This window comes from Arvicola amphibius, chromosome 7, assembly GCF_903992535.2.
Source record: "Arvicola amphibius chromosome 7, mArvAmp1.2, whole genome shotgun sequence".
In the NCBI taxonomy this organism is placed as follows: domain Eukaryota; kingdom Metazoa; phylum Chordata; class Mammalia; order Rodentia; family Cricetidae; genus Arvicola; species Arvicola amphibius.
The window spans coordinates 75,506,941-75,567,888 of record NC_052053.1 but is presented as its reverse complement, the minus strand read 5'-3'; the positions used below and the strand labels follow the sequence as shown (position 1 = coordinate 75,567,888).

Genomic DNA, 60,948 nt, shown 5'->3' with positions numbered 1-60,948 from the left:
CGGGGGTAGTCCTATAATTAGGACCTTGACCTACCCATGCAACTGGATTAACTTTTTTTTGAGACAGGGTTTCTCTGTGTAACCGCCCAGGCTGTCCTGGAGCTCACTTTGTAGACCAGGCTGACCTTAAACTCACAGAGATCTGCCTGCCTCTGCCTTCTAAACACTGGGATTAAAGGTGTGCGCCACCATCGCTAATTCTTCTTAAACAGGGAGACAAGGGACATATCTACACCTAGAAGTATATGCCAATCTATCACATAAAAGCAGTGGTGTCACAGCACACTTGTAATCCCAGCACGCAGGAGGTGGAAGCAAAGGATCATAGGGCCAGCCAGCTTATGTGGGACCTTGTCTTATTAAAAAACAAAGCCAGGCGGTGATGGTGCACGCCTTTAAACCCAGCACTCAGAGGCAGAGGCAGGCGGATCTCTGTGAGCTCGAGGCCAGCCTAGTCTACAAGAGCTAGTTCCAGGAGGCTCCAAAGCCACCGAGAAACCCTATCTCGAAAAACAAACAAAAAACAAAACAAAACCATAAAAAATAAGATAACGAGTAAACAAAAAAAACCCAAAAAAACAAACAACCAAAACTAGACCCACCAAAATTCTAATGGTTACTGTCAACTTTATCTAACTAATCCCGTGGTCTAGAATCCCCAGCCCTGCATATTTGCTCGTTTGGCATCAGAAACACATCTCTGGGCAACATAGACACAAAGGCCGTCATCAAGAAAGGGGACCCACTGCCACGCTTATGGGCCAGGCTCTCTGCTGGGCACTTTCGCATTTAAGTCCTCGCAACGCTGTGCAGTAGGCAATGCTCCCACGAAGCGGCGAGGCAGCAGCTGGCAACCAACAGCCCAGTCCCATGCATCCGGGCGCCTGCTTGGACCGCGCCCCCTTCTCATTGCTGTCCCGGCCGCGTCACCCTTATCTGCCACGACAGCGTCACCGCGCTAAGGAACTATTGCCTGTCGCTCGGAGCCTCCCGCACCAATCCCACGCACCACCACAACAGCGTGAGATCACCGAGGACAGGGCTAGGACACCTTAAGAACTACATTTCCCGTGAGGCCATGCTTCTTCGCAAGGCGAGTACGCAGGCGCGCGCTCCGTGTGCGTGGCGGCGTCAGCCGTTCTAGAACGTTGCTGTGGTAGCGCTCGGGCGCCATGTTAGGACGAAGGGGAAGGAGGAGAAGCGCTTAAAGCGGCGGGGCGCGGGTGCGGGACTGGGTTGGCCCTGGGGCTGAGGCAGGCCACCGTCCCTCCCGCCTCGGTGGATCATGCCCAGGACGGCGGCGGCGGTCGCGGGGGGGGAAGTGACTGGGCGGTGCCGGCGCCGGAGACGATGCCGTTGTAAGTGATTGGCGTGCTGAGTGAGGCGCACGCCGGCCGGGCCCCGGGGGCGGCGGAGGGGGAAGGGAAGCGCACGGGCGGCCTGGGCCGCGGCTTCCGGCTTCTTGGACGAGGGTCCCCTGCTAAGCAAGACCCAGGAGCAGAACTGCGCCCGGTGCGGACTGGCGGTCCGAGTCAAACCGGTCCCTTCCTGTCTCTTTTTCACCATGGCGCCGTCCTGCCCCCGAGTCCCACACTTCCGCTTCCCTCCTTGGAGCGGGTGAGGAGCGGAGGTCGGGGGTGCTGGCCGCGCTGGTGGGCCGGGGACCGCTCCCGAACGCCGGGCTGCGGGCGGCGCCTTCCCGGCTTTGTTTTGACTGGGCGACCCAGCTTGGGCGCACTTCCTGATCCTGGTCCGCGGGTCACTCAGGTTGTGATTCCGAGTGTAGGCTTTGAGCGAATTCACCCAGGCCTTCTAATCCCACTGGGTCTACTTGATTCTTTTTCTCTTAATTTTCTTCCTCTCTCTTTTTTCTCCTAAGAGATTTGCCATCCCATTGTTGAAATCTAGAAGTAGATAAGAGCGTGTATTCTGCTTACGTACCTTGGTGTGAAGGCTTAGGTTGTGCGACTACTTTTCTTTCATAACAGTAGAGGCAGTTAATTTGGACACAGCCTCAATATGAATCCCTCGGATTGTACTTAATACTTTAAAAATGGATCCTTTGGCCTCTTCGTTTTTGTTGAGAGATCCTGATGTTTTGTTGAGAAACCTGTTGGATGTATTTTATTTCTGTAAGGATAACATTTGTTAGGCTTACTAGCTACGGTATATCGATGTAAAACCCGCAAAGTTCCCGGGGAGTCATTCTTCCTGGAGCGAGGGTAAAGAAGCACGAGTCTATAAACTTTGGTGTTTTTTCACTGGGATTCAAATAAATGTGAATGGTTGGAGTGTTGTCACGTGGTAACCCTGCCTTAACTCCTGTTGACTGCTCGTGATACATCAGTAGTAAAAAAAGATGGACGCAAATCCTAAAGGAAAAGACTTCAGATTAGAAATAACGTTCAGTAACTTATGTGTGGGGTTGCAGATAGGAAGGGAGAGTCTGCATTTCCGGCTCAGCACGCTTGAGAAGACGGGGCACTTCAGGGTTGCAGAAACTTCCAGTTCCAGGCTCTAAGCGCTTTAATCTTTGCAATTTATTTCAAATGTATAAAATGAAGGTTTGTTTCATGGGATTTGAACTCTACAGCCAATTTCTCACAAGCTGTCCTGTCTTAACCCAGAGAGTACTGGTACTCTTACCAATACAGGGCAACCGAAGACTGCCTAGTTGAGAAGGCCAGGCCTTCCTTCTCATTAATTTGCTTTCTGAGGGCCTCTGACACTGCTAACCTCATTTCTCCATGGAAGGCTTGCCTTGCTTCTTGTCTTCTGGTGTCACTTGACATTAATTTGGTACCTTTGATGTATTGAGTTGTGATTTCCCAGATATTCTGTGTTCGACATCCAGTGTGGTTTTGGTGTGCCTGTTAAATTTGGGCATGTAAATTGGGATGGAAGTGTAGACATCTCAGGAGAAAGGTCGGGGTCAGAGTGGATGGAATCATTGCACTCACAGGTGCATGTTTTGTCTAAATTTTGAATATAATTACAAACATAATTTGAAAAATGCTGCTCTAGTGGTGATACTTTGAAAAGTTATGGCGAAAACAAAGATGCTTTTAAAAAACACTTGAAAGTGTTGGAAGTCCATTAAAGTTTCTCACCTAATGCTGTTGACATTAAGCCACATAATTCCTTTCAGGGAGGTCTTCCTGTGTCTTCAAGGGTCTTTAGTAGTGCCTCTGACCTCAGCTTAGTAGATGTCGGCAACCTTACCCCAGTGATTTCCTCTAAGTGGCAACCACACAGATGCCTCCAGACTTTTTCAGATGTACTTTAAAGTACATAGTTTGTTGGTTCAAGAACCACTGTGTTAGTCAGGAGGTGATGGCATATGCCTTTAATCCTAGACAGAACAGACAAATATCTGAATTCGAGGCTGGCCTGGTCTGGTCTACACAGAGAAACCCTCTCTTTGAAAACCAAAATAGGGGGCTGGAGAGATAGCTCAGAGGTTAAGAGCATTGCCTGTTCTTCCAAAGGTCCTGAGTTCAATTCCCAGCAACCATATGGTGGCTCACAACCATCTGTAATGGGGTTTGGTGCCCTCTTCTGGCTTGCAGGCATACACACAGACAGAATATTGTATACATAATAAATAAATATTTAAAAAAAAAGAAAACCAAAATAAATACATAAATAATAAAATAAAAAAAATAGAACTGCATTAATGAAAAGTATGTATCATACATTTTACTCTTGCCTTACGCTAATGGCCAAATCATTTGTACCAGTATCAGTGTTGGCATCCATGCCACACCCAGAATGTTGCTGAAGTTGTTGGAACTATTTAGTGAGACTTGGAGAAGACAGTAGTTCCCTTGTGTGTTTATGAGGGCATTTACTAGAAGAGAATGGGAGGACTTGCCTGAAGTCAAAGGTAGAGCTGGGTCCAGCTGGTGGACACAATGTGGCTAGGACTAGTGTGGTCTGCTGGTGCATGAGGGAAGGTTGTGGGCCATCACTGAGGGCCTTTTAACAGGGTTGAAAGCTTCTCTTGGTTTTGCTCTTGGTATTTGCAGTCATGTGTAAGGCAGTGATGAGGAATGCTCCTTGAGCCTTAGGAATCCCATGGTGCATGTACTTCTTGAAGTGTACAGGTGATGCATACCTATAATCTCAGCGCTGGAAGTGGAGGAGAGAGGTTTGAGTCGAGCTTAAGCTACATGATAAGACCCTGTCTCAAACGGCAGAGAGCGGTTTATTCTTAGCATATATTGTAAGGTTTTTTGTTATTTGTTTTTACAAAATAGTTTCATTGTGACATTTTCACACATGTATGATGTACTTCTGTCATGTACACCCCTTGAACCATCTCTTGTCCCTTTCCTCCTCTATCTCTACCCCCTTCCCCACCCTGTCCTTTCTTGGTAAGATTTTTGTTTGTTTGTCTTTGAGACGTGGCCTTATTATCATCCAGGCTGGCCTCAAACTTGTGATCTTTCTGTTTCGGCCTTTTAAAACTGGAATTATGGCTGGGTGGTCGTGGCACACGCCTTTAATTCCAGCACTCGGAAGGCAGAGGCAGGTAAATCTCTTGTGAGTTTGAGACCAGCCTGGTCTATGGAGTGAGTTCTAGGACAGGCTGCAAGGCTCCAGCAAAACCCTGTCTTGAAAAACCAAAAAAGAGAGAGAGAGAGAGAGAGAGAGAGAGAGAGAGAGAGAGAGAGAGAGAGAGAGAGAGAGAGAGAGAGAGAGAGAGAGAGAGAGACTGGAATTATGGCAGTTCTCAGAGCTGGGTGCCTAAATCCTTGAAGCTTAATGCCAATTTCAGCTGTGAGGGATGTAGCTCTTTGGAGAGCTTGTCTAGCGGGAGTGAGGTCCTGGGTTCCACTCCAAATATTGCAAAGAAAAGTGCCAGTTTTATAAAAGTTTGGCCCATGAGATTGTCTTAATATGCTGTAGCAATGGAATGGAGGATGGTAACCGGGCATACACCTTTAATCCCAGAATTTGGGAGGCAGAGACAGGTGGATCTCTGAGTTTGAGGCCAGCCTGGTCTACAGGAGCTACTTCCCAGGACAGCTAGTGCTATTCCACAGAGAAACCCTGTCTCAAAAACAAAACAAACAAAAGAATGGAGAATTGTAATTGAGGAAAAACACTTTGTGTGAGTTGAACTGGTGTTGGTCCTTGGGTTCAGCATTTTTTGGTGTTTCTTTTTTGGAGACAGGGTTTCTCTCTGTTTGCCTGACTTTCCTGGAACTTGCTCTATAGACCAGGCTGTGGTTTGACCTGTAAGTGCTGTCTAGCTGGTGATTTAAAAAAGTTAAAAACACTGAACATGATGGACATAATATGTAGAACAGTTTTTTGATAAAAAGTGATTATATTTTTCATAAGTCTGCAACTTTAGTGCACTGCATTTGAAGTATCTTAAAAAAAAAAACCCACACAATTTAATACCAAGACAGTATTAACAAACAAGAGCAGGCTAACAGAAGAAGAGAGGGACAGGAAAAGGTATTATTAGGAAATCTTTGGAAAAAATTTTTCTAATTGGAGAACACATGTATGTGTGGATGAGGGTGCACACATCTGTCTGTGCATGTTCTTGTGGAGGCCAGCGATGTCATCAGATGTCTTCTGTTGCTTTATTTTCATTTGAGATGGGTCTTTCTGAACCTGGAGACCACAGATTCAGCTATCCTGGTTGACCAATGAGTTCCAGGGATCCACCTGAGCTTTCTTTCTCCCTTCCCCTCAAAGGTTCGGGTTACAGACACTTGGAGCTAGGAATCTGAATTCAGATCTTCATGGTGTGTGGGTCTTTGTATAGGTAGTACTTGACTAAGACTGGGAAGTCGGCTTCAAGATTGGAGGTTAATGTTGTAAGAGAATTGCTTGCTGCCTAGTAAGTGATTATGGTTTTTAAATGCTGTTTTCTATTAAACATGTTAATGAACATGTTTGATTTCTAGTCCATGAATCTTCATCTTTTTTACTCGAGGCAAAGATGTCTTCTGGCTTGATTACTTGGTAAGTTAATTTTATGTTAGTAGTACACCTAAATTTAGCCTTCATTTGTCTCTAGACAAGTTTTTTAAAATTTTGCTTTCCCCCAGGCTGTGGTGGCACACGCCTTTAATTACAGCAGGCGGCTCTCTCTGATTTCAAGGCCAGCCTGGTCTACTTGAACTAGTTCCAGGACAGGCTCCAAAGCTACAGAGAAACCCTGACTTGGGGGGAGGGGGTAGGGGAAAACCATTATTTTCCTTGAAAAAAAGACCATTAGGATGCTTAGCTAGTTCTCATTTCTTTTTGCCTTTAATTCTGTATCTTTAATGTCCACAACAGCTTTTTGTTTGTTTGTTTGTTTGTTTGTTTTTGTTTTGTTTTTTCGAGACAGGGTTTCTCTGTAGCTTTGGAGCCTGTCCTGGAACTAGCTCTTGTAGACCAGGCTGATCTCGAACTCACAGAGATCCGCCTGCCTCTGCCTCCCGAGTGCTGGGATTAAAGGCGTGCGCCACCACCGCCCGGCCACAACAGCTTTTTAAACTAATTGTACAATATTGGGTTACCATGTTCAAGGCAGTGATGAAGGTGATAACGGCTTCTGTTCTGGTTAGGTTTTTTTCTGTTTGACTTAAGCCGAAGTGATTGATCAGGGAAAACAACCTCAACAGAGAAAATAAATCAGATTGTCTGTAGGCACCTCTGTAGGGCATTTTCTTGGCTTAATGATTGATAAAGGGAGGGGAGGGCCCAGCCCACTGTGGGCGGTACCACATCTGTGCAGGTGGTTTTGAATTATATAAGAAAAGCAGTCTAAGCAAGGTGTGAAGAGCAAACTAGTAAGCAGTGTTCCTTCATGGCCTCTGCGTCAGTTCCTAATTTCAGGCCCCTGCTCGAGTTTCTGCCGTGACTTCTTCATGATGGACTCTAAACTGTAAGCAGAAATAATCCCTTCCTCCTAGTTACTTTGATCATGGCCCTTTATTTATTTATTTATTTATTTATTTTTTATTTATTTTTTGAGGCAGGGTTTCTCTGTAGTTTTGGAACCTGTCCTGGAACTAGCTAGCACTTGTGGACCAGGCTGGCCTCAACTCACAGAGATCTGCCTGCCTCTGCCTCCCAAGTGCTGGGATTAAAGGCGTGCGCCATCACTACCCGGCTATTTATTTTTTTATTGATATTTATTGAGTTCTACATTTTTCTCTGCTCCCCTCCCTGCCTCTCCCCTTCCCCCTTCAACCCTCCGCCAAGGTCCCCCCATGCTCCCAGTTTACTCAGGAGATCTTGTCTTTTTCTACTTTCTACTTCCCATGTAGATTAGATCTATGTAAGTCTCTCTTGGTGTTCTCATTGTTGTCTAAATTCTCTGGGATATGGTTTGTAGGCTGGCTTTCTTTGCTTTATGTTTAAAAACCACCTATGAGTGAGTACATTTCTGTGTCTGGGTTACCTCACTCAAAGTAATGTTTTGCTCCATCCATTTGCCTGCAAAATTCAAGATGTCATTATTTTTTCTGCTGTGTAATACTCCATCGTGTAAATGTACCACATTTTTTTTATCTGTTCTTTGATAGAGAGTCATTTAGGTTATGGAGGTTCTGGCTATGACAAAGCTGCTATGAACATAGTTGAGCACATGTCCTTGTGACACGATTGAACATCCTTTGGATATCTACCCAAAAGTGGTATTACTGGGTTTTGAGGAAGGTTGTTTCCTAATTTTCTGAGAAATTGCCACACTGACATCCACAGGGGTTGTACCAGCTTGTACTCCCACCAGCAATGCAGAAGTGTTCTCTTTTCCCCACAACCTCTCTGGCATAAGTTGTCATCAGTGTTTTTGATCTTGGCCATTCTTACAGGTATAAGATGGAATGTCAGAGTTGTTTTGATTTGCATTTCTCTGATGACTAAGGATGTTGAACACTTCCTTAAGTGTTTTTCAGCCATTTTAGATTCCTCTGTTGAGAGTTCTCTGTTAGGTCTGTACTCTATTTTTTTTTTTATTGGATTATGTGATCTTTTGGTGTTCGATTTCTTTGTATATTTTGGAGATCAGACCTTTGTCTGATGTGGGGATCATGGTATTTTGTAACAGCCAAAAGAAACCTAATCAAGACAGTTCTTTAAATTGGTTAGATTGATGCACATAGTAGTGCATGATAGTTTTTTAACTTGCATTTATGTGTGTGGATGTGTTGACTTGTGTGTATGTGTAAAGTATGCCACGGTGCTCATGCAGAGACCGGAGAACTTTTGAGTTCTCTCCCCTTGTGTCCTGGAGATTGAACTTAGGTTACTAGACTTTGGTGATAGGTGCCTTTACCTATCTTGCCAGCCTGATACTTGATAATTTTAAAGGTAATTTGTAGATTGGTATATAAACAGACTCTGGATTCCATACCATATTCTTATTCTAGTATTGTTTTCCATTTTGTGTTGGGAGCTGTATTTGATTTCCCAATTTCGGGGGTGGGGTTGGTTGAGATAGGCACTTGTGTTACAAGTGCAGGCTGGCTAAAAACTGGCATTTCTCCTGTCTGTCTTAGCTTTTCCCTTCTGAGATTACAGATACACACCATTCCAAATTTGTCTATGTATTTTTAAAATTAGCTCTTGGGCAAGTGAGTGAGATGGCTCAACAGATAAAGTGCATCCAGGTTCAATCCAGAGACCCCAAGTAAAGATGGAAGGAGCCAATCAACTCCGCAGGGTTTTCTGCTCTCCACACATGAGCCTGTGGCATGATCTCTCACACCACATAAATAAAACATAATAAGAATTAATAGGAAAAAGCTTAAATCATGTCTATTTTTATTTTTCCCAGTGTTTTGTGACAGGTCCAGGCTACCCTGGAGAAGTTGATGCAGGAGTGCCCCCCTCTTAGAGTCTGTAGCAGAGGAACAGTTAGAAACACCCATGGGAGCTGGATGATGGTGGCACACGCCTTTAATCCCCACATTCAGGAGGCAGAGGCAGGCGGATCTCTGAGTTTGACGTCAGCCTGGTCTACAAGAGCTAGTTCCAGGACAGACTTTAGAAACTACAGGGAAACCCTGTCTCGAAAAACCAAAGGGGGGGGGGGGCAAAACACAAAATCAAATAAATACATTTTTACTAAATAACAAAGTAATATCCTTTGAAAGAACGGGAAAGTGACCTAGCTTTTGACTGAATGACTGTGTCCTTTTCCTGCACAATCAACCTGGAATTGACAGTTTGGCCTTGGGTTTCATCATACTTTATTCATTCCCCTTGGGTAAAACCTGTTAAGTCATTTGTTTGAGCCTCTGCTGCTGCTTACTAAATCCTGGATGGATGGCCCACCTTTTCATACAGTTTTGATGTTGTAGCCAGGTATCCCATGTTTGCAGGCCCAGCACCCAGCAGGCGAGACAGAAAACTTCCAGCTATATCAGGATGATCGAGTATTCCAGGCTGCATGAGTTTAAAAAGGAAGAGTAGCTATGTTCTAAATAACTTTAATGTGACTAACATAAAACAGGTGGTGACTGGTTAATTAGCCATCTTTAGACTCCTAGGTTAGCCCCTTTTTGATAAATTATTGTTTAATGCTAAACTCCTTGTGACAACCTGGAATTCCAGGTTGTAGCCTAGACTGGCATCAAATTCTTTTAAATCCTTCTGCCTCAGCCTGTGAGTGCTCAGATTACAGGGCAAGCCACTATATCTGACTGGGAATGAATGCTTAAAATATTATTTTTAGTTATTCTGTCTCTGTTTGCATATAAGTGTGACCATGTAGGTCAGGGAGCACACCAGATCCCCCTGCACTAGAGAGTTAGAGGTGGTTAGAGGTGGTTGTGAGCCATCCAGTATGGGTACACTACTGGGAACTGAACTCTTTGTGGTCCTCTGTAAGCAACAAGTGCTCTTAACTGCTGAGTCATCTCTCCAGGCACCAGAATTAATATCAAATACATATCGCAGTACCTTTGAGAGGTTCCTTATTCCTTCTCTGCCCAGATTTCTTTTTACTGCTTAAACAATGTTTGTAAACATTGTAAATTTGTAAAGATTTGGTAAAACAGCATTAGGGCATGTCTTTGTGTGTTGTTCATCTACTACCTCCCCCACCTCTTTCCCTTCTGCATGGCCATTCTCCTTCCCCCTCATCAGTTCTTTAGGGTATTGAGACCAGGTCTCATTGTAGCCCTGACTGGTCTGGAATTCACATTTTTACATTTATTTTTTTGTGTGTGGGAGAACAAGGACAACTTGTGGGACTTGTTTTTCTCAGACCCTCAGACCATGATGTGGTTCTGAACTCATCTGGTCAGGTTTGGCAGCAAGCAAGTGCCTTTACTCATTGAGCCATTAGCCCAATTAAAAAGATTTGTTTTTTATGTATGAGTACTCTATCTGCATACATGTACACTTGAATGCCAAAAGAGAGCATATAAAATCCCATTATAGATGGTTGAGAGCCACCATGTGGTTGCTGGGAATTGAACGCAGGACCTCTGGAAGAGTAGGCAGTGCTCTTAACTGTTGAGCCATCTTACCAGTCCCCCAATTAAAAAGTTTTAAGATTAGATTTATTTATGTATTTGCACACATGTGTCCGATACATAGCTTTCGTTGACAATTTGTGAGAGTTGATCTATGGGTCCATGGGTTTGGGGAGTTGGTTTAGACTCCTCAGGTTGTCAGGCTTGATGGCAAGTAACCTTTAGTTTCTTACTCTGTAGGTTGGCTCTCAACTCCAGATCCTCTTACCTCAGCCTCTTAAGTACCAGAATTACAGTTTTGTATCACGTTCTTTACCCTTCTATTCTTCTAAGCTTACTTCTCATTATCTACAGTAGCTACAATTATGATATATTCTATCATGTTCTGAAACATAAGGGTACACGTTGTGAAAGATGTAAGGAGGTACCATAGGGTAGAGTACATGGAGACTCAGTGAACTTAGGAAGTTGTTTCTGTCTTTATTTGCAATAGAAAAGATAATTGGTGCTTATGTGAAGTGCTTTGACTCACTGTGTGGACTGAGTTCTCAGTATCATAATTGCACGGCCTTTTCACCTGACATTGTGAACATTTTCCCTTGCTACCCCATGAATTACTATTATTTTATACATATGTGTAATATATATACATTTATATTACACACAAATATATATTAAGGTTTCGAGACAGTTTCTCTGTGTAGCCCTGGATGATCTTAAATAGAGATCCACTTACCTCTGTCCCCCAAGTGCTGGGATTAAAGGTGTGTGCCACTACGCCAGGTGAATTACTGTTATGTGGCATGTTATTTCTTAAACATTTACTAAAGTCTTTCACTGATGGGCCATGAATGGTTTCTAGTCTTTTCTATGGTGTCACATATAGGGCTCCCGTAAAGAGTCGGATAATCTTGTATGTTCTTTCTATGAGAAGGGTCAGGTTTTAAGTATGTGGAAAGTCAAAAGAAATAATTAAAAGTGAATGGAGTAGATGTCAGGCATGCCCACATTCTGGAATAGCACTGGAGTACATGATGTTCCTGTCAGTCGTATATCTGTTTAAGAATTTGGGGCCATATTTTGGACAGTCTTATGGTTGTTTTTATTGTTTTGTTTTGCCACCCTAGGCTTAGGTACTACGTCCCCATCCCCCGAGATAGCTTCTCTCTGTAGTAGAGCCAGACTTCAAGCTCATGACCATTCTCCTGCCTCAGCCTCCAGACTGTTAGGATTCTAAGCCTAGAGCCACTATGCCCAGTTTGTTATATGGTATCTTTTGTTTTAAAACGTGATGGAGTTTAGGTTAGACTGGTCTACCTTGTCTTAAAAAAATGTTGGAGAGGCCATATCTTTCAGTGTCGGAACTTTGAACTTGATAGATGGCTGAAGTTGAAGTTGTTGGTCTCCTTTAATTCTAGCACTCGGGGCCGGAGGCAGGTGGATCTCTGTGAGTTCTGGGCCAGCCTGGTCTAGAGTGAGTTCAGGACAGCCAGTACTGTTTCACAGTGAAGCCCTGTCTAAAGACTAAATTGGCTTCTACACCATTTCTTTTTTGAGCTGTTTCTCTAGCCTTTGTTGACCTGGAACTTTGTAGTGTAGACCATGCTTTGAACTTGCCGCTATCCTCCTGCCTCTACTCTCCTTAGTGCTGGGGTTACAGTATATATTTTCATATTCACGATTCTTGTTAGTTTTCTGTCTGATATATATATATATATATATATAGAGAGAGAGAGAGAGAGAGAGGGGGGGGGGGAGAGGGAGGGAGGGAGGAAGGGCAGGAGGTGCTGGCACACGCTGCCTTTAATCCCAGCACTCGGAGGCAGAGGCAGGTGGATCTCTGTGAATTTAAGGCCAACCTGGTCTACAAGAGCTAGTTCCAGGACAGGCTCCAAAGCTACAGAAAAACCCTGTCTCAAAAAAAAAAAGAAAGAAAGAAAAAAAGTATTTTGGGGTTCTGTGTGTCAGGTTCCACACTGTGCTCAGCTGGCTGCATTGCCTAAGGTAAGGCTGAGCATCATGCTGGGGGCCCATGTACATTAATTAGGGTGAGCATGAAGCAGAGTTTGTTCTTTTATATTTGGGGGACAGAGTTTTATATAAACAGGCCGATCTTGAACTTACACAGAGCTACTGTTGATCTTCCTGCCTGCACTCAAAGTATTGGGACCAGAGGCATTTGCTACTAGGCCTAACAAAGTAGAATAATGTCTGGAAAAACAGCTGCTGGTAAGTGTTCTGGAAAAGTGGTAGATGTGGCTTGATGTTTTCAGGGATAGAAGAGGGGCTCTGCTGTGCACAGTGCAGGCAACATCTGTGAGGTGAGCTAGAGCATAGTCTTCATCCTTAGGGTTTTGGTCTAGTTTGTTTAAATTGAAGGGTATACTTTGTTTTGTTAGAAACTGAACAGTTGTTGGGCAGTGGTGGTGTACACCTTTAATCCCCAGCACTTGGGAGGTAGAGGCAGGCAGATCTCTGAGTTCCAAGACAGCTACACAGAGAAACCCTGTCTTGAAAAAAACAAGACTGACAATTGCAAAAAAGACATCTTAAATTGCTTTTAGCACTGTATTTGATTTCTCTCTTCCTCATGCTTTTTTTCCTCTTCCCAGTGTGTCTTTCATACTGTTCAAGTGTTTTCTCAACTCACATCCTCAGCCCTGTTACTCTGTTTAATTTCTAGTGTTAAATGGGAAAATGTGAGTTTTCTATTTAAAGTATAATAACAGTGCTTTTTCTTGGAACATTTTGAACTCTGAAAACAAGTACCACAGTGTTTAGAATGTATATTTGTTTTTATTTAATTGTGTGAGAGAGTCGTACCTACCTACACATACACCGTTCTCAATGCATGTGTTTTCTCCATGGCATAGAAATCACAACTTTTAAGGGTACTTAACCTTCTGTGTTCATTCTGAAGAATGTCATGTTCTTACCACTGCCCAGTGTACTTCTGGCCAGTTCTCAGGTCTTCACCTTGCACATTCCCATAGGAATGCTGGGATTAGATATTACCTGCTGAGCAATCTTCCCAGTCCCTATTTTTACCTGTCTTATTATGCATGTTTTTGCTTGAATTAGATGATATGTGTGTGCTTATATGTACACATGTGAAAGTGTACATAACAGATATAAGTTGTATATGCTTTTGAATTAGATGAGGTGTGTGCTTGCTTGTGTGTACACATGTGTATGCATAACAGTTGTTCTATGCTTTTGAATATGAAACAAAGTAGCTAGATGATTGCATTTTGAGTCAAGGTAAATTTTTTAAAAAACCACCTGCATATGATTTATCTCCGCATCATTTTTGCATGGAGACTAATATGGACATAAGGGAGTTTTCCCCTCAAAATTGGGTGAACAACTATCTTACCCCCTTTTTGAATTTTCTTTTTTCGAGACATGGGTTTTTGTAGCTCAGGCTGGTCTTTTAACTTGCTATATAATGGAGGAATAACCTTGATTTACCTCTGCCTCAATTCTGAGATTACAGATGTGCACCACCATACCTGGCCCTAGATTGAACAGTTTTATGTGAATTTATAAATCTGAACCAAGCCAGGCGGTGGTGGTGCACACCTTTAATCCCAGCACTCGGGAGGCAGAAGCAGGCAGATCTCTGCGTTGGACGTCAGCCTGGTCAACAAAGCAAGTTCCAGGACAGCCAGCATTGTTACATAGAGAAATCCTGTCACGAAAAACAAAGAAACAGCCAATCAATCAATCAATCAATCAATAAATAAATATCTGAACCTGCCTCCTGGTTCACTTGTAAAGTGACCTTGACAAGAGCATTCCAGGCTTTTGTGGGTCTGATAATAAGAAACCTGAAGACTGGGCAGTGGTGGCTTTTATGCCTAGTTCTAGGAGGCAGAGGCTTGTGGGTCTTCTCTCTCAGAGTTTGAGGCCAGCCTAGTCTACAGAGTGAGTTCTAGGACAGCCAAGGCTATACAGAGCAACCCTGTCTTGAAAAACAAAAATAAATAATAATAAAAAAAGCAGGGTGGGTGGTAATGATGAGGACTGGAAAATCCACAAGTGGGTGTTCATATTTTCCTAATAATCCAAACTGAACTTACTGGTAATAGCCAAGGTGAAGAAAGCAAAGAAACAACACAGATGGAGATGGACTGTGTTTTAAAGTCACTAAAACATGATTTTAGCTGCACTTATGAGAACTCCATACTTGGGAATTTCTAGCTTAAAGTTAAAACCGTTTAGGAAAGCTGGGCACGGTAGCACATTCTCGTTCTAGCATTCCCAGTCTGTAGCAGGAGGGTGACAAGTTGCAGTTTAGTATGGGTTAAATAACAAAGTCTTGTTTCATAACTGAAACAAAGCAAACGTTATTTATGGTTGAGTGTATAGTCCTGGCACAGTCTGGAGGACTGTAGTTGGAGAATCTCATTGCAGCAGTGAATAACAAACTGGTCTAGTTGTGTGGGCCATGGCTAAGTGTGAATGGTTGAGATATTAGAGGTGGGGAGGGTGGTGAGACAGCATCTTACTAAGTAGTTATCTCAGCCTGTCTGCAGCTCATTATCCTCCTGCCTCTGCTCTGGAGTTCTTGAGTTACATGTGTTTGCTACCATTCCTGTTGTGAACACATGTCATGTTTAAGACATGAATTCAGTTAGATTAGCTATATCATAATCATAGATTATATGTAATTTTGGAAAATCTTCAGTTTTTTAACTTTCAGAAAATGCTTGGTGTTTGTGTGGATTCCTGACTTTTAGAAGGAACACTGCAGCCCAGCAAGCAGCACACTTGAGAAGAATAGGTTGAAGAGACCAGAGGGGAGTTCCTTAATGCAGGAGATAAAGTCACATTCTTATTCAATAAAGGTGACTGCAGTCTGAATGAAAGCTGACACAACACATAAGTAGGTCAGGGCACAGTGATTAGAAGACACAGCATACAGCTGAGTGGTCAGCAACAGGACCACTTGTATCTATCTGTCAGTATCAGAAGACAAAAGCAGAGCCCAGTAGATCTGAACATAAAAGTGTCCTGGCACTCAGTGCATAATATTCATCAAGTATATAACTTTCCGAAAGTGTCAGAAACTTAGTGTGACTATAGCTCTTTCCCTTTAAGTTGGATTTGTATGCCCCATTACATGTGAGTGTCATCCAGTGAGTCACTTGGTAAATTTCATTTAGTGAGTGTCTTATGTCAAAAAATAGTGTTTTCTTTCCCTTTATTGAGACAGGTCTCATTGTGTAGGCCGGATTATTTATTGGCAATCTTGTCTCTGCCTTCTGAGTGCTGGAATTACAGTATACCAGATGCACAGATGAAACAGCCCTACCCCTACCCCGGCTGTTTATTAGGGCTTTAGAATGCAAAAGGACTTCTTGTTCCATTTTTTTAAAAGGTTTATTTTTGTATTGCCACTCTATCTATCAGTGTGTTCTGTATTACTGTATTGCTGGCTCTCTGGCAGTGTGTCGGTATGGGTTCTTTAGTTTGGTGTTTCAGTGACGTTAATTCCTGGGGGAAGAGGAATTATTGATACTTTACTTCAAAGTATGCAGAGATATTATTTGTTGTGAAGCAGAATGTCCTTTGAAAGTAAAAAATTTGGAGTTGCATGGTGATACATGCCTGTAGTTCTAGCATTCTGGGGCTAAGGCAAGTAGGTTCATGGCCAGCCTGGGTTGCCCTGCATTCCTGTCTGAAAAAAAAAAATACAAGTTGGGAATATGGCAAGGATCAACTGTAGAAGTACATTTTACTAAGTACTTGTTCCAGTCATATTGATTAATTTCAAATTGTAGAATTTTTTGGCAGTAAAGAAAGTTTATCCAATTCCATTTTTAGTCCAGTTACAACGCAGGGATCACAACAAAACACAGCCACCACAGAGGCACTATGGCATTACCTCTCCTATCAGCTTAGCGGCCCCCAAGGAGACTGACTGCCTGCTAACACAGAAACTCATCGAGACTCTGAAGCCCTTTGGGGTTTTTGAAGAAGAGGAGGAACTGCAGCGCAGGTAAGATGTGTGTGTGCTGTATGTGTGAACTTTAGGATGTTTATACTCAGTGAATTTTGAGTCATTCTTCACTTACTTTGTAGATAAGGTTACTCTGAATCTTATTTGCTTGTTTCATACAAGTTGATATTCTCCAGAGAGAACTTGTTTCATACAGAGTTCTATTGCCTTAATTATGATTTTTTGGTGGGGGGGGGAGTTAGGGGAGCAGAACAGTTTTGATGAGGGTTTAAACATTGTACATTGGGCAAGGCTCTACTGCTAAGCTACCTGGTCATTTGAAATTTTTGATGGGATCTGGAGATTGACTCAGAGGTTAAGAACACTCAGCTCTTAAAGAGGACCTGGGTTGAATTACCAGTTCCACATGGTAGTTTTCACCCATCTGTAACTCCAGTTTCAGGGGATTCAGTGCCCTCTTCTAACCTGGCCTTTGTAGGCACAAGGCACATGTGTGGTGTACTGACATAAAATGCAGGTAAAATACCTATATACATAAAATTTTAAAAAAATTCCAGTGGCTCTTGGTTATAAGGCAGGATTGTCAGGAGAAAAGGAAATACTTTAACCAGTGTTATCAGTGCTAGTGTTTAACCTCTTAAGTTTCTTATCTCTTACAAAATGTGAGTTTTGAGGCCTGGCCCACACCATTACATAAATCCCAGCTCTGGGGAGGCAATAGTGGGCAGCTGGGTTACATAGTAAAACCTTATCCATAAACAACAAGTAAGTAAATAAATAGAAATAAAACCTAAAATAGTAGCAAATGCCTATAATTCTAGCACCTGGGAGTCAGGATTGTGAGTTCTAAGTTAGCCTGGGCTATGTGGTAAGACCATGTCTCAAAAACAAGAACAAAAGTAAAACTTTGTGACCCACTTATTTATAACTTAATCTGTAATAGTGAATAACTTGTTAATTGCTTTATCGACAGGATTTTAATTTTGGGAAAATTAAATAACCTGGTGAAAGAATGGATACGAGAAATCAGCGAAAGTAAGGTAAGGTGATGCCACAGACCCAACTGTCCTATATCAGTTGGCCCTACTTGAATGAATTAAGTCTTTTGTGGTTTGTTTGTTTGTAAGGTAGGAGTTAGCTGTATGTTGCTCTGGGGCTCACTATATAGACCAGATTGGCCTAAAACTCACATAGGTTCACTTGCCTCTGCCTCCTGAGTGCTAGGACTAGGTGTGCCACCATACAAGAATTCTTATTCCTAAAGCAGTTACCAAGCTTCTTGTTATTTGAAAGAAGTGAACTAAAATTAGTGACTTTTTTTTTTAATTAGTGCTTTCTGGTTGCAGCATTTCAGAGTCGGACCCAGTAATTTTGAACTACTGCCCATTTTTCCAAGACTCACTTTAAGGAAGGGTTTTACTGATTGAGGTGGCCAGGACATTGGGCTGCAGTCCCACCATTTGGAAAGTGGGTAGGCAGGAGAATTGAAAGTTTGAGGTTAGCCTGGGCTGTGTTATGAAGCCATGTCTCTAATAAAGCAATGAAAGCAGTTTTAAAAAGTTTACTACTATTGCACACTTTTAATCTTATTACAGGCAGAGATACCTGTGAGTTCGAGGCCAACCTGGTCTACAAAACAACTTCCAGGACAGTTAGGGCTGTTACACAGAGAAACCCTGTCTTGAAAAACAAAAAAAGCATACTAACAAAAGAAAGGTTTACTATAGTTTTAGAATGTTCCAGGTTTGGATTCAGTCTCTACCATATTTGAGAATCTTAGTTGTTTTTTAAAAAGTCCTGGAATGGCTTGTTTTTTGTTTTTAATTAATTAATTTTTTATGTGTATGGGTGTTTTTCCTTATAGGTGTGGCTGGGCATCAGATCCTCTGGACTATCTTTTTTTGTGAGCTGTCACGTGGGTACTAGGAACTGAACCTGGGTCTTCTAGAAGAGCAAATAGTGCTCTTAACCACTAAGTCATCTCTAGCCCCGCCCCCCTTGTGTTTTTTTCTTTTTCTTCTTTTTTTTTTTAGTTTTGTTTTGTTTTAGATACTCAAAAAGAAAATCATTGTTTAGTTATGACATTTCCCTGAATTCATGGTACTTTGACTGTACTCATTCACACAGTTAAGGAGTTCATTGGTATGCTTAATGTTAAAGTAAAATTATTATTAGAGCTGTGTGGAATGTATTTGACAGATTCTAAATGTTCCATAAGTAGCAGTAATTTTTCTGCTGTAATAGAAAATGCATGTCTAATTTTTACACAGCTGAAAAGCTGATAGAGAACCAAGGGAAGACTCATAGGACAGGATAGAGTATTAAGGGAAAATAAGTTACATGGTTTTAAGTTGATAGTGTTCTTGAAATACATGTTTATATATTTAAACTGATTGAAAATTGATCAGCTGGAACATTTAAATGGTGATTTTTATGTCCCAGATAAAAACTAACAAAGTTTTCAATAGAAAATTTGGAAAATAAGTTTTACGAGCTGAGCAAGAAGTGTCCAAGCTTGTGTTTTTCTTCATTGAAGTTGGTACTAACCTTGTGTAGGAAGCATGGATTATTGAAGAGCTTTTTTTCTTAGATGCTAGTCAAGTAGACAAAGCCACAACTGGTTTATATTTTGAGATGGTTTTAGTATGTAGCCCATGTGGGCCTTGAACTTGATTACCTAAGTAGTGTGATGACTTTGACTTAGCTTTTACCTTCCTAACACTGGGAGTACAGTTATTTGCCACCATTCCTGGTCAGAACTGAATTTTTTTTTTATTTTTTTAATTTTTATTTATTTATTTATTTGAGCTATGTCTGCTTGTCTATTGAGAACAGGCTTCATGTAGACTGCCCTGGACCTCCATGCCTCTCCTTCATAGTGTTGGGTGCTAGGATTGCAGGGATGTGCACCACACCTGCCATCATGGATACTTTTGTTCTTCCCTCCTAGGGACTGGAGGACCTGATGAGTTTCTTGAACCAGTGCTTTATTTACTTGTATTTAGTAAGCACACAGAGCAGAGGCTTTGTATTTAATGTTTTCATCCGTGTGCATTGTTGGGCTTGATCACCTCCCACTGTCTTCTTCCCCCACCCCCATTTATTAGTCATCTTCACCACAGAAAGTCCCCCATTTGCCTTTGTCATCTGTCTCTGTCTAGATTCACAAATGAGATGATATACAATATGATTAGCCTGCATTTGGCTATTTTGCTTAAAATGATCTTTGGTTCCATCCATTTTCATCTAAAAGATAATTAATGCATAACTTTTAACATTTATTTTGTGTATGTTTTGCCTTTGTGTATGTCTGTGTGCGGCTCACATGTCTGTGCTAGTAGAGGTCTGAAGAGTAGGGTTAGATCTTCTAGAAACAGATGGTTGTATGCCACCAAGTTTAACGCTGGGAACAGTACCCCCTGACTCTCTGCAAGAGCAACCATCGCTCTTTATCTCTGAGGCATTACTCTAGCCCTCTATTCTTCTTTTTCTTTTTTCCATTTTTAAAGCAGGGTTTCTCTGTATCTCTGTCTTGGAGTGCACTCTGTAGACCAGGTTGGCCTTGAACTCACAGAGATCCAACTGCCTCTGCCTCCTGAGTGCTGGGTTTAAAGGTGTGCGACACAACCACCCGGCCCTAATTTTATTCTTTATGACTGAATAAACTCTACATACAAGATCTTAATCTTGTGGGAAGTGTAGTTGGGAAAGATGTTTCTTCCGTCTATAGACTGACTGTTCACTCTGGTTTGTCTCGCTGCACAGTTTTTTAATTTCATGAAATCTCATTTGCCAGTATTATTTCCTGACATCTTGGAGTCTTTCAGAAAATCTTTGCCTGTGCCTATATTTTGAGGCATTCCGTTTTTTTCTAGTAGTTGCAGAATTTCAGGTCATATTAAGACATTCACAGTTCTTTGTTTGGTTTTTAAACACAGTGTGAAAAGGGATCCAACTACAACTATAGTATGTTTTTGACATCTTTGTCAAAAATTTGTGGATGATCATAGATGGGTTTGGATTTATGGTGCTCCATCATCTGCCTCTAATAATGCTAATAATGCAAAATGTTGTTCCTGTCACTCGGTCTCTCTTGCCTTAGGCTGCTGGCACTGAAGCAGGTTGCACAATAAAAAAGAAGAGAGCCCTACTTGGCAGAAATATTAGAAGTTTAAAGCTAATAATTTTTAGAACCTATTTGCCAATGTTCCATTCATTTCATAAAGACAGGACTAGTAGCTTTTGTGTTAACCTGCTTAGTCTTTTTGCTTATTTTGTTATTCAGAAAGCTAGCCAAAAATGTCCTCCCATATGGTTACTCACCATAACTGATAATAGAGAACCTGTGAGGACAGTTAAAGAACTACTCATTTGGGTGCAACACTGGTTCAAGAAGATGAATTTGTGATGAAAGGAAGCTGTAGCTGTGAGTTTGTTCTAGGTTCTCTGTTGGTCTGTGTGTTTTGAGGCAGTTCCATTCTGTTTTTGCTGTTGGCTCTTTAATATAAATTGAAATTGGGATTCACGGTTCTTTTGTCATTGTTCTTCCTGTGTAGGATTGCCTAGGCTAGTCTGCATTTTATATCTCCTGATGAATTTAGAATTTTTCTTTTGTTTTGTGAAGAGTATTACTGGAATTTCATGTGATTGCTATGGATCTGGAGGTTACTTTCAATAATATTCACAGTATTCTGTCCAGTTCGTGAGCCTGAGAAATCTTTAGTGTTGTATTGAACCAGTGATTCTGTTGTTTCTTGAGGCATGATCTCCCTCCATAGACAGTCCAAAGTGCCCTGAAATTTATAGTGATCCTCTTCTCAGCCTGCCAGGTACAGGAGTACAGTTGTATGATACCATACCCTATTTGAACTAACAACTCATTTATTTAAATGTCGGTAGTCTTTATAGTTTTATTTTTAATTGATTTTTGAGTTAATCTGTGTAGCCTTAGCTATCCTAGAACTCGCTCTATAGATCATGAGGCTGGCTCGAACTCAGAGATCTGCCTGCCTCTGCCTCCCAAGTACTGGCTCTTTATTTTTCCAGGGAAGATCTTGCTGTGTAGTCTAGATTAGCCTTGCTTAGCTTCTGAACAGCTAGAACGTAAGCGTTGATAGTTCTTTTGTGTGTCTTCCTAGGAAGAGCCCGGGGAGTAAGAAAAATTGTTTGTCTTAATAGAATGAATCTCATTTCTCTCTGGTTTGGTTTGTGTTCTGTGAATAGCTTGGCTCTGTGATGACTGTTGTGAGTTGATGAAAATGGGGCCTCATAAGGCGAGGCCTGTGCATGATTTTCCATCCATTAATAAGGTCTCTGTGATATCTTGGTACCTGACTCAGTCTTCCTATGAAAATTATGGATATCAGTTTTTTGGGGGGGGGAATCTCAATTATTTTTATTTCAAATTTTTATTACATTGATTTATTTTGCATGTGGTGTGTGTGGAGGTCAGAGGACAATTTGCCTGAGTTGGTCCTTTTACCATACGGGCCTCTGGGATTAGTTACCCAGGTTGTCAGGCTTAGTGGCAAGTGCCTTTACGCTCTGAGTGGTCTTGATGAACCTATTTTTATGTATTTATTTTTTGAGATGGGGTATCTTCAAGGCAGGCTGGCCCAAAGGTGTGTGTGGGGGGGGGGGGGGGTAGGTGGGGGGAGAAGACCTTGAACTTTGTCCCTTTTACTTCCTCCCCAGTGCTGAGGATTACAGGTATGTGCCACCATCCCAGTTTTGTGTAGTTAAAGTATAGCAATTTTATAGTTTCAGGACTTGCAATTCTGAGGCAGGTAGATTGAATTGAGACTTTGAGATCAGCCTGGCTGCACAGTTAAGAACTTGTCTCAAAACAAACAGAAACCTCACACACACTAAATTGACAAAACTCAGAAATCAGCTGTTACATCATTTGAAGTGGCTTTGCTGACAACCATTGTTTTGTTCGACAGAATCTTCCACAATCTGTAATTGAAAATGTTGGAGGAAAAATTTTTACGTTTGGATCTTACAGACTAGGAGTACATACCAAAGGTAGGTAATTACTTATTTTGAGTTAATAGAACTTTTATTTCTTAAGATTATGACAGTTTTTTATGAGTCATACACAAGATTGAATTGGCAAGGAAGTGAGAATCCTTAAGGAGTTTTTAAATTTGTATAGAGCCTTCTATACCTGATGGTCGTGATGCTGTGAAGTAATAACTCAGTTCACCAATGGAATAAGCCACATTTTCTGTATTGAACAGCATGTGGCTGGCTGCTATATTGGGAAGTGTAGGTGCGGGCAGCTCCTATTGTTTGGACAGTTTTCTGTAGATTCCTTCTTCCTTTCTGAAGAGTAACACTGAGAAAAGTCAAGGCTCTTAAGAAAGTTGTCATTTTCTTGTCCTCATTTCTTTATTGCTGGTAAGATTATAAAATACAGCTTAGCAAAAACTGAGCTAATGGGTCTGTAGCTACTGGTGATCACATTGAATATTTACTTTTTTTGAAAAGGGTAACTTTTTAAAGAAATACTTTTTTATTGTTTGTGTATGACTTCTTATGCATGCAAGCATGTGTACCACATGTGTGACAGGTACTTGCAGATGCCAGAAAGGGACATTGACTCCCTGGATCTGGGTTTTAGAGGGCTGGTGTGAGCTGCCATGTAGGCTGGGAACTAATGTTTGGTGCTCTGCACTACTGAGCCACCTCACCAGCCTCCAGAAACTAAACTCTTAATCTTCATTGTCTTATTTGTTCCTTAAAGTAATTTCACTGATCTCACAGATACGAGTCAGTCTTAAGAGACAGAACCAGTGTATATAGCTTAAGTGGAAGAGGTCACACTGTTAAACCATGCGAATGCCTTGGCACACTATTTTGTCTTATTGCTCTGTCTAGCTATAGTATGTTTACTTTTGATATGTCCTGTGCACCTTGTGGGATGCACTTCAGGTGACTTTTTGAGTATGATAACTAGTCTTGAGAACTTACCTGATTCCATGGAGATCTCTCTGTTTGATCAAGTTTAGTTTTACTGCTTTTCAGCAGAGCACTCTACGTACCAGTAAAACTGTGGGGGTTTTGTTTGTTTGTTTGAGACAGGGTTTCTCTGTGTAGCCTGGCTGTCTTGGAACTCTCCCTGTAGACCATGCTGCCCTCAAACTCACAGAGATCCTCCTGCCTCTGGCTTCTGAGTGCTGGTATCAAAGACTTTTGCCAACACTGCTCAACTTGTGGTTTAAGAATGACATCAAGATCATGGATAAGTGCACTCAAGGAAAGTCCTGGCTCATCCTTGATTTGACTTGCTTATGAAGTCTAATTTGAATACAGTGTGTCTGAAGAAAAGCATACCAATTAGTTAGCATTGCCTTTCCCCACTGACTGATTATGTTTGTCAGGGGTAAAGTTCTAGAGCTTGCTGATGTTGTGTCAACTAATATCAAATACCATTATTGTTAAGATAACAAGGCAATTTCTTTGTACTACTGTGTGATGGTTGAATTTTTATTTTTTAAGGTGCTGATATTGATGCATTGTGTGTTGCACCAAGACATGTTGATCGGAGTGACTTTTTCACCTCATTCTATGATAAGTTGAAATTACAAGAAGAAGTAAAAGACTTAAGAGTATGTAAATAACGGGGCAAGAGGGGAAGGGTTAAAAAGATACCACTTAGTCCTTTGAGAGAAATTTATGTTAGAGGTAGAGGAATCACTAATTGAGCTATTCCAGTTTTTCAGGCCATTTTGAGCACTCAGTATGCATTTGCCCCGTGTATTTTATAACAAAACTAAAATGATAAACCTATACTTAGAAATTAGTAAATAGCTGGGGGGTGCACACCTTCAGTCTCAGCACTCAGGAGGCAGAAACAGGTGGATCTCTGAGTTTGAAGCCAGCCTGCTCTACAGAGTGAGTTCCAGGAAAGGCTCCAAAGCTACAGAGAAACCCAGTTTCAATAAACACACACGGAGGAGGAGGGGGGGGAGGAGTAGGGAGGGGGGAGGGCGGGATTAGGAAATAGAAGCAGGTAAGTAATGAAAAGCTGAATCACTTATGACAGGAAATGAAGGATTTTGAGTCGTTAAATTTCATTGTACTAAGCACTTATTTTTGTTGGGATTTCTGCTAATTATTCTTTTAATTTATTAATTTAAATTTTAAATTTCATTTTTATATTACCCACCCTTTCCTCCTCTCTTCCTGCTGCCCACTCCCTACTCCCAGCTAAATTATCCTGAAACAATTTTAAGTTCCTCCTTTTAACAAGTAACAATAATAGCCACATGTAGCACACCTAATCTGGGCCCTTGGGGTAGAGGCAGGAGGATCAGGAATTGTTGGGGATATTTTCAACTGGCGTTTGACTGTTTTGAGTCCGGGGTTTGTTCTAAATAAGACCCTGCCCAGACAGGACTAAGGGAACAACTTAGCCGGAAGCAATGGACTTACAAAGCTTCAGGAACTAAACTTGTTGCTTTTCTCACAGGCTGTTGAAGAGGCATTTGTACCAGTCATCAAACTCTGTTTTGATGGAATAGAGGTAAGGTCTAGTCCTAGGGGGCAGTTTTTTATATGGACTGTCCTGGATTTTGGTCAGTGTAGATAAACATTTGATTGATTGCCAGTAAGAATTTGTGAGTTGGTTGGTACTAACAATTTTTTTGTCATGGAAGTGGGTGCCTGTTTTTGTAGAATATATCTGTTAGATTCTTTTCCAACAGCAAGTGGAAGTGTGAACTGAAGCAAAGGATCTAGGGCTGGAAGCTGCTGCAGAGCAGTTTTCTGATATTTTGTTCACATGTGAATTTTGTGTTCTGATTCAGGCAATAAGTACACGGTCTGTTTTTGAAGGAGCTTTTCTCTATGTCAGTTTGCATAGATACTTTAAAAGACAGGGTAGTGTGAGCTCGCAGGGCTTTAAGTACTTTGACAGCGGATTTAGTGTGTGTCCTGGTGTTTGCCTCTACTGTTGCTTCTGGGGAGCACAGAGGGCTGTCTGCAGAGTTACTTCTATTGTTAATAGTGACTTGATGATATGTTGCTGATTATAAAATTGAGATACGGAACGAATAACTTGCGGGTATTTTTCTGTAGTTGGGGTTAGTTTTAGAATTGTTGTAGGATGCCTAACTTTTATGAAAGGTTAAACTATTGATTCTAATAAGTAGACAAATGTTACGAATTGGCTACAAATTAAATTTGTATAAATATTTATAGCCAGTATTTAAATATAAAACCATAATTAAAATATAAAGTGACATCCAATTTACCTACTGATTTTGCTTTCTTTTTATGTGAAAATAAGTGATTATGTAAGCTCCTTTCTGAGCTAGTATCTGCACCACCCTAGACAGGCCCTTGTTCTCCCCAGAAGCAGCAGGAGGGGCAGACACAAGAGCAAGGGACTACCTTTCCTATCAAGTACTTATCTCCTATTTTTGTCCCTTTAAATATGCGGCTAGCTTACAGCTCCTACAGATGCTAAACCAGAAGTTAATTCAAGTGTATGCATTTAGCAAAATTAGTAGACTTCTTATAGTTGAGATGACATGTAGTATATGTTAATTCTAGGTCTTATCTCCATTTGCATGCTTCAGCCTCTGATGAATGCCTGTGTCTGCAGTGTAGGCTTCTTGTGAGGCCATTGTAGTCATTGCAGTGTTCATGGTTAATGAAAGGGCTTTAAGAATTTTTTTTTAAATATAGAAATACCTTAAAATTAGTTTGACAAATATGGAATATAGATTTTATTTTTGTTTTAGATTGATATTTTGTTTGCAAGATTAGCACTGCAGACTATTCCAGAAGATTTGGATCTACGAGATGACAGTCTGCTTAAAAACCTAGACATAAGATGCATAAGAAGCCTTAATGGTATGTAAAAACACTGCTTCCTTTTGTGGAGTTGGAGGGAGTTTTTCTCTCTCTTTTATTTTAATAGTAAATAACAGCTTTTAAAATGTATGCTTTGTAATGAAGGTGTTTGTAGCCAGTTGTTAATGCATTATGAATACAATAAAACATTCTTTTTGTGGTAGACTACAGAGCAGTGTCTGGTAGTTTATTTGCTCACTGATGACCTTAATAGTTTTTCCTGTTATTAATGGTATGTGATATCCTCAAAATACTGACATTTGTGATGTTGCTAGTAATTGAGGTTTTACTGTGTGGCCTTCATTAATTTGCACTTGATATTTGCTTCATAATGTTATCAGATGAGTGAGAGGGGTTGTCTCTTAAATGTTAGAATAGCTCATTACCAGTACTTTGGGACAACAGTTGGAAGCTCGGGGCATCTGGACAGGAAAAAGTTTCAATTACTAGTTGCAAGATTAGGCAAACTACCACAGTATGTTAGTTTTGGTTTAGGATGTTGCTTGGGACAGGAAATAACTACTTGATTTAACTCTACTGAATCACATTCTGCCAAATAAGGTTTTAATTTAAGGATAGTCTTAGAAAATTATCACTATCATAATTCCTTTGATGGCTTAATGTTCTGTTTCTCTCACTCCTGTTAATCAGGTTGCAGGGTAACCGATGAGATTTTACATCTAGTACCAAACATTGACAACTTCAGGTTAACTCTGAGAGCCATCAAACTGTGGGCCAAACGTGAGTTCAGAATTTGTTGGCTAGCTTATTAAAAACATTTAAGCTCTTCCTTAACACTAACTTATATTTTTGCTTTTCCCTTATCAACAGGGCACAACATCTATTCCAATATATTAGGTTTCCTCGGTGGTGTTTCCTGGGCTATGCTAGTAGCAAGAACTTGCCAGCTTTATCCAAATGCAATAGCATCCACTCTTGTACATAAATTTTTCTTGGTATTTTCTAAATGGTATGTTTTTAGATTATATTACAATAAAATTGATTGTAGACACTGAAGTTTAGTCTTATTTCTATGACATTTCTACAGCTGGTTTCAGATTCCAATTTTAGTTTGTGGGCTGAGGGTGTAGCTCAGTGGTAGAGTGTTTGCCTGACATATGCAAGGCCTTGTGTTCAGTCACCAGTCCCGCCACAAAAATAAAAAATAAATAAAAATAAAAGAAATAAAAAAATAAAACAGTTTTAGCTCAAGATACAGCTACCATTTGGGAAGAGACATTGAATATGAAAAGGCAGATCTAAACTCCATTGCTTTAACCTAGTTCTTCCAGGATCATAATACAGGCAGATAATACCTGTTCTATTTGTGTGAGCTTATCCTCCTAATAAACTCTGAACTTTAGCTACTGTAATGTGTGTTGATCTGATGCGTTGATAGGTTGGTTAGAACTTACACACACTTCTACTTTCATTCTGAATGCTTCTAAATGCTTGGCCATTGTTTTTGTGATTGCGTTTTGCTTACTTCCAGCTGTTCATCGTCTTGGCAAAACCTTAAAAGTATCACTTTTTATAAGAATTTTAAAAAAATACATTAAGTGACTGAAAAAATAATGTAGTTGCTGAATCCTTTGAGACTTATTAGTCCAGGAAAGATTCATTATATTTTCCTAATAAAGATGTGCATGATGATGAATTTTGATTTAGGAAAAGTCCAAGACATTGCCAATTTGTGTTGGTTACCTCGACCCAAAAAGTTAGGTTTTTAATCAAATTATCTTAAAGAGATTTGTCTTCTATATTTTCAGCTCCTTCGTTTCTCCCATGTGAAACAAGAATTGTTCCTTTGTAGTCGCTTTGTAACAGACTTGTGGATATGATTTATAATTACACTGGCTACTTCCCAGTTTAGTTCTGTTGCTTTGCCTTTGTCACATAGAGTGAGGTGTGATAAAATCAAAGACTTAGAACTTCTCCAAAGGTGATACACAAACATTTTTCTTCTTTGATCTCTATAAAGTGAAAGAAATAGCATTTCACTGTATTATATAATAATATATGGGAAGCGCTGTCCTTGACTTTTACAGTTATGCCTAGCACTTTGTAGTCAGAAGTAACTTCTCATATGTCCGTGGGTGGAACTAGTGTGAAGACAGGATTCTTTTTTCTCTAAATGGGATTAACCTTGCTAAAGGTTGAGGTGAACACATTAGATGTTTTGAGATGACACTTTTATTTGCATAGTGCTTTATCAGTTCTCTGACAGAGCAGGTGTTTGCCATGAGTTTGAGAAAACATCAAATGGTTAATTTTGTAGAGAAATACTACGTCAACAGAAAGGATTGAGAGGACTATGGTGTATATGCCAGTGAGTAAAATAGGGTCACATTCACAAATGCTGTATGTTTAACAAAATACGTTTAGATGCTAATGTCCAGTAGTCTTATCAAGTGCTACAATCTTTTTGAACAGGGAATGGCCAAATCCAGTGCTATTGAAACAGCCTGAAGAATGCAATCTTAATTTGCCTGTGTGGGACCCAAGGGTTAGTGTATTATTTTTTCCCCTACAAATTCACACTGTTCAATAACAAAAGTCACCTGCATAAACTTCAAGGAAGCGCTCAGTCATACAACATGAGTGGATACACTCATAGTACCCTTGTTCTAGATGACCTGCTCTCTAGTGTCCCCTGGTGTGAGAAGTGTAATGATGTACCCTGTGAACCACATCTAATGTACACAGTTGGCACAGATTTTACTAACAACTCTTTCCATAGAGAACTATTTTGTAAGTCAAAGTTGTGGGTGTTTGTGCTTTAAAAAAATAATAAAAGGATACTAAAAATCCCTGTATATTTTTTATTTGATCTAAGTATTTTGTTAAGATTGACTTATAGAAAGCTCTTGCGTAGTGTTTCTATGTAGCAGATGGCTCCTAAGCACTATTGCAGTGCCTGTGCTATAATTATAAAAAGATGTTTAGATGCTTCCAGAGATGAAGTGTGGTTGGCTAAGGAAGGCACCCCCGTTTTTGTTGAGAAGTGTCACCTAGCATTTACTGCCTATACTTTCTAGATGTTGTAACCTGAGGCTTTATTGATTATTTATTAATAAAAGGAAATTAATTTGATCAAAACTTTCTAGGTTTTTGAGATTACAAGTTTTAAAAATTAGTTTGCTATTTATTACAGTATCAAAGCCTTTAATTTTGGTCAGGCTCAGCCCCAAGCTGTGTGCTTTCATGTTGCCTAAGCTTGAAGGCATTTAAGGGAGAATGAGTAGTAGCTGCTTCTGTGGTGATGAACTCTTTAGTGTACAGATGAGCAGTCACTAAATCAGCCTGTTGTCTCAACAGCCCAGAGCTGTTCTGCCCTGTGCTAATAAGCGTAAGCCTTTGGTAGCTGGAAGTTTGGAGGGTCAGTCCTATCTTATTTAACTGAGTTTATAGTAAGAACACTTAGAAGTGTAATTCTGCAGGCATCCTCTATTTATGCTGCTGATAAGGAAAAGCAGTAGATTTACAACTACATCTTTCTGTTTGCTTTTTCTTTTGCCCAGCAGGTGCACGCAAGTCAGGTTTCAAGGTAGTCGGCCTCCAGCATGGGAACAGACTATTGACTAGATCTCTCATTCTGTAAAAAGTTTCTATAAAACAATCGCCTGACATGGTTTTTATTTCTCAACTCCAGCTATGAATGAAGTAAAATGTAATCATTGGTTCAGTTTAACAAGGGGTAAAAGTCCAAGTGTCTGTTGTATATATACTTGAAGAAACTGATTGGCTGTTGTTGTATGTAGGTAAACCCCAGTGATAGGTACCATCTTATGCCTATAATTACACCAGCATACCCACAGCAGAACTCCACGTACAATGTGTCCGTTTCAACACGGATGGTCATGGTTGAGGAGTTTAAACAAGGTAAGTGTTTCTGATTCTGCTCTACTTTATACATGAAGGGTTTGCCTACTGTTGCAGACCCAACAGTTAGCTAGTTGTGTGATTTAACTGAATTGCCACACTGAATTTGTGCATTTATTTTTGGTCACATATTGCAGAGTAACAGTTTTTATAAGCAGTTTACTATGGCAGAATTGTTGGAAAATGAAGGCACACTTAAGATGTGTACTTCTGGCTTCTTTGAAGGCCGTGTCATCAGAGTTGATGCCATATAGCCTTTATGAGTGACACAAGGGATGGATAGGATTTACATTTCTAGAAAGACTTGGAGGGTAGTTGGGGCCCAAACCCTGCCTTTGAGAAGACCCTTGACTTGGGCCCCAATTTATTTTAAATTTAAAACTATTACTAATTGCTATCTTAATTCTCAAAGAATCATGTGGCTGAATGTCATCGGGTAGAAAAAGGCTATGTACAGTATTCAGCCTTAAGTTGACTACTCCGACTGTCACGTAAGAAAGCTTTTAACAGGAAGGCCGTCTTGCCTCTTAGAGATGCAGTAACTTGTTTGGAAAAAAGGCAGGGACATTATGTGGGTGACTTTCTTTCAGGTAACTACTGTGCTTCTGTTTGAGCAAGCCCTTCCTGTGAGCATGACATTTTATTAATAATGCCCTTTACCGGGAATGTGGTTCTCAGAAAATTCTCCAGTGCTTTTGAAAAACGGTAAAAATGTGCTCTAAGGACGTGAAATAACCTTCCATTGCTAATGTTTTTAAGATTATAGTGAATGCATGTAGTATGTTTAAAATACATTTAAAATTCTATATTGCTAGGTTGAAACATACAAATATTCTAATATGTTTTTAATTTAGGTCTTGCTATCACAGATGAAATTTTGCTGAGTAAGGCAGAGTGGTCCAAACTTTTTGAAGCTCCAAACTTCTTTCAGAAGTACAAGTATGTATTTAAGGCATGTCAGCCATGTTGCTCTTAAGTAGTGGTTAACAGTGGCATATGTGGCATCTCTTGCCAGGTTAGTGAACTCTGGAGTCTCTTCAGTGTCTGTAGTTTTCCTTACTGTCACAAAGGACTTAGCATTTTTAGTACCTCTGGTTTTGGGCTTTTTTTTTTTTTATCAATAAAATGTGTCAGCCTTAGAGTTTTGTTGCTTGATTGACCTGGCATTCCTACTGTGTGTCAGCAGCTTCAGTTCTAGGAGTGTCACTTGTCACCATGACAGTCTGTACCTTAGCAAGCAGATAAGCTCTTAACTATTTTCAGTTCTTTCTCAAGAAACTTCTTACATTTAATTCTGACAACCAGGGTATTTAGAATATGCCCAGACCCAATGAAATGTCAGTGTGTTTGGCTGATTTAATGATTTCAGTAATAAGCAGCACACCATTGGCCTACTATTTCCCCTTTCAAAAATATGTCTGCAAACAGTTTTCTAACAATTTAAGTGGGTATAATTTTTATTAATGTCTTTAATATAATACTTTAAAACCTTAGAGGTTAAAAGCCTTATGAATTGTGTTGTGTTGAAAAATGTAAGTTACAATAAATCTTAAAGAAATAACAAAAAACAAATATGGACTCGAACTTTTATTTGCCCTGGGCTGAAAAATTAGCAAAGTCCCACTTAAATTTTTGCTTTAATGCTTGAGATTTTCCTGACCATTTGATTTTGTGTTGGATTGTGTTTTGTTAAATACTTTAAGCGAAATTATTTTATATTTTTCCCAAATTAAAAGTAAGAATGATGACCTTCATGATGTCTCTGTGTTTTGTTTCTGTATTTGCATGAAAAAGCAGTGATGGAGGCGGTTTAACTGTTGTGTCCTGGAGCACTGTGTTGTCAGAGGCAGGAGTAGCATAGTGTCAGAGTGCTTGTGTTTCCTTGCTCATTCTCTAGATTACTTTCCGTTGGTAGATAATTGTTTTTTAATGTCGAGGGAATGACCAATGAGTTAAGTATGCCAACACTTGAAAACCACCATACATGAGACATAGTTACATCTAGAAAAATAAGACCTCAAAGACAGATACAAGTGTTCCTCAGTTGCTAAGTCAGATGTGAACACTTCCTTTTCCTGTCTCATCTATAGTTAAAAGAGCTGGAGAAAGAGGGGAACTTGTGCTTTAGTAGCTTCAACTTTAAGAAAGATGAATGCTAGCATGGAGTAGACCTCACTCCAGTATTTTATTATTTGTTTGTTTGTTTTTGGTGTTTTTTTTTTTTTTTTTTTTTTTTTTTCCCGAAGCAGGGTTTCTCTGTAGCTTTGGAACCTGTCCTGGAACTAGTTCTTGTAGACCAGGCTGGCCTCGAACTCACAAAAGATCCATCCACCTGCCTCTGCCTCCCGAGTGCTGGGATTAAAGGTGTGCGCCACCACCGCCCGGCTCTCACTCCAGATACTGCTGGAGCTGCGTGAAAGGCACTGGCAGTTTTTCAACACCCCTGAGTCTTTGCTGGAGTGCCTGTAAGGTTTCTGTCTGGCAAAAGGTTATTCAGGACACCTGAGGCAGTCAAACTTTATTTTAAAAGACTTAAAAAAAAGAAAGATGTAGCAACACGCATATTTCATAAAATTTTAAATCCTGAGTGTCCTAGAGAATATAAGATTTAATTCCTCTGCACAAGTGCCCTCAAGGCACTCTGGGGGCTGTCTTAGGCTCATGGAACTCAGATTCTAGTAGTGTCTTCATATGAAACACCAGCTATGCTGGAACCTGGAGTGGAGCTGCTAGTTTGCAGAAAGTTGAGAGTTGGTTGAGTTTGTGTGAAGCATGCCTTGAAAGTACTACCTTTATTTAGGATTTTAAATTGTATGAAATAGCCCTGTTATTCTTGGAAGGGCACTGTAGAGATTGTGTTCGTCATAAATGTAAACTCATCCACTTTCAAAAGGGGGCAGGAATCATCCTGGAGAAAGGAATGGCATTGTTCTGTAAATTTTCAATTTTAAGTAATATTTTTCTCTTGTAAGATTCTTAACCTGTTAAGTAACAACAAATCCTGGACATTAGGAAATAGCCATTTTAAGGACTATGTTTCACTAGAAATGGAGAAATAGTAGGGAAATAAGTGTAATTATGTATTTAAAAAATTATCCATGCAATTGGTTGTAAAATCTGGGTTTGGGGCACGTGTGTAATTTCAGTACTTGGGAGGTAAGGCAAGGAGAGAACCCCAGATTCAAGGCAGCCTGAGCTTCATAGCAAGTTCATAATCAGTTTGGAATACATGAGCTCACCACAACCCCCAACAAAATCAGCACCACAACTTAAAATAGTGAGCTTTAATTCTTGGTTATAGGTTAAAGAGAACTATAAGGATTTTGACTAAAAGATAGGTTTTCCTTTCAGTGCGTGGTATCTGAATCATGATCTATCCAGGTAAAGTATTGAGATGCAATGTCCAAGAAACATACTTACAAAATCTTTTTTTTTTTTTTTTTTTTTTTTTTTGGTAAATAGCTTTTGTAATATAACAAGGCATTCTTAGAACTTTATCTGGCTGAAGAGAGAGAGAACGAGAACTAAAATTTTAGGGGAAAGGTAATGTCAATTAACCTTAGATTTTCCTTGGAGACATTTGAGCTAGCTGACATGAAGAGTATCACATTTTGGGGGACAACAAAATAGTCTTAGAAATTAAATATTAATTCTTTTTTTTAAATACCGAGTTTGGAACTAGAAGGATACTCATCAGTTAAGAGCTCTGGCTGCTTTTCCTGAAGACCTGAGTTCAATTTCCAGAACCCATATGACTGTTCGCAGCTGTCAGTAATAACAGTTCCAAGGGATGCAATGCCCTCTTCTGGTCTCTGTGGGAATTGCATACACAATGTGCAAGGATATACATGTAGACAAATAAAAATTAATAAAATGTAAATTTTTAGAAAATTAATTGGAGATTTTTAGTTTCTTGGCAAAGTCTTGCATTCCTAATGAACCATGTAATGTATTTGCAGCTTGCTTTAAATTTAATTATTTTATATTGTTTAAATGTAGCTGCATATATAAATTTACCCACATAAATCTCATATTTATCTATATGAAAATAAGTACATATGTCTAAATAATATACAGAAAAGAGACTTTAACACCCCCCATTGGATTTCCTGAATAGTCAAAGTATAAGTTACAAAGTTGTTATTAAATGAATTATTTTATATTTATAAATAGAAAGCATTATGCTTTATTTAATCTTTTGTTGAAGACTCGGGTGATGAATAAGAATATTAATTTTCAGGGGAGTGAGGAAAAACTTGTCGGGTATGGTGATGCTGGCACTTAGGAGAGGATCAAGTGCCTGTCCAGCCGGGGTAATAAGTCCGACTTACTGTGCTAAGATTGAGTTAGAAAATCTGTGCTGTATAAAACTTAGGCAGCTTGATGCTTGTTAAGCTGTGTGTGTGCCTGGGATTTATACTTGGTTGTCTGCTCTGACGGCTGATACACCTTGAGAGCACTTGCATCTCCTCTTTTCCTGTGGTGAAGTCATCCTTTTAATGTCTTAGTAACCCAGAAATGTGATTAAGTATGTCAGGATTTTGTTGGTTTGTAGGAGTCCTAGTTCAAGTTCCCCTATACACAGAATGCATGTACTTTTAGTGCTTTTACACGACTCCTGACTATTTGTATTTGACTTAGTTTGAACTAATGCTGACCAAATGGGAAAGGAATTACTCATATTTCTGTGTGTGGACTACATGGCTCCATAGCAATGTATTCTATAGACACCTCATTTCTGTGTGTCTTGGGCTTTTGTATGTTTTTCTGTACTTTGAGTTCATAAAATTCTGTTAAATTAGTTAAATTTGACCGTATTTTTCCAAAAAGAAAAATGCCATTCTGTTGTCCAGCTGATACATAACTCCTAGAGTCGTGTTTAGAGTTGCAAAGTTAAGAATTTGAACCCCTTTTTTTCTTAAATGACTTCTTCAAAAGTATATGGCTTAAGAAAAAAATGCTTTAATTCATCAGAGTGTAGCATTCATGATGTATATAGCTGTGGGGTAGCTGGTTGGTAGTTTTGTCTTGAGCAGCAACAATACTTGTAAAATGTGAACAAGCACCAGAAAGAAAGCTCTCAGACTTCTTGAAGACTAGCCCATACTGGTATTTCTTTCCTGTCTAGTAGCCACTAGGTAATGATGGCAGTTTGCTTTGGGGGTAAAGTTTTGGGTTTTCTTGTGTTTTTTGTTTGTTTGTTTGTTTGTGTTTTTGTTTTTGAAGACAGGATTTCTCAGCCCTGACTGTCCTAGAACTGTCTTTGTAGACCAGGTTGGCCTTGAACTCACAGATACACCTACCTCCGCCTCCCGAGTGCTGGGATTAAAGGCGTGAGCCACCACTGCTTGGCTGAGGTAAAGTTAAACTCAGCCTACAGTACTTCTAAGAGGAATATGCAGAGTAATTTATTCCGCTATTAATGCAAGAAAAAAGGAATTTTCTACTAGTTTAGTTATAATAGCTTTTAAAAGGCATAAGAATAGATACTTGCCCTTGGTATCTTTTGAAATAAAAACTTGGCATTTCTACATTTTAAATAAGACTTTTAAGTTCTGAGTAAAAACATCACTTTCTTACTCGTAGGATAGCCACATCTCTGTTGCAGGAGTTTATTTATACCATTGGTTTGGATGGGTGGAGGGCCTGACTCCAGATGCAGTTTGGTTGATAAGTACCATTTGATATTACCTGATGTTCATAATGTTATTTTTTAAGTTACCTTTTGTAAAAGGCATACTAGTGATTGCTTTTTTGTCAAGAGCCCTGTTTTTTGTTGTTGTTGCTGTTGTTTCCATGAAAATGTTTTCTTTCAATCGATTGTTTTCCGTGTTTTTGTTAATTTTGTAGGTAGAACACTCTGCTGAAGTGTTGAGCAAAATTACCTCATAATGTTTTCTAAGCCTTGAAAATTCAACTACTCTTGATAATTATTCAGTTTGTTGTAGAAAATCCAGCTTGCCAATAGTGAAAACATGGAATTTAGCTTACATGATTTTATGTGCACACGGATTACAAACTCCCTTGCTGAATGAATGTTGGTCTATAAATGTGAGAAGCTTATTACATTTTGGCTGTAAGATCCAGCACAAAGCACATAAATACAATAAATAGCATGTTGTCTTTATCTTCAAAGGCATTATATTGTACTTCTAGCAAGTGCGCCCACGGAAAAGCAGCGTCTGGAATGGTGAGTAGTAAGAGGAGACTTTTCCCCAAACAAGTCTGATAGATAGCTCAGTGCACAGCGTGGGGGCATCTGTTCATAAAGAAGTGTGCACCTTGTCAGAAAGACCCACAGCTCACTTCGTGACTGTACTTTGTTGTTTGACTTAGCTTGCTGATATTTAGATCCTGGGTTAGTGTAACTTTCTGTTTGGATGAAGTTGGCCGGTTCTCTTTTCATCCAATTTGGCATTTTTTGGAAGATCCTAAGTCTCTTAGTTTTATCTTTAGGGGAATAGTTCAGTCATTTGAACTGCCTTGGTATGTGTATTGTATACAATATCTGTATTACCTTGTTACATGAAAACTTGATTTGCATATGAATTTTCTAATAGAATCGGTCATTAATATTAATGACATTTGTCCAGGGTGGGCTTGGTGGAATCAAAAATCCGCATCCTGGTTGGAAGCTTGGAGAAGAATGAGTTTATTACACTGGCTCATGTGAACCCCCAGTCATTTCCAGCCCCCAAAGAAAATCCTGACAAGTAAGCCTGTTTCTAATTGAATCCCATTTCCCTATCCTTTCAGGTTAGTTGTAGATGCTTTTATAGGCATTTTGATTTTGGAGACGGTCTTGTAGATCAGACTGGTTTGGAAGTTTTGATTTTCATGTCTCAGCCTGCATCTTTCTGTGCTTGCAGGTATCTGCCACCATTTTCTGCTGTAGGGAGACTGTAGCTGGTTGCTATTTGCTGACAATATGCTTACTTTTTGTTTGTGTGTGTGTGTGGTAAGGATCTATAGATAACTTTGACTATATCTAAAGTTGTTTGATCTTTAATTTGTTGACTCTCTTTGCTTCTGGGTATAACTTTTGTAAAGATGTGTGTATTAGTTGTCTTCCTCATCCCTGGTTTATTATTTTTGGGTAGAATATAAGTCTTTTGCTGATTATTAACTTGCTATTTTTATCAGAGTTTTTCCTGATCAGAAACATTGAAGATTTTCTTGAAAAGAATTAGCATTGAAATAAATTTGTTTTTTTTTTTTTTTTTTAGTAATAGTCTCTGATGATAAAGTATCTGTTATCTAATTAAGTACCAACATCTACTCTGTAAACTGGGAGGTGATGGTGTACACCTTAAATCCCAGCAATTGGGAGGCAGAGGCAGGAGGATCTTTGTGAGTTCAAGGCCAGCCTGGCCTACAAGAGCTAGTTCCAGGACAGGCCCCAAAGCTACAGAGAAACCCTGTCTCAACACCCTCCCCCCATCTATTCTGTAGATCTGTCCTAATTTTGAGTATTTTTTTTAACATTTCTTCAGTTTTATACAATAGCTTTAGGCTGTTCTATCATCTATCTTTGCTTTTTATTTGAAGGGAATATATTTTGATTTAAACTTGTAAATAACTGATACGTGATGGAATGTGGACCATTGCAGAGATGGGTAAATGTTTGAAAGCAGGCTCACCTTTTTGTTCAGGGCCTTAGAAGTCAGGTGTCGTTTCATTGTCCCTCTTTTACATTTGGAAGTTAGAACCATTGAGTGAGAAACTTTGAAGAAAGGATAGTCAGAAAGCAGAGGTTAAGGCTTACTTACTTGAGTTTGGTCTTATTTTTAGACTATAATGAAATACATTTGATTTTTCTACGTTAGATTCATATAAAGGAATTATTTAGTTTTTGAGATAGGGTCTTGTATATAGCCCAGTCTGACCTCAATCTGGTGATCCTCCTGCCTCAGCCTCCAAAGTGCTAGCATTACAGATATGTGTGAACCACACAGGACTGCTTAGAAAGTATGGACTGGGGATTGGTAGGCGTAATATTTTTGGGACAGCATCTCGCTGTGTAGCTCTGACTGTCCTGGATCTTATTCTGTATACCAGACTGGCCTCAGACTCACCAAGATCTGCCTGTTTCAGCCTCTTAAGTGCTATAATTAAAGGTGTGTGCCACCATGTCTGGTAAAAGGACATATTTTTATATGTAGAAAAATCCAGGTTGTTTTTTGTTGTTTGTTGTTACTTTTGTTGTTGTTGTTGTTGTTTGGTATTTTGCTTTTTAGTTTTGGGTTTTTTTTTTTTTTTTTTTTTTTTTTTTTTTTTTTTTTTTTTGGTCTTAGACTTTTCCAGAAAGCATGCTTTCTTCCCGGTACTATATTGAACACATTTAACAAATACTAGTATCTTTAATACTCTGGGCTCATTACAAACAAAAAAGTAAGAATGTAGTCTGGAAAGTTCGTTTGTATAGTAATGGCCTAGATGACAGGTAAGGGGGTAGGCTTATTTTGATCGGGTTTTGACTTAGAATTTCCCATGTACCTCACTCAGGTTGTCAATCCTTATGCTCTCCTGTATTTAATGCCCTGTGATAATGTTCTTTGCAGGGAGGAATTTCGCACAATGTGGGTGATTGGGTTAGTGTTTAAAAAAACTGAAAACTCTGAAAATCTCAGTGTCGACCTCACCTATGATATTCAGTCTTTCACAGATACAGGTATGTCTACTTGAATAATGAATTTTTGAATGTTTCTTGATGTACATAGTAGTGCTCTTTGTAGTGATCGATTATTGAACAATTGTCATTAACGTAATCTTAGTGGATTCAGTAATGTGTAGTATAAATAACTTCTGTGTGTTGAGAGAGACCTTAAAGGTAGGTAAGGCCATTTTAAATTGATTTGGCCACAGTTCATTTTGACAAGAAACAACCTATATCAATCATCTTGGAGCTTGGGAATTGATGAAGCTGAAACTTTGGTAACTTGTTTAACTAAATTAGATAAAGTGGGTATTAACTCATGGAAAGGGAACAGGGTAATTATGTTTATAAGTCAGGTGAACTGGATTCTTAGATAAAGATGGGATGTTTTAATTCAAAGCCCTTAAGTGATGGGTAGTGTTGTCAAAATCTGTGTGATTCGTGTGTAGATGTGCACAGCATTTCAAGGAATTTGTGAGCCATACAAGGACACCAATGCATCTTCCTGAAGGATTCTTTTCTTTTTCAAACATCTCCCAGCACACACTTAGCATTTTCACTTTTTCCACTGTTTCTTTTATGAAAACTAATTTAACATTTTAAAAACTTTAAAAAGGGAGAAAGAAATTAACGAAAACAATTTGTTAAAGAGTCATTTGACACCAGTTAATTGTAGTAAGAAGTAAAGTATTCTCTTCTACTGTCTACTTTCTGGGTTACTCATGGTCAGCTACAGCCTATGCACAGCACAGTGAAAACTTGGTGAAACCCAGTGCTCTCCTGCTCTGACCTGCCTGGGAAGTGGTGAGCCCTCTTTGCAGCAGAGCCACCGTCTACATGTTCCCCTCTATTAGTTACTTAGTCTGTATGTGTGAAGCCGTGTATGGAAGGCCACTGGATGGAAGGGTGAATGTTTCAAGGCATTAACAGACAGAACTGATAGGTGCACATACCAAGTTCCCAAAGAGCAAACTGTGCTATTGAGAGGCTACTGTCTTTTTATTAGTGTTAAGTTACTTGATCTTGTCATGGGAATCAAATAGAGGCCCTTACCTGAGAGGCATGCATACCTTTTATCTAGTAAAGTTTACAGTATAAGTTGTTTTTGAGACTGGCTGTTTGTGTAAGACACCATGGGTCCAATGCAAAGTGGCCATTCTCTCTTAAGTGGCTGCTCAACTAGTGCAGAAGGAAAGGTCGTCTCCATTTACACTACTTTCTTCTGAATGAATTAAACCTGCTCTTAATTAAAATGTTCCTTTTTCTTTTTTTTTTAACTTATTTTTTACATATCAGTCTCAGTTCCCCCTCCCTCCTCTCCTCCTGCTCCTTCCCATTTTCCCCAACCTCACCTGCTATCCTCCCCTCAGAGAAGTTAAGGCCTCCTGGGGAGTCAACTAAGTCTGTCCTGTCACCTCGGTTAGGCAGGACCACCACCACTACTACTACCTCACCCCAGTCCCTATGCCTAGATTGAGTAAGGTATCTCTCCATAGAGAATGGGCTCCACAAAGTCAGTTCATGCATTAGGGTTAGATCCTGGTCTCACTGTCAGTGGCCCCATATACTGCCCGAGGCACTCCATTGTCACCTGTATTCCTTTGGTCCTATGCAGGTTTCCAGTTGTCAGTCCAGAGTCAGTGATCTTCCACTAATTTGGATCAACTATTCTGTGGGTTTCCCCTCATGGTCTTGACCCCTTTGTTCATATTATCGCTCCTCCCTCTTCTTTTGTACTCTGGGAGCTCCGCCTAGTGGTTAGTTGTGGATCTCTGCATCTGCTTCCATCCATTTCTAGAAAACGGTTCTAGCTTCTCTGTGGTTGTGGACTGTAGGTTGGTTATCCTTTGCTTTACTTTTGGAATCCATTTATGAGTGACTACATACTCTGTTTGTCTTTCTGGGTCTGGGTTAACTCACTCAGGAAGTTTTTTTTGGGGGGGGGTGTTTTGTTTTGTTTGGTTTGGGTTTTTTTTTTGGTGTTTTGTTTTGTTTTTCCTTCCATTTGCCTCCAAATTTAAAGATATCTAAATATTTCTGTTCTTCATAACATTGTCTGGTTGTGTAGTTTATAGGCAAGCAATAAACAGCAAGATGTTTGAGTTGGATATGAAGATTGCAGCAATGCATGTGAAAAGAAAACAACTCCATCAACTGCTGCCTAGTCACGTGCTTCAGAAGAAGAAAAAGGTGAGGTAGAAAGGAAGTTGGCAGCACCAGCAATACCGTGCTTTGTGCACTTGGCCTGTTCGTGGCCATTCACTGAGGACAGCATGTTACAAACTTGTCAGTGAAATCTCACTCCCACCACTGTGCCCTTTATTTGTCTCATGACTATAAAGTGGTTATGTCCTGCTTAACACCTAAGTTTATGTGTGCCCATATTCTCTAACCATTTGAAGTTCCATGAATGTCTCAGAGAAGGGGTTTTTTTTCCCATAGTTTTTCGAGACAGGGTCTCAGCCCATGGTTTGAGAACTGCCGTGTTAGCTTCTGTTCTTACAAGATCAGTTACAATTTAGGGTAGGTACATTGATACGTGGAAGTGCCACATAAAGTGCTGGCCTCAGATTTGCAGACTTGCTTCTTTCCCGTGAGTGCTGGATTAATTACATATGTTCATCCCCACATCTGGCCCAATAAGGAAATGCCCATTGGAAGCTGCTTAAATATGAGTTAGGTTTTCTTTACCGGAGCTCAGCAGTGCCGAGGACCAAATTCAGGATCTCCACTAAGCATGTATAACTCTTTGAACCTCACCACAGTCCTGATAGTAATATGTTAAAACACATGTATTGAGGTGGAAGTTTACTGTAGAGTAAACATTGTCTTTTCAGAAGTGAATGCAAATGGGGTATGTTCTTTTATTTTTGGCTATATGTAGAAGGAACGGCAGGGCTGTGTCCCGCCACCCGGCTAGCTTTACCCAAAATAATTACACGGAAACTGTATTCTTTTAAACACTGCCTGGCCCATAGTTTCAGCCTCTTATTGGTTAATTCTCACATCTTCCTTTAACCCATATTTAGTAATCTGGGTAGCACCACGAGGTGTGGCTTACCAGGAGAGATCTTAACCTGCGTCCATCTCGGAGAGGAGCAGCATGGAGACTCCTATGGCGACTGCCTGAAGCGTCTCCCCCACTCTACTTCCTTGTTCCCACAATTCTGTTCTGTCTACTCCACCTACCTAATTTTCTGTCTCTTAAAGGGCCAAGGCAGTTTTCTTTATTAATTAACCAATGAAAGAAACATAGACAGATAACTCTCCTCCATCAGCTATATGCATTTTTTAAAGCAGGTAATTACATTTTCCAGAACCACAGATTCCTATTACCTTTTAAAGTCTTACTATTAAATGACTGTTGAGCTAACTAGTATACAGCTTTAATTGGGTTTTTTTGTTGTTGTTGTTGTTGAGGTTTTTTTGTACTTCAGTCTGTATTGCCCTGAAAATAGACGGTGTGGCAAGGTGTCCTCTCCACTGTTTGATCTTCTAGGAGAATATCTGATGGAATCTGTATATTTATACAGACTGCTGTCGCTCATGCTCAGATGTTTCCAATAAAACACCAGTTTGTGACCTGGATTGCTTTGTGCCTACTATATTTGTATGGCGTAGTTTGAGCCCATCTACCCGTTTGAAATCTATTTACATTGTTCATTTTCTGGTGTGAAAGTAGAACTCTGAAGCTGGTATGAACACTAGAAGCATGAAGCTGTTTTGCAGTCTCTATCTCTACTCACTGTCCTTGGTGGGAAACCTGAATTAAAGTCTAGCCTGAGCTACAGACTGGTCAAGTCCATATGTCCTGTGCCCCCTCCAAAAAAAGAGAATAGTGATCATTACAGATCTTTTGCCTTCAAAGATCTTTGTTGATAAAATAGTAATGAATAGCAATAAATGATTTTTGTTTGTGGCCTAGGTTTGTATTCCAAACTGGCCTAAAAGTCAATACGTAACCCTGGCTGGACTTCATTCCTAATCCTCCTGTCTCATGCTGCTGAATGTTGGAAGTAAATGTGGGGGCCACTATATGTAATAAAGTTCTTTAGTTATATAATTTTTATGTTGATTGTGGAGTAACTAGAATTTTGTACATTATGCTGGGTTTGGTGTATGCTTGTAATTCCAGCTATTTTAGAGAAAATTGAGAGGTTGAGACAGGAGGATTGCCTGAGCCCAGGGTCTAACACAAACATGGGCAACATGTAACTTTTTTTAAGATAAGGTTTCTCTGTGTAGCTCTCACAGACGTGAAGCTTGTTCTGTAGATCATAGTGGCCTCTGACTAAGAGATCCTCTTAACCTCTGCCCGTTGTCTTTGGAGCCCTTGAGATTAAAGGTGTGCTCCACCATGCCGCTTTCTTTAATAAGAATACTGAAAACAGCAAAACTTTGTGGTCCTGACAGATTGTCAGTGTCCTGCTTATAGAGACCTTATAATTATGCACCTGTGTTAATAGTCCTGCTAGAAGTTTCACATACTTTCTTGTTCTAGTTTTAAATTTATGCTGTGTAGAGTTTACTTCTTTTTTCCTATCAGACCTGTAGTTAAGTAAAGAGGTACATTATTTATTGAGTGCTTTTTAGTAGAAGTCATATGTAAGTTTGATTACATAAAGACATTTAAATTAAACTTTTCTTGGCTGCAGCATTCAACAGAAGGAGTCAAGTTAACAGCTCTGAATGACAGCAGCCTTGACTTGTCTATGGACAGTGATAACAGCATGTCTGTGCCTTCACCCACTAGTGCTATGAAGACCAGTCCATTGAACAGTTCTGGCAGCTCTCAGGGGTAAGACAAGAGTGCTGGGAGGGGATGACATAAGTGCTTGTTTGCTAAACATAATGGCAGATTCCCTGCGTATAGTCTTTTTATTCTAACTTGTGATTTCTCTAAATTTATTTTTATTAGTATGTATTAGTTACACAATATGGTAAGCTTCCTTGAAATACTTTCATATGTGCATATTAAATACTTTTGTCTTACTCTGCCTTGTCCCCAGCCCCCTCTTTCATCTCCTTTGACCTTTTTTTTTTTTAATGTGACAGTTAAAATTTTTTTTTGAGGGCTGCAACTTTTAGTTTTGTCTCTACTGTTTATACTTGTGTCTCACTTTGTGGGCCATGAACCTTTATGAATGACTGTGAGTGCCTTTATCTCTCCAGGGTTTTACCTCTTTAGAAAGCCAACACGAGGGCTGTGCCATGATAGAGTTTGTCTGAAATCATTGTTGGTGTTAGGGAAGGTTAAATGCTTGCTCTTAGTAGTTTTAGGTAAAGGAAACATTTTTTTCCCTTTGGAGAACTTAATATGCTTGTAAACATACAAATTAGTTTTAAATCGCAAAGAAGGATATATTTGTGTTTTAAGATTGAGAACACAATAAAGCTGCATTTGTATTCCGTGTTCACAGCCTAGCGCTGTCTGGCATTCTCTTTCAGTCAGGTCTTAACCATACAACCTGTTTCCAGGGGACCTTTCTGGCAGTTGTGATGGTTATGCTGATTGCTACTAATAAGTCAGCATGAAAACATTGGCTTATCTTTGAAAACAGTTTTAAAATTGGGGATTTTCTACTACCATCTAATCGGGGTCATAGGCGCTTTTCTGGAGAAGTGTAGAGAATGCTGAGGTTCTGTGAAGAATCCACTGTTTCCTTTCCCACTTCTTGTACATGCTGTTTTCTAACCATGTTCTACTGGAAGACTCCAGGCCTCGCTATATATGATATTCTCATCAGAGATCTCTATATATATTTATGTTATATATCCTGTGAGTCACACTTAACACAGTTTCTGATTTGTAGTGTTAGCTTCCACATTGTTTTATATTCACTTATGTATGTTATTTACAGGGTTAGAAATTAATGTAGGGCCTACAAACTATAAAATAAGTGTGTACTTAGTAATTTAACAAATATATTTTTGTTGAACACTACAAAGCTTTTTTGAGGCAGGTTTTTACTGCATAATCCTAGCTACCTCCAAACAGATCTGTCATCTTCACTGTGTACTTGTCTTTCATCCTATATTGATCTTTTCCTGGGTGTCATCACCTGTTCTGTTGACTCCCCTACTTCTGTGTTCTAATGGTCTCCATGGCTTTAAAGCTAACATCCTGTTCTGTGTGAACATATGGCAACAGAAATTTAAAAAGCGTTGCTGCTGCCATTGTCCTGGCTTTACTGTCCAGCTTCAGGTATGAATATGTGCTGCGGGGGTGGGTAACCTGGTGGTGACTTTGTGCCTTTTTCTTTCAGAAGATTAAAACAAAAAACAAAGCTTAAACTTTAAAAAAATGGTAATGGTAATATGCCCAGTGGTGGTGGCACATGCCTTTAATTCCATCACTTGAGTGGCAGAGGTATGCTGATCTCTGAGTTTGAGGCCAATCTGGTCTACAGAACTAGTTCCAGAGCAGCTAGGGCTGTTTTACACAGAGAAACATTGTCTCAAAAAAATAAATTAACAAATAAAAAATGGTAATATAATGCTGGATGGTGGTGGCACATGCCTTTAATCCCAGTGCTTGGGAAGCAGAAGTGGTTAAAACTCTGAGTTAGAGACCAGCCTGGTCTTACATAGTGAGTTCCAGAGCAGCCAGGACTACACAGAGAACCTCTGTCTTGAAAGACAGACAAACATACAAACAAAATGGTAATGGAATGATTGCTTGAGCAGAAAAATTGAGATGGAAGAGTAGAAGAATGGTTTTTCTAGGATGTACTGGCATATAAAGACATGGGGGCTTGCTGTGTGGGATAGCATGAATACACAGGCCTACTACTCATCTTCCCAGAGTCCTTTGATTATTCCTGATTAGTGACGGACTGTTTGTGAAGTTCTAAGTAAGATCATTTGCTGAGATGAGAGGACACTGCAGAGAGACCAGGGGCTTAAAAGGGGTTTAAAATAAAATAATAAAATAGCCTCTTGTCACTTGAGTTTCTGCTGTGTACTCAGGCCAGTAGATGAGCTTTGAGATTTCTTTATATCCCTATAGGTTTCTGTTTGCAGACATTTCTTGTACTTCTTATTCTTTCTTATAGCAATTGTCATACTCAAAGAGCAGGTACTTTAGAACCAAGATTATCGTTAATCATGTTAGACAGTTTTCAGATTAATACTTGTCAAGTTAGATAGGTGTATTCTAGTCTCACTGGCAGATTAAATATTCATTGTACTGTCCATATTTAAAGTGCAGAATAGCGCCATATTTTTGTTTTTAGGAGATACTTTCTTTTGGTTTTTGGATTTCTTTTGTTTTTTGTTTTGTTTTTTTGTTTGTTTGTTTTTTTGAGACAGGGTTTCTCTGTAGCTTTGGATCTTGTCCTTGAACTCACAGAGATCCGCCTGCCTCTACCTCCCAAGTGCTGGGACTAAAAGTGTGTGCCACTACCACGCAGCTAGTAGCTACTGTTTTGTGTGAAGTGTACATCATAGGTTGTTTATGTTTATACTGATGTATGTATTTTACATACTTTTTAATTGTTACAAAAGCATGAGAACCTAAAATCAAAGAAACAATCTGTAGCATATGTTAACATTTATAATGGTTGTTAAAAATACTCTAATTGACCCCTTCCTCTCCTTCCCTTCTGTTTCCTATTTTAGCAGAAACAGTCCTGCTCCAGCTGTGACCGCAGCATCTGTGACCAGCATCCAGGCTTCTGAGGTTTCTGTGCCACAAGCAAATTCCAGTGAAAGCTCAGGGGGTAAGGAAAAGGTTTTAGATTTTGTTTATGTATATGTGTGTGTCCCTGTTTGTTTATATGTATAATATGTAGGTGTAGTGTTTTCAGAGGTCAGAAGAAGGCATCCCACACAGCGTCTGGAATTAGAATTATTAACACATGGTTGTAAGCCTCTTAATGTAGATGCTGGGAACCAAACTCTGGTCCTCTGCAATAGCAGTGTATGTTCTTAACCTCTGAGCCATCTCTCCAGCGCCCTTCCCTCCCTCCCACCCTTTGAGGCATGGTTTTTGGTTAGCCCCGACTAATCTCCAAGCTCCTAATGCTCTTGATGTCACCCCTTGTATGTGAGGTTATAGGTGTTGCTTGGTACCTGGCTTTTAATAGCATATCTAAAGTTACTCATAAACAAGTTAGAGACAAACTTTCTTTGTAACTTGATGTTTAATGATTTTAGTTTGTATGCTTGTATCTTTACTGTTTAGGTCCATCGAGTGAAAGCATTCCTCAAACTGCCACACAGCCAGCCATTTCTCCACCACCAAAGCCTACGGTCTCCAGAGTTGTCTCCTCAACACGTCTGGTAAACCCATCGCCTAGACCTTCAGGAAATGCAGCAACAAAAGTACCTAATCCTATAGCAGGAGTCAAGAGAACATCCTCACCCCATAAAGAAGAAAGTCCTAAGAAAACCAAAACAGAAGAGGTATGTGTGCATACATACATACACGAAAAGATACAGTCGTGGCAGTCCTGCTCGCCTGCTCTTGAATGTAGTGGGGAACACTTTCAGAAAGACCCTGCATCTGCAGTGCTTCGCTGCAGTTGTGCTGTACTGCAGCTCTGCTTCGCTGCTGTAGGGCTCCCTACCACTCCCATTCTGGAAGCTGCCACATCTGGCAGTAGCTGGAAATAATACAATTAATACCCTAATTTATTATTCTCTAGTGACTGTATATTTGTACCATTTTTTATGGCTCTTTTGACAATGCTTTGCCTTTATCTCAGATAGAGTTTTATATTCTAATTGGTTGCAGAGGGTAACTGAGCTCTAGCTGACTACTAGGGATTCCTGCAGAGGAAACTTAGATCCACAGCCCCAGTCCTCAGGGTTTAGTCTAATGACTGAACAAGTTGCAAGCAAAGGCAGGTTAGTTTAGGGTTACCAGCTCTCCAGGAAGTTTTTCATCAGTGTTTTAACAGTCCTGTCAGAACAGCGCTGAGATGCATGTAGTGCTGGGAAACTCCTGACATTGTGTTGACTGCTTGAGTCTTTATGAATGGTTTGTAGTCCTGGAAAATCTGTGCCCAGGTCATTGGGGGTACCACACAAGCACTGTACTAATGAACTGCCCTACACTCCTTTAGTATTAGTCTTAATATAGTGACAATCTGATCTCTGGAGTTACTCCCATATTGTTTACTTTTTTGTAGGACATCACCATTTCCTAGAGGTATCAGTCCCCAGTCACCTGTTCGATGATGAATTCTGCCCTAGAATTTTGTTATTCAGGAACGTTCTTTAGAATAGGAAAAAGAACCTGAGTTTCTCTTTGGGTATCCATTACACTTTCAGCAGTATTGGTAAAATGTTTCTAATCCAGTGCCTTTATTTTAGATAGAATATTTACAATTAATGGAGTAACTTAGATGTTGTTACTCGTGTTCCTAAAGTAGAATGAAATGGTTAGACCGTATAAGATAGTTTCTGAAAATTGGTGTGTGTGTGTGTGTAGGGGGGTGTTAATGTTCTTGTTGTTTGTATGTGGTGCTGGGATATAATCCAGGGCCTTACAGTATGCTAGGTGGAGGCCCTACTACAGAATTACATTCATAAGCCCCTTATGGTAGCTTATTCTTTTAGAATGTTTTTATTTGACTCCTGCCTTAGTCTCTTGAGTGCTGAGTCTTGTTATTTGTTTGTTTTAGGTAGCCATATTAAAGACTTGCTGATATTCTGTGTCAGAGCACTTCTAGGAGGTGGGTTTGGAAATTGGTCTTTGAGGTAGTCTCAAAAGCCGTACTTGGGGTCTTGGTAGCACACACCTCCCTCCAGTCTCAGCACTTGGGAGGAAGAGGCAGGTGAATCTGAGTTTGAGGCCAGCCTGGAAGCAAGTTCCAAGACAACCAGGGCTGTTATACAGAGAAACCCTGTCTCAAAAAACAAAACGTCGACAACAGCAAAATCCTAGTACTTCAAGCTGTCCTCAAATATAGGGTGATCCTCCTGCCTCTGCTTCCTTAGTACTGGAATTATAGATGTGAACCACTGCCTGACAGAATCTTTTTAACTCTGAGTTCCGCACCTGATCTCCTTGTGATGGGCAACACTATGAGCTTTGTAGCGAATGAGGGTCCACAAATATGGCTTGCCACTCTGGTTTCATTGATACTTGTGCTCCCTGGCCTAGAGCGGCAATGGGGCATAAAAGTTACATTTGGTGTGGATAACACAAACAGTCTTTTGATGCTGCATTTCTAATGAGCTCAGCACTGCCTTCAGTTCAGCCTTACATTTACTCTTTTTTTTTTTTTTTGTAAAGTAAGGCCTTACTTTATCCATGGTTGTCCTGTGTGGTACAGAACAGCTTCAGACTTGTGGCATTCTACCTCCCTCCCTTCTTCCCTCTCTCTGCTTTCTGAGTGCTGGCATAGTAGGCATGATCTTCATGCCTGGCCTTCTTTTACCTCTCTCCCAAGTTTTTCTAGAACAGAATCCACACAGTGTTATTGTTACTCGCTAGAATTGTATATTAAAATTTTTAGGATCACATCTGTAGTGGAGCAGCAGTGGTGCACATCTTTAACACTTTGGAGGCAGAAGCAGGTGTATCCCTGTAAGTTCAAGGCCAGTGTGGTCTACACAGTGAGTTCCAGGACACCCAAAGCTCCACAGAGAAACCCTGTCTCAAACCAAAACCACCCAGCCAACCAAACAAATCCCATCTGTAAGAGAGTACGAGCACAGTCAGATTAGCTTGCTTGATAATAGGATGTCTCTGATCTCACTGTTTTAAAAATAAACTCTTGTTTAAACATGGGGCGGAAAAAAGGTAAGATGTTATAACTTGGTGTCTCTTAAATGTCCTTTAAAATACAGGCTTCCTTTTTTCTTAAATATTTTTTTACTTTATAAATTTTCTCAAAATTTCATTAGTTCCTTAGAACCAGTTAACACAGTCATAGAACTTTCTAAAGTACAAGAGGGTGTTGCTCACTTTGTGGGCTGGTTTTATTTCCCAGTGGAAGCACTTGAGGCTCAATGTCTCACGGTTACAAAACTAATTTTAGTTTTAGTTTAGTTTAGGCATCTCATGTTAATAATTGAGTAAGTATATTATGGTATAACCCTCCTTAACGGGGTCATTTGTTCTCTGTTGATGTATTGGGTATGATCGCACATGCTGTAGTTTCACCAGTCAGTGTAGAGAAATGGGAGGCCAGCATGGGCTTAATAATAGTGATGCCATCTCACAGACAAAATCTCAGGTGGGAATAGGGAATTGTCTTCATCCATTCATCTGTATATAGGAGGGTTTTAGTGATGCTTAGTGTGTTCATTGTATCCCAATAAAGTCAGCATGGTAAGTTTCTTCTATTATATTTTATGTCTAAATTAAGATATGTAGTGTATTTTAAAAGTTTTTAAAGATTTTTTTATGTATGGTATTTTGAATTTGCACACTTGGACTCATCTTCCATCATGTTATACCTCCAAGCCCTGAAAACTTTATGTATGTAGAAAGTTACATTATTGTCACCCGGTCTCAACAGTTAACTACTCACCAGCCTTGTTTCATACATAGCCTTTCTTCATTCATGTATCTGATTTCAATCATTAAGTATTTGAATGTGTGTTATTAGGGCATGTAACAGTCATAGAAGTATATGTTTCACAGCAAGATCAATAATAATGTTGAAGTGCGTCATGTAGTCAGTATTTGTATATTAAAGCAAATGTGTGTTTTAACTTGTTTGTAAGAATCAAGGCCATTATTAAAATTAGTTTTCACTGTATTATTTTTTATTTAAGTTACCTGTGATTTCTGCTTTTTTAAAAAAAACTTCTTTAAAATATTAGGGACTAAGGAGATATATATAGCCTTGTCTATGAAATACAAGGACCCACTACCATGTAAAAAGCCAGGCGTGGTGGCACATGCTTGACCTCCCATTATCAGGGGACAGATGGTCCCCCAAGAAGATTCTGACTCATTACATAAGGTGGATGACTCATGAGGAACCGCACCCTGGCCTCCGTGTGCACACTTAATGCACATGCACTGCACAGATGCACAAATGAACTCTTTAGTTAGTAAAGCCAAGAAAATACAGTGTTAGTATAGTTTTTAAGACCCAAGGAGGACCTCAGGCCCTGCATTCTTTTCCATTATTGATGCTTTACTGAGAAAGGGTGTGTGTTTCTGTGTGCACGGGTGTTTCTAGAGTGGTTATGCTTGGGCAAGTTAAAGAATATTCTGTATAAAGTTTCCTAGTCATTTGGTGCACTAATGGGCACAGTGAGCTTCCTTCACTGGAGATCCTGCTATTCTCATTCTCAGGGTTGTTTGATCAGGGAACTATGTTTTTCTTAGAAAAAAATATTTCATGAGCTTTGTGGTTTGGGTAAAGTACTTTATGTGATGGGATTGACAAAAACAGTTTTTATCATGTTTAAAAATTTTGGTGCTTATTAAAGCTAAGTTAAATTACTCACTCAGAAGCCCCCTTAGAAAGAGTCTGTGATCTATTTTAAGAATATTTTATCTTTATAGCTTTGAAACTTTTTATAAAATTAAAGCGTTAATTGGCAAATAATCTAAATTTTTCATTTTGGAGAATAAAGCTCTTTTTTTTAAAAACAGGATGAAACAAGCGAAGAGGCTAACTGTCTTGATTTGAGTGGACATGATAAAACAGAAACAAAGGTATACTAACTTAGCCTTTCGGGTAGAAGTGCAGATACGGTGCAGGTGCCTGTTGGTGATGTGCTGTTTATTCCCTGGAGTGTGTGGGGTTTTCTTACTACTGTTTTTAGAGACCTATTGGTTTCTTTTTTAATGTCAATTAATGCTTAAAACTGGGAATAGCACAGTCTGTAAGACAGGACCTTAGGTAAGGTGGTGCAGGGGTTTTATGAGTTACTAGTGACAGTACAGGTGAGTGAGGGTTGGGCTCTGTGGGGCAAGAAGGGAAGTGTTGCTTTTGACTGAAAAGATGGTAACCTTTTGAAGCAGTATTTGCCTGATGGCTTGTAATTCAAGGTAGTCTGAGACTCTGGCCTCCACTATTGGGTCTGACAGTGGAGTTTGTTGTTTTCTATTTGAATGCGGTAGATACGTGAGGAAGAGATTGGTTGTGTTCAAACTGAAAAACTGAGAAAGACATAGTTTTAGAAATTGAATTACACCAAAGACTTAATTTTCTCAATTTAGCCAAATTCCCATGAATTTTATTCCCATGAATTAATCAGTATCCTTTTGGTGTTTTGTGTGTATGCATATGCACCAGTACTTTTCCTTACTATTTTTAATACACTTTGCAAATCAAGAAAAATATGATTGTTACATAATCTGCATAATGACAGCACTGGAATTTTTTTTAATCACACCTTACCCAACTAGTTGCTTATTGTTGGCAGTTGTTCCCATTAAAAACAAGTTTGTACCTTCCCACTGCAGTATTGCCTTATTGTAAATATCTGCCATTCAGTTACACTTATTTAATAAATTTTTAAGAGCTTGATACATATTCCATATAGTCCCCTTGAAAGGCACCACTTCCATTCTTGGTGTTTATTTCTTGTTTGCCCTTTTCAGTTTCATAGGTAAAGCAGTGTTGTTTCCTGTTTTCACATTTTAAAATTTTGTTTTTGTCCGTGTTTCCATTTGTGTGTGTGTTTTATACACGATGAGAGTGAAGGTGCCTTGATGACACAGTTTCCCAGGTGTTGACTGATGGCACTCGCAGTAGAACTGGGGAGTTGATTGTTAGGCAGAGGAGGGTAGGAGAGACTATAAGGAAAGGACAGTTTCCAGGCATGTTTGCTACTTTAATTACAGATGTGGGGCAAATTTTGTGCCTCTCAGTAATTTTATTTACTAACATTATGCATTTTCTCCCCACATAGTTAAGAACTTTCTTTGGATTTATGTTCTGTTAATTATTGTCTGGGTAACATTTTCTAAAGTGCCTGTGCATACCTTTAATTAGTACTTGTTAAAATGTCCAAGTTAGAGCTATTTGGGAACTATGAGCTATTTTGATCACATCTTATAATATCTGAAATGGGGAAATGACCTATAACAGGGCTTGATGACATACTGTCATATAATGTAAGTACATTTCTCTTCACCTTCCTTTTGCTAATTTGTCTTTTTTATTAGCCACCATGCCCACTTATACTCTTTGATTTGTTATTATTTTTTTTAACATCTCTGTTCCCTTCTCCCCATCCTTTTTGTCTCCCAGGAACCAGTTGATATGGAGACAAATGCGATTCAATCAGAAACTGTTCCTGCATCAACTTCTCTGTTGGCCTCTCAGGTACTAAATGCAAAAGCAAGGAGAGTTTTGTTAGTGACTTTGCTATTAAAGTGGTATATTGATTTGAACTGAACGTTCATGTTAGACTATTAAAATTTTGTTTGGGAAGTAATTACTTGAAGCCTGTAAGTTTCCTTTAGTTTAAAAGCTAGCAAATGCTAGGATTTGGAGCTGCTGCTCTGAGCTGTTAGAATGCTCTATCTAAAAAAAAAAAAAAGAATGCTCTATCTAGCTTGGAGTTGCGACATACGCTGGCATCCCAGCTGCTGGGAAGTGGGGGCACGCTTCTGGGGCTGAACCTATGCTGAGCTGTGTAGTGAGAACCCATCAGAGGAAAAGGAGGCAGCTGTAGCTGCTCTGTTACACCGGAAGTCCTTCAGATCCTCAGCTGTCAGGTTTTGGTGATGTATGTTATTTATAGGTCAAGGCCTTACAGTAAAACAAAGAACAAAAAATTGTTACACAACCATTGACAAGGCTTACAGAGATTTTCATTTTACTTCACTTAGTCATTACTTAAACATAGCTATTTTTTGAAACAAGGTCTCACTATGTAGCGTAGGCTCTCCTGATCTACCTTTGGCTCCTTGATCTTTTAAAGTGTGTTTCTGTTTCAGTTTAGTTTTAGTAATGGTTTTATTTATTATTATACAGTATATGACACCTTAGATGATTAATGCTAGTGTTTTGCTGTGATATTTCCTTGTGTACTAGTGATCTTGCTTTTCCTTCATTTTGCTTCTGAAACAGTTGTTTTCTTCCTGAATCTTTTTTTTTAAGATTTATTTATTTATTTGTTTGTTTGTTTATTTATTTATTTGTTATATACACGCTATTCTGCCTGCATTCCGGAGGAGGGCACTGGATCTTATTACAAATGGTTGTGAGCCACCATGTGGTTGCTGGGAATTGAACTCAGGTCCATTAGGTAGAGCAGCCAGCGCTCTTGACCTCTGAGCCATATCTCCAGCCCCTGAATCCTTTAAAAGGGCTTTAAAATCCTTGAAAACAAAGGAAAAAACTAGAATCTAGGTCAAACTTGGGCACAAAAATCTGTTTTCGCAAAGTACTACTAACTGGATTAACTGAAGAGTATCCTTGAGCAAGGAGCTACCTGTGGTGCTCTGCTGTGACTCAGTTCATGTGGTCATGGAAAACACACTCTTCATGAGTGTTAACATCCTCAGTCTCCGATGTCAGTGCTCTACCCAATTTCTGAAATAATTTTAATTCTGTACCATTCATCAACCAAAATTATGAGAGGTAGCTAAAATAACATGAGAAGTGTGCCTTGTATTGATCCTTGGACACATTTACAATTAGGATGCCTGTTTTGCAGTTTGTCTTACTTACATCCTCACGCCATAGCAAGCTCTTGGTGTTGCCTTTTAAACTTTTTGGTTTTTCGAGACAGGGTTTCTCTGTTGCTTTGGAGCCTGTCCTGGAACTAGCTCTTGTAGACCAGGCTGGTCTCGAACTCACAGAGATCCGCCTGCCTCTGCCTCCCGAGTGCTGGGATTAAAGGCGTGCGCCACCACCGCCCGGCTAAACTTTTTTTTTGTGAGAAAGCTTTTTATTTAAATGGAAGGATTTATAAAGCAGCCAAAGAAAACCGACCTCAATTATGCTGCTTTAAATAATGCATCTTATATCCTGTGATTATGTGGAAGGACTTGTTTCTGAGGAAGTGGTAGTATCTAAACACAGCATTGCTACATCTCGAGATAATTACAGATGAACTGGTAGCATTTCCATTGCTTCAGAATAATCCAAGGTTAAAGGTCAAAGGAAGGTAGATTGGCTTTGAATTTACCTGTTGCTGACACTGGGTGAGGAGGAGAACATGAGACTCATTGTCTAATGCTTTCAATCTGTGTCTCTTGGGAAATTTTTCATAAAACATTTATGATTTATCTCTGTATTTTTGAATGTTGAAGATGTCTTGCAATATAATCTGTGTAATGCAGATTCCCCAAAAGTTAATTAAAAGTTAATTATTGTTCAGTTATCCAGTCAATTTTATAATTTATAGTATCAGAAGATAACTGCAAACTGCTGCCTCTGTGTATCAGGTGAATTTAAACGTTCTTCCACATGAGGGCACTCCAACACCTCTTCTTGTTGGAGCTGCCAGTATAACTACACATAGTCAAATATTATTCTAGAGATGATTTTTAGTGAAACATTCTGAGATATGCATTTGAAATTATTAGAAGAGTTTTTGATATATCTTAAATACTGTTAATATTTGCTTTTGAAAATTTCTGCAAGGTTAGACTATGTGATTGTACTAGTTAATGTTTATTCACATTTTATACCATTTAGAATTGCTTTTCTTTTTAATTTGAATACTTGCCTCTCATAATAAAGCTCCATCCATTCCTAGATAATAAAGAAGCAGGAAATACAACCCATTGTAAGTCACAGTGTTTTAAATCATAATGTGTTCTTTGCTTTTCTTCTCAGAAAACATCCAGTACAGACCTTTCTGATATCCCTGCTCTCCCTGCAAATCCTATTCCTGTTATAAAGAATTCAATAAAACTGAGACTGAATCGGTAAAAACCACCTCAGGGTCCATAAAAAGTATCTGCCAACTCCAACCTGTTGTCTTCAGATGCTTAAAAAAAAAGAAGAAGAAGAAAAAGAAAAAAAAACAAAACAAGGAGAATGGAGGGTACAAGACTAGACATGACTGACAGTGGATTTAGGTTTTTGGTGACCTCCCTTACTTGGGCTCATCAGCACTTGATCAGAAGTCCAGGTTAGTATGCGAAGCCAGGAGTACTATTATTATTGTGTTAGCAACAGTTGCATTAACTATTTCAGAAAAATTACTGCCTTTAAGAAGAAAAAAAAAAACAAAGCCCTCAAACTATGTTTGTATCCATAATTGACATCCGGATTGGGTTTATGTGTGATGCATTGTTTGGAAAATTTGCAATACAAACTGGCATAAGAATTCCTTATTCTGATGATGCACTTTTATGTATTTTTTATTAGAAGGTAGAACTAATTTTAGATTTTTCAGCTTAATGGATTTTCAATTTTTTTTTTCCCAAAGAATTTTCTTTACAATTAGTTTTTAAATTGGATACCTTGTGCTGTGGTGTGCTGCTCTGCCTCAGAGAGGACGAGAGGACACCTAGCTCCGTCCTTAAGAGCAGTTGTGACCCTTAGGGTGAATTGTCAATGCTAAGGTATACTTTGGACACTGAAAGAAGAATTAAGAGATACTTGGTTTGGATGGGGTTATAATTAAGAAATATATATTTCTTTTTTATTTATAGAGTTGTTTTATAGTGCATACAAATCAGCAGTCAGCCAACAGTGCAGTCCTTGAGCTTTCTGAAGCTCTCTGTTCTTTTGCCTTCAGTCTGTCACCTTCAAAACAACAAAAGCGCTTCCTCTTCCCCCTTTTGCTACTCTTTTTCCCCTTTTGCTTGTATGCTCAAGGTAAGGCTTATTACACAGAAACCAGAATGCCAGTATTTTCCTAAGCCATGACGTGAAACCGGTGACCCTGTGCTACGTGGCACAGAACACTTAATTTTGGTCCCATGGCTGGAACTTGAGAATGACTGAAAGCCATACCTATGAAGCATCTCCCAAGGATTGCCATTTGATCTTTAAGAGGACTTTTGTACACTCCACACAACTCTGTCTTAGACAAATTGATTTTCAATTTTAAAGGTGGACAAAAGGCGTTTTCTTCCAGATTTTTAAACTAATTTTTATTTTTAACTGGTTTATCAAAATTTGTCAGTGAATTTTACATACAGAAACATTTTAAAATCATTTCTAGCAAGCACTTGACATTCAGCTCTCCACTTTTGAATTTTTTGTTCTATCAAAAAATTAGAAAACCTCATTTAAAGACAATAATTTCTCATAATTAAGTAGCAGAATTCTCGTCCATCTTTGTGACGTCTGAGGGATGCCAGATTTTGATAAACTTACTCTTTCTTAATCTGGATAAAGCAAACCTGTAGCAGCAGATCTCTGTGTGAGCATGGTTTTTTAATCCTCCATTTTGCTGCATTCTGTCTCACATTTGTGCGCTCTCATGTTAAATTGCAATTACTTAAACTCTTCCCTGTCCTTCTAAATTAATTTCCAAAGTTGGAGTATAGTCTTTCCCCTTAAGCTCTGCATTAATTAAGGCTTTCTTTTACCACTTACATTGTTCATATACAGTATTTCTACTCTCCACCTCTTGCTCTGCAGTCACCTTGCCCTTCCTCCACCACTTGAGTAAAGAAGACGGTCTGCTAACAGGTGACGTGTAATGGTGTCCGTGTGTGTAGCTTCAGAGTTAGATTGACATCACCAGGCACAGATTTAGTCTTGTCGTTTTGTTTACACATTGGGAAAAATTCAGTTTAATAAACGTTCCATGTAACTGCATCCAAGTTTCACCAGGCTGGAGACGTGGATCTTTTCTGTATAGTGACTTTTAATTCTAGTTTTCATAACCTGGAGATCAGACTGTTGCTTTCGCATGATGTAAGTAGTGTCTCATGACTGGAGTTTGCTTTGTTTTATAGTATCTGTACTCCTTGTATTTTTCAAGAGCTATTTTGTAAACAGATGATGTATTTCTCCATTGAAAACACAATAAAAAAAAAAACAGCACAATCCCACAGTTGGCTGATTTCTTTTGCCTGTGTCTCCTCACCCCTCCAATGACCTAATTGGTTTACCTATAACATGTAGTGAGATCCTAAGTGAAGGTTTGGAATTTAGTGTTGTTATGTTTGACAGATTTTTTTTTAGGTTAACTTATTGGCAACTCGGTATTAATTTGTCTCACATGGTGACAGGTGCCTGTCTTTCTCAGGGTTGTGTTTTGGAGAGGGAAGCATGGGTGTAGCTACCACTGATTGGCGATTCCATGCTCTGCAGTAGTGCTCGCCTGGATCGCACACTAAGTTTCCCGTGTACTGGTGCAGTTTGCATTTCCCTTTATGTCAGCAGGTGGCACTGCTGGTTTTCAGTCCATTTTTAATTGTATTCCAAAGTCATCTTGAATCTTGTTTCTTTTACTGAATCAAATTCTGTTGTCTTAAACTCTCATATTGCATGTATAGAAGTGGACTAACCTTTGCATTTGTGATGATCAACCTTTAGATAGTTACCTTAGTGTCTTAGTAGAGAGACTTTTTATATAAAAGCCGTTTTCCAGAGGGTTAGCTGCTGTGCTTTCATCCCATCTCCAAAAGTCCAGATTCTTAGACACTTCATCAAGTATATGACTTCAGGGGTGTTTCTTATTGGCACAGAATGTCAGTTTGGGACTTAATCAGTAAAAGTGAAAATATGGTAAAAAAAAAAAAAAAAATTATCAGGACTCCATTGCTACAGAATTGAGCTTGCCTTGCTCCTACCCTGGTAGACAACTAGCCACGGACTGGACCCAGCTTCCTGAACTTTGTCACACATGTGGCCCATAAGCATTTACTGCATTTTGTTAAATTAGTAAAATGATAATTGAAAATGTTTTGTGGCTCGTGTAAATTCGAAATAAAACTTTTATATTTTCTAATTAGTACCTCTTTTTTTCTCTACACAGAAAAATATTTTAAAGCTCTGCATAATGTTAATTCTGGCTGCATTCAAGGTGGCAGCAAATCAGCAGCTCCAAGTAGTAACTGACACATGAAAGGACCAATCACTATAGCACACACTGTAGGCTGAATTGTGTGACCTTAGTGTGCTTACGTGCATTTGAACAGAATGGTGAATTGTTTTCTAAAAGCACACACATTTGGATCTCTTGCCTATTTGAATTCTAATAAAAATGAATAGTACAATGAAAATAAGTTGCCTTTTGGCCTGAATTGTATCCTTTGTTTTTAGTTCACTCTTTTGTTAGCTTTCTCTTTTTTTTTTTTTTTTTTTTTTTTGTTTTGTTTTGTTTTGTTTTGTTTTTCGAGACAGGGTTTCCATTTTGTTAGCTTTCTTAAATCAAAACCACGAATAGATGCTGTCTTGACTCAGATCTGAGCTTGGTAAATGAGTCATGACCTTCAAGTTTACAGAAACAAATGGTCTAAGTCTTTGTGATGTTTCTCATGTTTGTAGAACCAGTCTCTCCCCCGCCCCTTACCGATTTAAAAGTTGTTTCCAAAATATCCTCCCTGGGTTTAACGGTAGAAAAGAGAAACGTAAAGGATACTTAGGTTGTTGAACACATTGTGAGCTTATTGATTTCATTTCCTCTTCTATTTGGTGGGCTAGGGGCAGAACCTAGGTCTTCATGTAGCAGGCAAACACTTCGAGCTACACTCACAGCCCAGGGTGCTCTGTGATCTTGAGAGAAGTTGCAGACAGCACCATTACATATGATTAACAGTGATGGAGACTAATAACAATGTGTACTCAATCCCAAACCTTCGTGGTTTGTTTGTTTTAAAAAAAAAATAGTTGTTACAGTTCATATAATTTTACTGGCTCCAAGCGTGTGTATTTGTTTCTGGGCATGACTCACTTATTTTCCCCCTTTGGAGACGCTAAAAGTCTCTGTTTTGATAACATCCTAGTTGCTAATCAAATGACACTGTTGGTCGAAAGGAATTAAAATACACTTTGATTTTTCTTGTCTCTGTCCTAGGTGCTTTTTTTTGATTTGGTTATGTCGTTTATTGAACTTCCTTGGGTGGCTTCAAGCCACCAGGACACAAGTACCTCCAACACCCCTTTTCTCTTCAGCTCTTCTGCAGAAGAATTTGGCCTTCGTGATAACGGGCTCCAGTCTTGATGTTTGCAGTGGAGACTCTTGTCCGCTCCCTGACCAGCAGTGCACAGTTTATCCAGGTTGACAAGTTGAGCAGGAGCTCTGGTTCCTCAAGTGGTAGGCAGACCAGCTCTCCCACCTGGGTGGTGTTTGTCTAAGTTAGTCTTGTGGGGAAGCATAACTCGAGCATTCCCATGACCTGGATGCCTGCAGTGCTTACTGATGTGTGACTTCAGACTTTCTGGGTCTTCTTCAGTCTATATGGCATGGTGGCAGCTGAAAAGAAGGGGAGGCATCCTGGAGGTGTCTCAAGGTGACAGGTGTGGGGTTGAGTCCTACGCCTTTTGAAAGGAGTGTTACAGCTGTGCTTGAGTTCAGATACTTGAAATTCCCGTGTGTAAGTCAAGATTGTACCTCTCCTCTCCTTATTTGTGTATGCATATGCATGGGGCAGAGCATCTAGAGAGGTCAGAAAAATGTTTTGCAGTCCCTTTCATATTCTTTCATGAGTTCCAGGGATTAAACCCAGCTAGCACACTTGCATGGCAATCACCTTACTTCCTGAGCCATTTGTCCACCCCTGACTTAGTAGGGTGGGGAATATATTTAAATAATATCCAATACAGCAGTATGTCTGAAAGCATATTTTTTAACTTCTCTATTTTGCTCTGCCCCTTTAGAGTCTTGTTTTTAAGTGGTAAGGATGACTTTATTAGATCCCAGAATTGATAAGGCAAAGCTCAAAAGATATGTTGGTTTTTATTTTACTGAGTGCTGTCTGAAAGGAAACAAACTATTTTGTCTGGGCTCAAGCTTTCCGTCATCACTTTGGTCTTCTAGTATCCTCTTTCACTGGTCACAGGCAGGCAACAATAAAACAAATAGCATGATCTCAGAACATAAAGCATAAAAGCATACTGTGAGGTTATCTGGAGTCATTGAGGGAAAATATTACCAATAAGCCTGACCTTTATGGTAAGTAGGTCTTCGTATGGCACTAGTGTTGTGAGCATGCACCTGCTAGACCAAGGATCAGCTCTTGATATTTGGGACTTTTTAGAAAGTATGTTCCACTTTAAGATACAGCAGGAATAGATTTATCAATTAAATAGTTGTGTGGATGTGACCCGATTTTTATTTATAAGTGTGTATCTCTTAAAATA

The 60,948-nt window shown here is 39.5% G+C and overlaps 1 protein-coding gene across 1 annotated transcript; it reads left to right on the top strand.

Annotated features, from left to right (window-relative positions):
• The first annotated feature begins 1,139 nt into the window (after positions 1 to 1,139).
• On the top strand, positions 1,140 to 57,692 carry Papola (poly(A) polymerase alpha). Its single transcript, XM_038337404.1, has 22 exons — positions 1,140 to 1,358; positions 16,266 to 16,440; positions 17,375 to 17,441; positions 22,347 to 22,428; positions 23,905 to 24,014; positions 24,878 to 24,931; positions 26,154 to 26,265; positions 26,917 to 27,006; positions 27,097 to 27,235; positions 28,699 to 28,771; positions 30,027 to 30,147; positions 31,002 to 31,086; positions 36,284 to 36,337; positions 36,741 to 36,860; positions 38,709 to 38,818; positions 40,872 to 40,993; positions 43,459 to 43,601; positions 46,424 to 46,524; positions 46,989 to 47,209; positions 51,369 to 51,431; positions 52,975 to 53,049; positions 55,516 to 57,692. The coding sequence occupies exons 1-22, from the start codon at positions 1,286 to 1,288 to the stop codon at positions 55,609 to 55,611; spliced, it is 2,286 nt and encodes a 761-aa protein (XP_038193332.1). The 5' UTR covers positions 1,140 to 1,285; the 3' UTR covers positions 55,612 to 57,692.
• Positions 57,693 to 60,948: the final 3,256 nt, after the last annotated feature.

Coding starts and splice junctions, on each gene's coding strand:
- Papola (XM_038337404.1), top strand. CDS start 1,286: ATGCCCAGGACGGCGGCGGCGGTCGCGGGGGGGGAAGTGACTGGGCGG. Junction 38,819..40,871: donor TCAGTCTTTCACAGATACAG/GTATGTCTACTT, acceptor CTGGTTGTGTAG/TTTATAGGCAAGCAATAAAC. Junction 43,602..46,423: donor AGTTCTGGCAGCTCTCAGGG/GTAAGACAAGAG, acceptor TTCCTATTTTAG/CAGAAACAGTCCTGCTCCAG.